This window comes from Accipiter gentilis, chromosome 6 (assembly GCF_929443795.1).
Source record: "Accipiter gentilis chromosome 6, bAccGen1.1, whole genome shotgun sequence".
In the NCBI taxonomy this organism is placed as follows: Eukaryota; Metazoa; Chordata; class Aves; order Accipitriformes; family Accipitridae; genus Astur; species Astur gentilis.
Genome location: NC_064885.1, coordinates 15,235,800 through 15,306,384, shown reverse-complemented (window position 1 = coordinate 15,306,384; position 70,585 = coordinate 15,235,800). Strand labels below are relative to the sequence as shown.

Genomic DNA, 70,585 nt, shown 5'->3' with positions numbered 1-70,585 from the left:
GAGGTCAAGACCTCGATCCTTGTATTTATAGCTAAATGGGAGGGGAGCTCTACAACTGTTCAGTTGTTGCAGGTCTCCAGGAAGGAAAATGCTGACAAGAGGAGGGATATCTGCACAGCCATGTTCGGGATCTACACAGTGCTCCGGGTGTAAGGAGGTGCCATAGGATGTAGCCCAAAGGATTTACAAAGCCAGCGTTTGGTCCTACAGGATAATGTGTAGAAGGTGGAGACCAAATACTCAGACTCACATTGCTCAAGGGTATGAGATTGGTGTGGCCTTTCGGGCAGATCCCAGGAGGGGAGCCCCATTTCCATGTATCCCTTAGAAATTGAGATCCTGCAGAACTTTTACCTCCACCCTGCTTTGGAGGTGAACATGCACAATAACACGCAATCCCTATGGGTTATATTCAATCTTCCCAGAAGAGAGCTGAGCTGGAGACCTGAGCATGGTCTCACCCAGCTGACCTACACCTTCGAGCACTGAGCTGCAAAGCAGGCTGCAACAACTTTTATTCTCTTCTCACTGCTTTATTTCCCAGTACAGGAAGTTTTGCACTGCTCATTTCATCCCCATCCTCACACCCACTTGTAAAGGCATGCTTGGTGCCTCCCATCACCTTCACTGGTACAGCTGACCCCATCTCCATGGGGGCACCTCTGGCACCATCCTTTTTTTCTCAGATGCTCTCACTGCTGCTGACAGTAAATTTGCTCTTGGTTAGCAATGGAAATGCTACCACCTTCAGGATTACCCCATGCCTTTCCTCTCCCATCTGGGCCAGGGAAGCTCACACACCGCAAGCACTCTCAACACCTGGTCTACTGTTGAACCCAAAGGATGACGAGCAGGTCATCAGAAAAAAGCTCGCGCCCCCCCCCCCCCCCCCCATCAAACACTCAGTTGGGAAAAATAATCACAGCTGCATTCAGATGAATACATTTTGATTTACACCACTAGGTCTACACTAATTTGGAGCAGCTGGGGCCAGGCTTGTGCAAGACTACTATAAAAAGAGATTCTGCCTACTAGCCCTTCTTCTCTTACAACTCTAACCCATAATTTAGTAAGTAATAGATGACCTAAAGAAATTCCTGGGTAGTTGTAAAATGAGAGGGAGAAAGAAATAATTTGATTGTGTAGGCTACCACTGGCAAAGAAGTGATTGCGCCGGTACTAAAAAAAGGTAAGAAATCTAGGAAGTAGCAATAATAATGCATGAATTTCAACATTCAGGAGGCACCATAATGACTAATGATTGAATGGAGGGTTACAGTGGACTGCTAACGCCCACATTTTTCTGAAACACCGTCCTTTGGCAAATTCAATGTTTAAAAGTCCTCCTGAAGACTTATTAAAACTGACAAAATTGTTCTAGGTTTGAGGAATAATGAGCTCCAAGCTTTTTTCAAAGAATTAAAGAAAATCCTAAGTCCTATCCTTGGCTAAGTCTGTTGCAGCACAGGTGAAACTCAGCATCAGCTGTTTTCCCATTAGGTGTCTTCAGAAGCCTCTTGTTTGCTTTATCTCTCTGCTTTACATTGGATTAAAACTTCTCTATTACACAGAAAGGGCCTGGATGAGGTGTGTTTAGCTCAGCCCAGGAAGAGCAACCTATTGCTGCCTTAACTGGTGAATTCATAAAGATTTAATGTACCTTCCGTACCTTCCATACCTTCGCATTTGAGGAAGAAGCTGGAGTGATCAGACATGATGTGTGGGGAGAAAAAGCAGTCCAAAGCATGTCTTCAGTCCTCTCCAAATTCTTCTTTAATATTAACAGGAACATTTTATGCTTATGTAAGTTAGACACATGCCAGAGAAATTTGAATCAAGGTGTTAATACTTAACGAAAACACATTCCCTGCTGTTTTGCAAGGTTTGAAAAGGTGATCAAGACCTATTAGGATTAAGGGCTCATTTCAGCTGAATTGGTCAGATGGCATTTGGGTGTAGTTTAAGCTAAAAATACAGGGAAGGATAAGCAGATTTCATTTCTATGTAAAATTGTCTCCTCCTCTCCTTTCTCTGCCATGCACACATGCGTAAGCATTTGCACTTAACCTGAGCAACATTGCCTGGTTTGGGGAGTGGTTTATTGTACACCAGGAAAGGTTATTTGGACTGGATCTGCAGTGAAGATAGCAGTGCCTTGTTTCTCATGGGATGTATTTAAACATGTTCCCTTCCCATGTCACCTGTGCCTTTTCAGTCTCAAGACATGAAGGCTGATTGTCCAGAGCCATACAGTGACTGATATAGCTTCCACCATCATCGTCATTTCACAGTTGCAGTCACTGATATTTCTTGGACTATGTACTGAAATGTGTCCAGACACTAAAAGCTAGAGCTGGAAGATGAGGAGAGGGATGCTCTTTGGTGGAACAACATTGCCATCTCATGGTGCAGGTGCATCCCTACAAAGTTTGCAGCGATGCTCCCATCCATAGCGTTCAAGGTTGCAAGCTCCAAGCACATGTGAGTCCCACTGCAGAAAATCCAAATAAGCAAACTTTACCAGTCTGCTCCCAACCTTCGAAATGGAGGGCTTTTACCAGGATCAGTCTCAAGATAGGGTTTTCAGACACCTACCAGCAACCTCTCGCCAGTCCAGTTTCCCCCATGACAATCCTGCTGCTGTCTCTGCATCAGTCTGCACTTCAGATTTCTTCTGTTAATTCTCATTTTCTCAAGCTCCACTAATAATTTCCCAAGTGGCACCATATCAAATGCTTTATTGAACTCCAGATAGATTAGATCTACCAAATTTCCCTTGTCTGGAAAACCAATTATCTTATCAAAGGAAGATGTCAGCACAGTCTGGCACAAACTGCCTTTGGTAAACCTGTGTTGCACTTTATCTCATTTTTCTCAGTGCCTTTAATTAATGTTTCCTTCAGAATTTGTCCTACAATCTCATGTATAACTAAAAACAGGTTAACACATCCATAGCTGGCTAGCTCATGCTTTTCATTTTCCTTATCTTCCCTTACTTTCCTTATAATCCATTTGCTTGTGGGGGTTCAATCAGTGCCATTTGACCTGCAAAACTCATTAGAAATCTCTGCTCACCCCTCTGCACACCATGTGCTGCTTCTCCCCAAATGGGATGGAGATTTCCCCAACCCCTCGGACTTCATCTGGGTTCCTTTCAGGGTCCTGCTTTCACTGCAAATGTGGCTGCTGCTTTTGTTTCCTGCTTCTTATTCCAGGTAACTGTCTTCACTCCCCAATGCACGTCACCTTTACCATCAAGAACTAGTTATCTGTTTAATTTGGAGGGAATGCTTTGATTACCCTTTAGCCTGGTCCTGCTTTTGCTGGCTGGCTGTCACTCTTTCTGCCTATATTTATATATTTCACTAAGGAAACTTTTAATGATTTTCTTTTTCCCTTACGTGTGCATGGTCATGCTCAGTCTGGCTCTAGCCTTCCCCTCGCTTTGAAGACGTACTTTTCTGCTGTCCTGACATTTTTGTCCATTCCTGTCATCTCTCCATCCACTCTCCCTACTCTGGAGATCATAGAATGGGTTGGGTTGGAAGGGACCTTTAAAGGTCATCTAGGCCAACCCTCCTGCAATGAGCAGGGACATCTGCAACTAGATCAGGTTGCTCAGAGCCCCATCCAACCTGACCTTGAATGTTTCCAGGGATGGGGCATCTACCACCTCTCTGGGCAACCTGTGCCAGTGTTTCACCACCCTCATCAAAGAAATTTCTTCCTTATATCTAGCCTGAATGTGCCCTCTTTCAGTTTAAAACCATTACCCCTTGCCCTATTACTACAGGCCTTATTAAAAAGTCTGTCCCCACCTTTCTTATAAGCCCCCTTTAAGATCTGGAGCCTATCTCAGTCCCTCAGATGAGCACAAATTTCCAAAGAGTAGGGGCAGAAGGCAAGAAGGGATGGCTGCAAGTTGTACATGCAGGATAGATCTTCCTGGCTCAGAGACACCTCTGCAACTCCCAAGTAATTGCAAAAATTATTCTTACCCTTGGGAGACAAGAGGTCTTCCTCTAAACATGCCAGTGCAGAGTGTTGCTCATGAGAAGGTGTCATACCATCACTGATGCTATGGATGCACAAGTGGTCAGCAGAGTTAATGAGGGCAAGTTCCCTATGAATTTTAGCCACCAAAATGTAATTCTAGTTTTTCTCATCAGATAATGACATGGCATGACTGAAATTAAGGTAACATGGAAGTGACTCATTCATCCACTCTGTTGCAATGGACCGAGGGTCCATATAATTGCAGAATTATTTCAGGTTATTGCAGGGAAAAATCCTGAATTCTGGTTAGGGGTATGCTGAGATTATTATAGTGTGGTAGCAGAGCAACTTGCCATCCCACTGGGGCCGTAAGTTTAGATTTTGCCTAGCATTTGTAATAAATGCCCTCTCCAGCTGACCCGGCTATCAACAGGTACTTGCTTACATAGGCTGGGGAGCTGAAGATGCTCACAGTGATCCTTTTTGCCACTGTGCATGCCTAAAAAAAAAAAAAGAAACCCTGGAAAATGCAGCCTTCCCAGCAGTCTGCTAGTTTTGTTTTGGCAGATGCTCAACCAAATATTGTGGTTTGGTATGGTGGGATCCCAACTTTTTGAATCCATCCCATTGGGCTCATGTCAAAATATGCTGACAGCTAGACTAGGCCTCTGGAAAGTCCTGTGTTTTGCTAATTTTCTATATTACAATGCCATGGCAGCTTTTTGGATAGAGGCATCATGTGGAAAGGGAGGTCGGGATGGAGCCCGACAGAGGCAGTGAGGGGACTTGCTAATCATCATGGGGAGGAAATAACTAGGGTGAAGAGGGACTCATTACTTCCACCATAAACCCTTCTGTGATGGCAGGGGAGACCGGTCCATGCTAGCATAGTTGCAGGAGGGCCTCCCAGGCCGCTCTGCAGCCCCTTCTGCCTTTTTTCAACTCCCCAGGCTGTCAGATAGCTGGAGGAAAGCTCTCTATCACAGCTGATCCACTCTATCCAGTAGTTATCTAGATTTAGCTTGCAAGTGCATAATTTATGGTCAGTTGGTTTATCTCCTCTGCTCTTTGTCAATGCACAGCATTTTATGGATGAGATTGTGAGAATAAAAGCTACAGTACTGAAGGTGCCCACAAGTAGGGAAAGCCCCACCTCCAAAGTGTGCCAAGGAGGCACACATGGGCCATGGGAGCAAATGGGCTCATAGGTGTCAATAAGGGGTTTGAAGCAAGCAGTCTCGTCATCCTCCTTCACAATCCTTGAATCAGGAAGTCATTCTGCTGAGACCTGTTTTGCTTTCCCTCCTCTGTACATAGGATAAAGCAGGCAGAAAGTGTGAAGCTGCTGTTAGAGGCAGAGCTCCAAGAAATCAAGAAAAATCTTGGAGAAGCGTGAGTCATGTGCCCCAAACTAAATTTAGCTGAAAAAAACCCTGATAGTGTTATACACAACCTTATAATGACTTTATTTCTGTTATGATTGTTGCTGCTGTTCTGGTTAATACCTTTCTCACTTAAAAAGACCTAACAGAATCCTGTAGCAACCACTACAGAAGTATTATTTGCTTGTATTATTCTTTAGGTGGTTCCTGTGCTGGAGGCAGTAAGTAGTTACAATCACTCAGTACATAATAGAGAAATTCATTCCAATAATAATAACAACAACAACATATTTTTGAAATATGAATCTGATGAATTCATGAATATAGAAAGCTCTTGTTGCTGGCTGTCCACAAAATGGTAATAAAATCAAGCATGATTTTCTGATAGACTGTAGATTTCTAGTGCACTTATTCCAGATGTGCATCCCTCACCGCTCAGCACCCAACTCCTGGCCATCCTGTGTGTTTGGATCCACCATCTCACAATGGCAGTGGTGGGATCGGGCATGCCTGCTCAGCCTGTGGTGCAGGCAGCATTTTTCTTCTGGTATTATTCAGGGGATGGCATCAGCCGCTCTGTCCCCATTGAGCAGAGCATGGGGAGGGCAGGGATCAATGTGGGGCAGATCGACCTGCTCAGGGCATGGTGCTAACAGAGCATTTACAGGTGTTTGTTGTGTTATAAACCCCCCTTTTCTTAGAGGCAAAGCAACAACTCGTCTGGAGTTTTATGGTTCTCCAGCGTTTCTCTTTTTTAGGGGCTGGGAGCTCTGTAGGGCCCAGCAAAACCAGGCTTGCAGCAGCGGGTAGTACCTGGGTGGATTTGCTGTGGACAGCCCTGCTCACATGCGAACAGCCTGCAAATTGCTGATGGGCTCTGCTTGGTGGGGGGTTTTGCCTTGCAGGGACTACAGGATGGACACAGCCACAATCTCGGTGGCTGAAATATAATCTGTAGCATGTAAATTTGTAGTTTACACTGGCTCCAGTCAGAGGAAACATCTGTTTCTAATGGGAGGAGACTTTCAGAAAGTGTTTTTGCCAAGTGAGGCCCCCAAGGTCTAATGGTATTTGCACTCTGATATACGAGCACAAAAAGCCCTCGTGATGTAAAGGCAGGTTTAGAAGCACCCCCGACTAAACCACCTCCCTCTATACTGTACCAACAACATCATGTTTTCAGTTAACAACCCCTCGTAAAAAACCAAAGGCTGCCCAATGCAGAAAACACTTAAAATCAGTTAGTTCCCCAAAGTCCTGATATGACGATGTATAAATTAATATTGCAAAGGCTGACTAAATTAAAGCAGAGGAAGGCTATAATAATGCACATGTGTTTGCAGGGAGTGATGCTATCACAAGCTGGGAAGTTGCAAAAAGCTTAAAGTGAAATTAGGCATGTGAAAGTAACTCTTCTCATGCTGCAGACACAGTGGCTGCCTTTTTAGTCATTACACTTGCTTTGTCTCTGAAGCTGTATGGACATTGCAAATATTAGAAATATAAATATGGAAACCTTTAAGCTCAAATATATTGCTTTATAATTGCTTGTAATTTGGCACAATTCAGCTCCTTGCATTCTTTCCTCTGATATTTTTTCCTCTGTGCATTAGTGCCCATGCCCTGCCTTCCTCTGAACTGACTGACAAACCCACCTTTGAGAGATGTTACACCTGGTCCCTCTGTTTATAACAAAGTGATATGAGCTTTACTTTTTCTCTGTCCATACGCATGTACGGTGTAAGTGGTTTACTGTTTCCCAAGTGACAGCTATCAGTTTTTGGTAAAATAACTAAGAAAGCATTATTTTATAACTTCTCTGTTGCTCAAAAGGAGCAAGTGAGTTTTCTACCATATCAACATAATTCTAAAAGAGACACAAGCTTTCAGTAAATACTGAGAGATATACATGCTAGCAGTTAACAATAGCAAGCAGCGTGCCTAAAGGGATTAGTGTATGAAGGGGCAAATCGAGGCACGTTTCTTCCTGTATTTGTGAACGTTCAGACTGGTCTTCCAGAGGTCTTACTCAAAACTGAGCACTGTAGGGCAAGGAAGGGTTTACTCCCCTTGTCTTGGCACTTAGGAGGCCATAGCTGGCTACTGCATCCAGCTTTGAGCCCCCGTTATAAGAAAGATATTGGAACACCAGAGAGGGAGTAGTGGTGGGCCACCGGTAAGGTTATGGAGGGCCACCAGTAAGGTTATGGAAGATGTGCAAGGAGAGGTCGAGGGAGCTGCATTTTCTCAACCCAGAACAGAGGAGGTGAAGGTGGTCCAATTGCTGTCTCTCCCTATGTAAGAGTTTATAGGGAAGGCTGAGACAGATTTTTCTTGGAAGTGCACAGCAAAACAGTGAAAGGTGATGGTGAAAAGTGGGGCTGCACACAGGGCACCGATGGGCACCCAAGTTTAATTGCTGTAACTTCCCAAGATGACTGTCAGATGGGCTGAAACTTTCTAGAAAGAGGTCTTTAGAGCTACTTCAGCAAACAACGACATCAGTTGGCTCATTTGGGACAAGTGTCTGTATTTCAGAAGGGAGATATGGGGAGTGTGAGTGGTTGATAAGCCCCAAGAAACTCACCTAAGCTCTGCACTTGGCAGTGGTCAAAAGCACAGACCTGAGCAGACCTTTGGTAAGGTTTAGAAAATGAGATATTGTTTAATATCCTTTAATAACCTGTTTTGGGTGATGCTGACAGTATTTATGGAAATACTATAATTTGTTATGCTTCTAAGGGAATGCCAGTGCCTGCATGGGATGCTTGCCTTCAGGCCCTGGCTTCTCTTTTGAATGGGTGAGAAATCATCCTTTTGAATGTTACTGGGGCCAATCCAGACCAGTGGCTGGTTGGGCTCATGGAGAGCAGTGCTCAGCCATTTGCTGGAGCATCCTTGAGCAGCCACATCAATGCACCTCCATTTTTGGAGGAGATCTCCAGAGCAGAGTTGTTTATCCTTTCATTTAGCAAAACTGAAGCAGATTCCCAAGCTCTGGAATAAAATGAACCTCATCTCTGAGGGGAGAAAAGGTGATTTTGTAGGATTACTGTCTCTAAGATTATTCAGGATGAAGAGAAATCTCCACAGGGTCTATCCACTATGGAGAACATGAAGGCTTGGGTGGGCTCTAGAGTAGAAACCCAGGCTGTCCCAGTGAGCACTGTCCCTGCTGCAGAGCATCAGGCAAAACAGTTGAACATCTGCAGCCCAAGACACTGGATGTGCCACAAGAAGCGGCCAGCATTGCATGTGAACCAAACCTGAGAGGGCAGACCATGGGCCAAAGCTGGTGCAATACTTTCCCTATAACTGTGGTGAGTCTCCCGTGATGTTCAAGGCTGACATGTTGCTCTGCGCTTGCTGGATGTGCAGCAGCATGGAGAGGTGAAGGGAAGGCATGACTTTGTCACTAGTCACCTTGCTGGGAGCTGGGGCCTCAGTCTGCTGCAGACTGCTTATGTGACACAGGGGTGTGATTTTTGCCTCCCTTTGCCATGCCACCAAGCCCTTAGGGATGCAGAGGCACTTGGCACAGGCTCTGGCCTGCTGACTCCCATTTTTCTGGGTCTCCCCTCGCAGCAACCTACAGAAAACAGGCTCCTATAGAAGGGAATGCAGAGCAGCACCACGATTTTGGCTACTCCCTCTTATTTAATGGGTTTTGTGTGGGTGTGAAGCATGCAGCAGTCTGTCCAAGTCACTTGGCAGTGCCCCATCCACCAGCATAGCTCCCACCTCCATGCAGACCGGACTCATTGGTGTGTGTGAGCCTGCTTGTCATTCCCCCTGCTGCCTTTCCAGCGGGCTTCTAGGGACCCAAACTCACGTGCTGGGTTGGCAGGGCATGGGCAAGGCCATGGCAGTGGCACCATGGAGCAGAGACCTGGTGAGATGCTGGCAGCTCATGGCATCCAGGGCTGTGGGCAGTGGGTATTCATTCATGCACACCCCCTTCTGCTGCACATCCAGCCTGTGTGTTTTGGCTCATAGTTTCATCATCTCCCCTATATACTGGTGATACAGGTTGCTCCAGGCTGTAACTTTACACCGCCCCTGCTGCAGGAGTGGGTTGCATAGAAAATTCCCCTCCTAACTCCAGGGCAAGGGTCTCAGTAGCACATCAAGGCAATGGGGGGAGCTGGTGCAGGAGGGGGATGCTTTCATGTTGTGCAAGATAAAAGCTGGGCTGAAACTTTTAATAACAGTTACCATCTGCTCCAATGCATACCCCTGTATTAATGCATCCTCTAAGTTCAGCAGACGCTACGTATGTGCACTGGGAAGGGAGGGAGGAAGGGATGGATGGATGGATGTGTTCATCCCTGGAGGAGCTCCCAGCTTTGGAGCTGGACACTGGCCAACCTATTTCCTTGCAGGTCAGACTGCAACGACGGACCTGAGTGCATGTTTGCCAAAGGAGAGGGTTTCTCACAGAGAGGTTTGTCGCGGCACGGGGGCTCCTCACCTATGTCATTGCCAGAGAGACTTCTTTGGCATTGGAGCCCTCCTGGTGATTTTGCCCAGGACGTTATCTACTGATTAAGCCCTGACTATCTTGATAGCTTTCCGTGGGGACTGTTTGCTCTGCCTGGCTGTGGCAACGTTAGCCGCTCTTGCATCCTCTGCCAGCTCTCTGCAACAGGAAACGTACGCGGGAGCACAGAGCAAGCTGGGGGCAGGCCCTTTGCACCCTGCAGTGGGGTGAGGTGGGGTGTCCCTGAGCTGGCCAGGAGCAAATGGGCACTCCCTGGAGTGCGGGGTGACTAATTTTTAAGAGCAGGCAGGCTGGCTTTCTTCTGCCATCACAAGCTGTGAAGGGTATGAGCTGAGCGCTTCTTGGTGGCTTATAAGCACTATGTGGTTGCTGTTGGTGGAGGGAGGTGGTTTTCTGAGTGGCAAAGGAGTGTTTTTGCCGTGCTTGCATGTGTGCAACACGCAGGGCTGCTGGCACTCATTGGCTGGACGAAGTTTCCAGCCCTGCTAGTAAATCTGCCCTGGATATACAGCCTTGCCAAAAATCAGGAGGAGAAGGGGAAAAAGAACAGAAGGGAAGCTGCAAAGAGCCTGATTGCTGTGGGTGACTGGGAGCCAGGGGTTGCATCCCAGCAGGATGCTCTGGTCCCCTTGCACTAGCTGAGCGGCTCCGGTCCAGCCCAGGTCAGGGTCGCAGGAGGGATGTGCTGGGGAGCTCTCTTTGGTGCTACAGCTCCACTTCTCCCTTACAAATTCTGCTGTCCCAGCACAGCATGGCCACTGAAGTTCATACCCCTTAGACCCCAGGGCCAGGAAAGCTCTGGGGGATCCTTCCAACCTGAGGTGGGTCATCCCAATCCTGGGGGCACCTGACGGTGCTCCTGTACCCCTCAAGGCATCCTCCTGGGGACAGGTTGAAGGGACAAGCAGAGAGTCTGATGGATCAGCAAATCTCCCTGCCTGCTTGATCTCTAATGGGGAGCTAGGCAGGCATCTGAACTTGTCAGGCAGCTGGTTCAAGATGTGGGGTGTTATTTGGGCTGTGTTTGTGTAGGAGGCCCTGTTGCTGCCTTCCTTGAAAGTATTCAGAGCGTCAATGCCACTCCAGCAAAGAAGTTCTTTGCTATAGGTCAAAGAACAGTAAAGTAGCCTCCATAAGCACAGTTCTAGATTCAGAGGGAAAAGGCTTAATATGCTGCAGACCACCCCCCAAAAGGTGTAAACGGTCTGCCTTTTGGCACCCGCTTTGCTCAGTCCCACCCATCTCTTGTGACCCTCACAGAGCAGTGGGGCTCACATTTGGCTGTCTGAAGGACCTCGCGCTGCAAACTCCCGTGGGCCTGCACCTTTGAAAATACAGCCCTAGCAACTTGTTCAGCCTTATCTCAGCACACCAGGAATGCAAACACCAGAGCTCGTGGAGAGTAATCCATGAGATTGCTCCAAGCCCTGGCAGGACAGAAGATAGTGGAGAGGCAGTGCAGCTCCTCTGGCACAGGCAAAGGGCTCTCCACCAGCTGTGGATACCTTCCAGTGTGGTTCAGCTTGGCTTTGCTTCCCAACAGACTGCATGCTTTGCTGCTTTTTGCAGCCAAGAGGTGAGTTTTGCTTTATCTCTAAACATGTCAGGTTGTAGAATCAGAAAGCAGGTGAGAAGCCATGCGGTAAGAAGCCCCTTCGTTTGCATGCATTGCTGGAGGTCGGAACGGCTGCATTAATTACAGTCTGCAATAAATATGATATATTCTTCTACAGGTTTTCCATTTGAAAGAGGTTTCCAAATGTGCCTGGTGTTAAATCTGTAAGGAAGTTGGCTTTGAAGTGTACACATGTGCGCTGACTTGATTGTAGCTGTAATTTACTCGAGCAGATTCTGTAAAGACATGAAAATATACCGGTGTAGGCTCAAGCTATGCTGTGTGTGTTACAAACAGTGACTGCCTCGGGGTTATTCCCTGCTGGGAGAAATAAGGACAGTCACCCAGTTGGATGGGTGCAGACCCAAATGCAAAACCTACTGGTTCTCAGAGGAAAGCCACAGCGTTGGGGATAGACAAAAGGATGGGATTCTCTCTTTTTAATCCCAAGGGATGCCCAGGAGCCATAGGAATGTGGATTCAATGACAGAAGAGTTTGGCATTGCCAGAGGACTGTGATATGTATATTATTTATCTGCGGTGCATAAATTGTAATTTGTAATGCAGGTGACTCGCTTCAGACAGTCTAAAAGTCAAAGCAGATTTGAACTAAAGGGCTGTGCCAACTGAAAGCTGCAGGTGCTGTTCTTTTTTTTTTATTCTAAAAAAAACCTTTTGGCAATTGAGGGGAAGACTTAGTCCCCGTGCAAGCTGAGCCCATGTCCCAAGTCCCTGTGGGGATGGTTGTGCCCCATGGGCTGCCCTGGGAGGGGACCTCTTGGGCCAGGCGGCCACTAGCCTGGACCAAAGGACCAGGACCCCACCGTTTGTCCAGTCAGGCTGTGATGTGCAGGGGGGGGGGGGGTGTGGCTGCCAGCCCTCCAGCAGGCTGATTTACTCCCTTCGGTGGCGTTTGCTGAAAAATCCCGCTGTACCTTCCCACAGCACGTGTCTCATGGACACCTTGGAGGAATTATCATGCAGCAGTAACAGTGCTGTAGTGCACTGGCATTCGTAGTAATCTCTCTTGTAGTCTCCCACCTGTTTTCATCCTACACTTGAAATACTGAAATTGCCCCGAGAAAAGAAATATCTTTACAAGATGGGCCATCAAGCCAGCATGCTGTCTGCTGCATCCAGAAAAGCAACCCACTCAGCAGGGTAATCTATTCAATGGCTGGGATTTATTTTTAACATTTGGTTCTGCAGTCCTTTTAACTTGAGCAGGGAAGTGAACATTTTGATAACAGCAGCCTCCAGGTCAAATGTGATGAGAATTCATAACTTGCCACATAGGGGTTTTCGAAAAGCAACCAAGCAAAACAATTTCCCAGAATGAGACGATGAAGATTCACATTTCTCTTCACAATGTTGTACACAGAGCTGGTATCTGCTAGAGTGTCTACTTATTCTCTCCCCGCAATTTGCAAATAAAATGCCTCCTGGACTATTTTAAATTTGAACAACTATTGCGAGCACAGCTTTGCTAGGCTGCTCATAAAGACCCGAGACATCGGATCTTTAGGCTGTCAAAGAAGAAATATTAATCTGGTAATGGGAATGTCCTAATGGTCCCATTTCTAATCAAAGTAAAGCCTGGGTTTTCTGCTCCAAGCAAACATTGCCTAGAGAGTGGCATCAAGATTTAAAAATTGCAAGGAACAGAAGTAGGGAGCTCAGTCCCTGGACTGCACTGGAGCAGCAGCACGGGAACAGCAGCAGGCATGGTTTAGGTCAGAGCTGGGACTGGGAAGAAGAAAAAAAAAAAAAAAAAGCCTGAAAATCTAGCCAAGCTGAGATGGGTGAGAGAACTGCTAGAGGGCAACTTTTTCTTTCTGTTTTATTTTCAAATGGCTGGAGGAAGTCAGAAGCATGTGTCTGAGAAAGAGGCAGAAGGGGAACGTGGAGGGAAATTTTGTAGTTCAAGTAATGTAGTTTATTTTATTCTGGCTTATGCTGCTGTTTCCTGCGCCGTCTCGTGCTGGGCTCAGCAGTGGATGTTCGTGCTGCACCTGAGCATTGCTGGGCCTGTGGTGCTCTGCAGCACAGGCTGCTTTATCTGCAGGCTTGGGAACAACTTGTTTCCAAACCGCTTGTATTTGCTCTCCATTCCCTGTGTTCTGTCCAAATTTGATATCTGCAGGGAGGTCCTGGGAGTGGGGTGCTGCCTCTCACAGCAGGGGCTCCTCTGCAGAGAGCTGTGGCAATAAGAGAAAGTGGGAAAACAATGGGGAAAAATAATTTAAAAAGCAGCATTGCCTCCTCTGCAGGCTGCTTTCTCCAGCAGATCATACCCACAGCCACACTGGTGCCTGATGTTGTCACCCACTTCACCCCTGGCATCTTCTCTCATGCAGTCCTGGGAACCCGGGGTGTAACGAGGGACTCTGCAGCGGCAACGGAAAACAACAAAATCTGCTATGCAGCATGGAAAGCTGTACTGATGGGAACAGTCATTGCTTTAATATTTAATTCGATGAGATCTAGCTCTGAGAAATGGATCAGGAGCTGCCACAGCTTCAAGCGTGTGCTCGGCGCTTGCAGGGGAATTTCCACGGGGTTTGCTATGCTGCGGACTTATCTATATTCTGGCTGGCTGACGTGGTAATGTGTCTCATTAATTATCTGAACACACAGAGCTGTGTTTCCTCCCATTCCCTTTAATTAATCAAGCTTTAAATACTTCCAGGGGTCACTTGGACATTGGGTTGTCATTGAAAGTGTCTCCCCTCTGTTGGACCCTAGATCATGATCTCTGCAAAGCAAATGTGGGTTGCTCAGATGCAATCAGGTGGCATTTCAGGAGGGAATTTCCTTACGTCATGAGCCTGTCAAACAGTGCAATGCAGATAAGATTCAGTCCTGCCTCTTACCAGCAGGAACTCCCCAATGCTGTACAGGCTTGTGTTGTGGTGAAATTGGGAATGAGGAGCTGGGCCAGGCTGATGTAGGCATGAGATGGGTCTCACCTAAAACCTGTCCCTTCTTTGTCCTTTTAGGTGGGTCCTATTGGCTCCAAACCATTTCTGGGGCTGAGATTCAGCCTGCAGCAGAGCCAGTTTTCCTCTGTGCGTCTTCTCCTGCCTTCAGAAATCCCTTTGCATGCTCCAGACAGCTTGGGAGTCTTCACCAGGGAGCTGGGCTTTAAGGGAGCCTGGTTGCCACCATAATGGCAAAAAACCAAGCTGGAAACGTGGATTTGTCAGAACTATAATCCAGGTAGGTCCTAGTTCCTTGCTTGTACAAAACCATCTGCTTTCTATCCTTACATCTGCCTCTCTCTGGTCCTTCTGCAGCCCCCATCCCTGTAGGACCTGAGTCCCTCAGGGCCTTCAGGGCTGAAGTGTCAGCAGAAGGGCCAGACTGGGAAAAAGGCTTTGGTGCCTACATGCTAATATTGTAGATACGCCTGACACATCCCAAACTGTAATCATGACCTTCCCCTCACTGGCACCCACAGCCCCCTTGGCCACCTAATTCCACCAGCACATTTTGCTCCTGAAATCCCCTGGACATCTCCTGCTTGGGGACAAGCATGTGTTGGCATGATGCTGCAGTGCTTGGGAACAGTTTGCTACACCAGCCTGCCCCAGGGATGGGCTTGGGGGTCCTTCTCCTGGCATGGGGCGAGGTGATCCTTCTCACCTTGCTCTCCCTGCTTTCTCCCTTGGTCCTTCCCTCTCTGTCAACCCAATGAACTGTGTAGCTGTGCCATGAGACATAGCTGCATGTCCCTTCTCCAAGACCTCTCCTGGTCCCCCCTGCCTGGCTGGGGGTGAAGATGTGGGACCCCAGCACTTCACCCCACAGGGCAGAGCCCTCTGCACCATCAGACATTTCTCCAGGCTTGTTCTGGGGAAAAGGTATAAGCTTCACCAAACTACCTTTATACGGTGGGGCGAAGGCATGAGCTTCACCAAACTGCCTTCATGCTACGCTGTCCAAAGCCAAGTCCCACCATTTCTCAGTCCTGCTAAGTAATAACACTGGCATATATTTTTGCTGTTCCTTGTCTGTCTTTAGCATCCATGTCTGAGACATGACCCCAAAGGCCCAGGGAAAGCAAGAATGTTGAAGAAAATCCAGATATGTCTCTGCTTCTTCTTTGTCTTGGGCATTTTATACGAGATCTCCCTGCTGTCCGGCTGCTTCTTCTCCTATATGCCTATGTCTAAGCACTTCCTGACACCTGAGCAGGTCTTGAACCTTGGCAAAAGCATCATCTTTCTGGAGACAACGGAGCGCCTAGAGCCACCTCCGCTGGTGTCTTGCTCTGTGGAGTCTGCAGCCAGGATTTACCAGGACCGGCCCATCATCCTCTTCATGAAGGGACTTACGAATGACACGGTGTTGGACTTGAACTCCAGCTATACAGCCTTCTCGCTTTTGTCTTCTATGAAGAATGTCTTCATTTTTCCTCTCCAGATGGAAACTGTCTTCCAGGAGACCCCTCTGCTCCAGTGGTACAACAAGGTGAGCATTATAATAAGGGGGAAATAGGAAAACACTTATAAGTAGGGAGAAAAAATGGTCTGAAGTAGGCTTAAAATGAATGGAGGAATGCAGGACTGGCTGTGTGAAATTAGTGATTTTTTATTTATTTATTTATTTATGTGTTCAGAATAGATTCATTTTTGCTATGTTTTGCAGTGTATTCATCTATCTGTTTGTTGAACACATGATCAGCATTTCGCCCCCTATCTGGAGAATCAGATTTTTTGGCAAACAAAACATTAGTAAAAATAGATTGCATACATGTTTTGATAAAAAAAATGCTTAATAATCTTTCTCAACAGAAGCTGGTTGAACAAAATGTGCTGCCTGAGTCATCTGAGCACTTGTTAATGCTGCCACGCACCCGACAGAGCCCACAGTAGATAAGATGTGGGAGAGATTTCAGTTTTTGCAATAGCAATATGCAAAACCAAGGTGGGATCTTGTGAGCCCCACCCTGGAAATAAATTCCTGGAAAACTGCTTGCAAGTAGCTTTTGTCAAATTTGTTTGGCTCCATCTCTGTGCAGGGCAGGCATATTTCCTCCAAATTCTTCCTTCTCCTGAGAAAAAATTACTCCAAATACCAACAGTGCCAATGAAAACCCTCCAGCCTGTTTCCAAGTGCTGGGAGTGATCAGGGCGTGTGTTAAGTGGGTTGTCTCCCACTGAAATAGCAGGCAATGGTTCGTGGTATCATTGATTTAACATTGTAGGTTCCATCAAAACACCCATGAAATGTTCCTGTTAATTTATATTAACAAAGCATTGCTCTGCACTTGCCCCCTTATTTTATTCCAATAAAATTCAATGATGGAGGAGGAAAAGGTGGTCAGTGACATTTGCAGGTGTGCAGGTGCAGTTTTATGGTGGCACTTGCATCCAGTGGATGGATGTAGTCCATTCTCTGCTGGTGGCATCACTGTCTTGCTTTTCAAACTCTGCAGGTAGTCCCCAAGCAGGAGAAGAACTGGGTCCACGTCAGTTCTGATGCCAGCAGACTGGCGCTCATTTGGAAGTATGGGGGCATCTACATGGACACAGATGTCATCTCCATCAGGCCCATCCCTGAGGAAAGCTTCTTAGCAGCGCAGAAGTCACAGTTCTCCAGCAATGGGATCTTTGGCTTCCCTGCCCACCACAAATTTATTTGGGACTGCATGGAGAACTTTGTTCTCAAGTACAATGGGAACATCTGGGGGAACCAGGGGCCCTTTTTAATGACAAGGATGCTCAAAGCCATCTGCAATCTCACAGATTTCAAAGGCACCGAGGACCACAGCTGCCAGAACATCTCCTTCCTCAATCCCCAGCGTTTCTACCCCATACCGTACCCAGCCTGGGGCCAGTACTACGAGGTCTGGGAGAAAAACCCCAATTTCAACCACTCCTACGCACTGCACTTGTGGAACTTCATGAACCACAACCGGAAAGCCGTGGTCGCGGGCAGCAACACACTGGCTGAAAAACTGTACAAAGCCTACTGCCCCACCACGTACAAGGACCTGATCCAAAATGCAGAGCTGAGGGGTTTCACATCCTCTGGGGGTGCTGCATGACGTGGTGTAAGGAGGAAGGGGGTGATCCTTCCGGCCCTCCCCGTCCTGGGGCCAAAAGACAGTCACCACTGGTGTCAGTAGCTGGCTTTGTAGGAGAAAGACAGACCTTTTCATAACCACCATCCCTACTCCCTTGGGATGCTAAGAGGCATATGCAGAATGGCGGTGGGTATCCATCAGACGTAGCCTCCAGTGACACTAAGGACACCTTTGCCTCAGTTCTGTTTCCGTATAGGTGCTCATGAACTAAACCTTCCTGAATTGAATGGACTTACAGGCCTTACTAGTGAGCTTTTCCAAGGGAAAAGTTCCTAAAGAGGTGCATGGCCTCCTGGGAGAAATTTCATCTCTGCAACTCTTGACACTATTGGCAGCTACCCATGTCAGAAAAGTTGCAAACACGACAGGCTTTGGACTGGGCTGAAGCCTCTGAGGCAAGTGTAATGCAAATGTATGGCAGAGGATGGATGACAGTAATTGCTAATGAAGAGAAGCCTAAACCACTGTCTTTTCATTAATCTGTGTTTTTCTCACATGAACTTTACACCCTACGTTTTTGAGAGGGACCTTACCGGTGCAAGTGAAAATAAAATGGTTAATAAATGCCCACTCCTCTAAGCTTGCTTTCCCCTGCACCCCCCTGGATAATGAGTCCCATTTTTCAAATGTTTGTCCTCCTGCACTTTTACTTTTGCTCCTTCCAGGAAGGGGCTGCATTGAGGTCAGTTCTGGCTGCAGAGTCACATCTCCCCCTGGAAAGGAGATGCTGAGCCACCAAGGAAGGATAGAGATGGCCCTCCAAGGCTCCCAAATCCCTTTGAAATAAGTGGAGTTCAACTACCCTGGAAATGAGGTGCAGCAGCTCTGGTCACCCTTGTCCAGTTGTGTGAAAATCCCCATTTAACCCCAACAGGGCACCCAATGACTTTTTTTTCTGCCGGAGAGCAATGCATCCCCTTGCATTTACTTTTTTCCCCAGGGTAATGCCAATTCATCCAACCCCCTGAAAAGAAGCCCAGCTTGCAAATCTCTTCTGAGTCTGTCCGAACATCTGTTTTTAACTTGGAAGCAGAAAGGCAGGGGTGGATTGGTCACCCATTCATCGAATGTTTGCCATCTGCACAATGCTATCTTCTGTAAACACAGCAGCTAATGAGCATGCTGCAATCGCCAGCCCAGTTTCTGCAGCTAGAAATCACAGCAGGATTAATCAGGAGAAGAAAGCCCTCTGCACACAGGGTTTACGTGTGCTTCGTGCTGCGTTCGGACACAGGGCTCGAGTCTCCTTCCAGCCCCATGTTCCCCCGCCCAGTAACTGCTAAAGTCAGTCGAGCTGCACCAGTGTAAGGGCAGGCGGTGCCAAGCCAAGCGCTGAAGGTTGTGAAAGCAGCAACGTGGCATGGGGCAATATTTTGCCATTCCCTTTCCCAGGATGAAACTATCATGGCTCAGCCTGGGACCATGAGTTTCACACCCTGGTGCCCTCCCAGCTTTGCTCCCTGCTCCATTACAGTGGGGTTTGCCTGCCGACAGTGTCAGGAGGTGCTTTTCCTCCATGAGTTTGACTTTCCTGGGCTGAGGGGACATAGGGGAGGAGTGTAGAGTCACAGCTCAGGAAGTCCTCCCTGTTTCCCACACAGCTTCAGACAGCCTCCGGCTGCTCCCAGCCACCTCTCACTGCCCACATTCATCGTTCATTGTTCATCACTCCGCTCCCATCCCCTCTCTTCAGTTTCTCTCTCTGTCTCTGGCAACAAGTGAGTATTTGCCTTTTTCTGCTCTGTGGCTCAACTTTCCAGGCTTGCCTCTCTGGGAAATGGCTGTGTCCGTGGAAGGGAGGGACGGGGCTGGGGGACAGGCAGAGACTTGTCCCACTCGAGCTCCCTTTGCAGATGAGCTCAGGCACGAAAAATTTCCAAGGCTCTGCTGTGTTAGGTAGCGGCTCCTCTGCAGATGAGGTCCAACCCCTGCTTTGTTCTCCTGCCTGTTGTTTACTGTCAGGACTTTTAGCAAAGCAGGGCTGATGGCAGCAAGCACAGCTGACTTCAACAAAGATCCTGCATGAGGGCTTTCTCCTGCAGCTGCCTGAGCAAGCCACTGCTGCTTGGCATGAGTCCCAGGACATCACATTTTGGTTAGAGGAGAAGCCAAGAAAGGGAAGGAGGTGATGGCTGCTTTTGGGAAGGGTCCGGAGAAGGTGGGGATGCTGCTTGAGCAGGTCATGAGCAGAGTCTGGGACTCCTGACACCTCTCTGCTTCATGGTAAGGCATTTCCCAAAGTTTGCAGGCTCCTGGGTCGGCAGGGGAGCAGAAGGATGCTGGCACCTGGAGCACCCGTAGACTTTGCAGGGAGTGAAGAAGCCTTGAGGAGTTCAGGAAGGTGAGGAGGGCCCCAGGGTGGCAGTGGTGAAGGGTGGAGGAGAAGGAAACAAAGACAGGTTTCCCTGCCAAAGGCTGAGGATTGCAGAGGAAAGGACTGTGCAACAGCCTGACCCAGCAACCGTGAGCTGAGACAGCTAACACACCATCTGCCAGCCTGGAAAATGAAAGTCCGATCACGCTTTCTGAGACCCGGCTCTACCAGCACTTTGGCAGGGCTGGTTTTTGCACAGTGGAGTGGAAACAGTGCTGGTGACCACCTTCAGCTCTGTGCTCTGCTGGGTGGTACTAGCTGCTACCTCTGCAATGGATCTGCACCCCTGAAGGCCGATGTCCTCATCACCCAGTGGGCAAAATCGCAGTCCTAGTGAAGGAATACCACCATTTCCCTTGTAGATGATAAAGATGGTTTTTGCCAGCAGGCCCCATCGCGTCAGCTGATGTTGCATTACATTGCAGCATGAAAGTCAAAATACTTTCACTGCTTTACACCAGCTGAGGACCCCTCCTAGGCAAATGCAAGTAAGAACTGAAGAGAAGAAATAAATCTTCAGAGCTGGGTTCCCTGGTTGCCTAATGTGGTGGTTTTACTGTACCAACATCCTGCTGAAGCTATGGTTGCACTGTCTGAGACCTTATCTATAGCTTTTGTAAGAAAGCTAGGGGAAAACCCAGCAGACTCCAGCACCCACAAGCATGCCTGAAGCAGGCGATGGGGCAATCGCAGCCATGCTGCTAAACAGCAGGTCAGCATTGATGGCCAGGTGAAACACGGCTGGCTTTGTTGCCTGAAGACCTTGTTAATATTAACGAGATTGCGCAACACAGCCTACCCCTGGGGTATGCAGTAGATCATTAGGGGATTTTTAATTAGTGGTCCCTGCAAAGCCCTCGTCTTTAGCAGTGGTTAATTCATGCAACAACACTTCGCCTGTGGGGACTATGCACCATTACCCAACAGTTCTACATAACACGCAGCTGTGAGGCAGGGCTATATTTACACCTGTATGTACACATATGTACATATATATATATGTATGCATGTATCTATATATGTAAACTTCACTTCGTCTGGTGCAATGAATTGGGTTGTTTGACATTGCAGTGCTGCTAACAGTATATGTATCACAGCATCGATAACGATCTTTGCTGGCCATACAAGCCTGGAAGGGAAGGGGCTTGCTGATCTGGTGTTTTTACATAGGCACCAAAAAAAATTAAAAAATGAGCAAACCCTAGAAGAAAACTACGATTAACAACATCACACTGATCCATAGCCATTCCCAGAGGCTTTCATGCCTTGTGTGCACCAGTGTGTGACCTCTTCCTAGGTTAGCTGCAGCCCTGAAACAAAGCTTTCCTGTCTCCTGCCATATGGAGGCAGTGGAGTGAGAGAGAGAAGGGTGAGAAAGAAGAAAGGGTCAGGTAAAACCGGTGTAGAGCTAAAAAGTGCTTAAAAGAGCCAGTCCGGTCAATCCAGACTGGTTCAGAGCAGTTGTTGACCTCTAGTATTTACATGCAACAGGGAGAGGCCCAGGTGGGAGTTGGGACTACAGGCAAAAAGGTATTTAGGTGCCTGACAAGCTGACTAAGCAGGCTAGAGAAAGGCAGAGATAGACATGTGAAGGGGCTTATGCAGGGCAGGAGGAGACTCTCTGAGAGCAAGAGAGGGCTTTGCAGAGTTTGCAATAGATTTGAATGCTGCTGAGCTGGATGGAGAGCAAACCAGCCTTGCAAGGACACAAGAAGCACCATGCAGATGAAGCAACCCTGGCAGTGAAGGTAACAGAGACCCTGGGGTAGGCGTGGAAGAACAGTCCCAGCAGATGGAAAATGCTAACCGGCTTGCAGACGTCACCGGCTGCAGTATCAGCATTGACTGGCTCCACCCTGTGCAACCTCATATAACTCCTGGGAAACCCTGTGATTGCTCTAGCATAAAAAAAAAAAAGATAAGAACAGGATCATTTTATGCCAGGGCATGTGCAGGCACCACGAAAAGTGTCTCTGCTAGGCTCTCAGTTGGAAAACCCTGCATGCAGGGCTGGCTCAGCCTGGCAGCTCCTTGCCCTCGCTCTGCCCTGCTCATGCCACCATCACCTGGTGTGTTTGGTGGGACTGAGCCTTGGAGAAATGCAAGTGGGAGCCTTGGAGCCTCCCACCTGCAAACAACATTTTGGGGATGGAAATTAGGGCAAAAAAGCTGATTTTGGCACTCTTTCTGCTGCAAACAGGCAGTGATAACCATCACCCCCTCTTCCTCTCAGTTAGCAGAGGAGAGCCTAGGAAAGCTTGGCTTTCTTGCATCATGCATGCAGTTAATCAGTGTCTCCCTGGGTTTCCTGACCCTGTTTGGCCTCGTGTGGTGAGCACAGAAGTAGCTGCAGGCAGTGGGCAGGAGGCACAGGCGTGTGCAGGGCAGTGGGCTGGCTGGGCCTCCTGTTACCACCGTACACAGCACACCCAGCAACACACCAACACCGCTCTGGCTGCTCTGCTCCCCGTCCTGGGGTGCTCAGCCTGTGTGGGGAGTTGCACCTGCATCCAAACCTATGGTAAGTGGCCTTTCAGCAAAGAGCATTTTTAAAAAGTGAAGTATCTTAGAAGTGGCAGGTGGGTGTAGCAAAAGGAAAATTGTAATGTGGGGCAGCAGCAAATCCCTAGCTAGAGACTAAGAACAATATAGGTCTTTCACAGATTTAAAACTATGTATTTTAACTATATTTGTTTAATTATTGTTTAGGACACAGTTAGGAAAATGAGCAAACACTGCTTCTGGAAGTGATCTAGATTTAGGTCAGAGCAGGTCACCACAGAAGGCAGCAGACTGTTGTGGTATTAAAGTGTGTCCAGTGTTTACTGTGTACTGTTTTCAAAACAGGCTAATTCTGTTTCCCTAAAACAGGTCACTCAGGAGGGATTTGTAAGTTCATTCAGAATGAGTTATTGTGAAGAGTTCCAAAGCGATACTTTTAGAAATCTCTCTTACCAAGAGCAGATGGTGAACAAACTGGCAGAATTTTTTTTGCAGGATTTGGCAAAGCGGTAGATAGCAGTTCTGGATGGGGAGGGAAAAGGAAGGGGTCTTTTTGTTCGCTTCCACATAAGAAGCTCTGACCCACTCCCTGATGCCTGCAGTGTGTGCAGGCTGGTGGGGGCTGCAGTGGAGTCGGAGGATGGCTGCAGGGTCAGCCCTAACACATTCCTTTTGCCTTTCAGCACTTTTCTGCAGACTTCTACCACGCACTGCACCAGCCCATGCCTGGGGCTGCGGGGATGCCAGGAGCATCCCCAGGACTCACCATCCCAGTGGACGTCCCCCCCTTCCACTTCCAGCCCCGCCGGGTCAGCGTGGACTGGCGTCGCTTAAGTACCATCGATGTGGACCGGGTGGCCCGGGAGGTGGACGTGGCTGCGCTCCAGGAGCACATCGCCGGTGTCACCTTCTGCAACCTGGATGGGGAGCAGTGCCCCCACTGCAGGCAGCCGGCAGACCCCGTCCTGCTGAAGGTGCTTAGGATGGCTCAGCTGAGCATTGAGTACCTGCTGCACTGCCAGGAGTGCCTGGGGACCAGCCTGGCCATGCACGCCCAGTGCCTGCAAGTTGCCCATGCCAAGCTGGCTTGCACTCAGCAGCAGGCTGCAGAACAGGCAACCCAGCTCCGGGGGGCAAAGGAGGAAAGCAGGAGGTGGAAGAAGCTGATTGCCATGCAGCAGCTCCTCCTGCAAGCTGGCCCCAACACCTACTGCAAGGTGCGTGGTGGAAAGGTGTAAGGGGTGTAAAGCGCATCCCTGTGCAGGATGCTCTTTGCTGCATCCTGCCTTTGTAGCCCGTTGTGGTTATACCTTGGCCCCAGAAAATTTGCTGGCCAGCCCTGCTGCTTTCCCTGGCACTGGTTTGTCACCTTCATGGATATGGGAAAGTCCTTGCCAGCCCAGAGGGAAGCTCCCTTTTTTGGGGAGGTGCCAACTGCGGGTAGTCAGAGCTGCACGGAATGTGGGAGAAGGTGCTGTAAAGGGCTGTCAGAGGAGATCTCATGAGATTCCTATGTCCAGGGGGATATCTCATGCCAGGGAGACTTTAAGCATCCTCCAGACGAGTGAAAGATTTCTGGATGCTCCTGGATTTGGTGTTGATTTCCGCCCTCCTCCCCGCCCAAGCTTTTCCCACCCTTTCAGCAGGAAGCCTGCTGGCTGTGCCTTTTTCCCTGCTTCTTCCCCATTGCCAAATCAACCCTCTGGCATACTCCTGGAGAGTGAAAGTCACCCAAAACAGATGATTTGGGTTCATACAGCCCAGTCATCACTGCAAGCGCAGCTCTCCTTTCCTCCACAGCCAGACCAGGACCTCACTGATGCTTTGGCCACCTTACTGCACTGCTTTGTTGGGGAAAGCAGAATTTTTTTTCCCCAAGCGGCATCCCTGCACCATCTTGGCTTCTGCCTTCTCCTTACCTCTAAAGGGGTTATCCTTTGGCTTTAGACAGAAGAAACTCCTAGTACCCTCCATCTACATATCTCCGACACAACAGCTACATCTCTTGAGGTCTCCCCTTTTGCTCTGAAGCAGCAAAACTTTGTCTGCCTTGCAGGGGACATGGGGAGTGCCCCTTTCTGGAGATCCCAGTCCCTCTGCTGACTTTTCCTCCCTCTCCAGTGCCACCTCTGCGATAAAGCCTTCATGAAGGACACCTTCTTGCAAGCCCACGTGCAGCGCCGGCACGCAGAGGCCACTGAGGCGGGTGAGCACTGGGACAGTTTCTTCCTTTGCTTTCCTAGACAGATTTTTCTCCCATTGGATGTAGATGCTGGAAACCAGAATGACCATAGGAGGTTAAAACCAACTTATTGTAACTCCTTTCTTCTTCTGCATTTCTGTGAATATTGACTGAATGCTTTCTGCTTGCTGGCTTTCCCTCAAGCACAGGTAGGACATGCAGTCGAATACAAGACTGCATGTGCATTTACAGCTCGTCTCTGTGCCTCAGTTTCCCTAAGGATCTTCTCCATCCAAAGATTCCATGGGACCTTGGGGATGGAGCTACGCTGGGGAGTTTGGGAGGGTGTTTTGCTAGAGTGGGAGAGGGGTTCACCTTTTCCATGCCTCTTTTTTGGCAAGGAATTGATGCTCCTTTGCAAAATGCTTTGAAAGCTGCAGGTGTAACATGCTGTGTCAGAGCTGTGGAGCCTCGTTACAGCTTCACCTACACTGGGCACTTGAATCTGGCAGGTAAAAAAGCTGCTTTTGTTGTTTGCCAGTGGGTGGAAACCCCAGCCCGGGGCTGATGCAGTGCAACAGTTTGAGGTTTGCTCCGGAGACACCTTGCCCAGTGCAGCCTGAAATGTCCAAGCAGGGCACTTTGGCTACTGGAGAGAGCAAGCCCAGTGCAAAGCCACTCTGCTCCACAAGCCACTAATCTCTCCAAGTTTACAAAAATAAAAAATAAAATAATAAAAAAAAAAATCAGGGGCCACATGGCCACCTTTGTCATGGTTTTTCCTGCAGCTCAGCTACCTGCTTCTCCACCCTGAAACCCTACAGAGTTTTTGCTCGATGCTTTAGTAGGATTCTCCACCCCACCCAAATCAAAATCCCGGTAGGAGCTGGCAGATCGCTCCCTTGCTCACAGTGCCTCTATTTCCCTGAGCTTTGCAGAGAGGCAGAAGATGAAGCAGGTGGAGCAAATGGAGGCAGAGGTGGAGGAGCTGAAGGCGAAACTGCAGGAGACGCAGCAGCAGCTGAAAGCGGAGAGGGAAGCGGAGAAGCTGCACTGGGAGCAGGTACAGGAGGAGGACACTGCTGCCGTTTTGGAAAAAATGGGGGAGGAGAAGTGATGAAACACAGGGTGTTTTTAAAGCACAGGTGAAAAAGGCACTGAAAAATATTTTATGGTGGGTCTTGTGTTTATTTCTTTGGAAACTTTGCCCCCAAAAATTCCCACGGGAAATGTCATGTGGAAATACGGACTGTGTAAGTGTGCCTGCCCAGGAGGGTGTGCTGCCCTGACGTCCCCATGGTGTGCAGGCAGGCTCTGAGCAGCAATGGGTGTAATGAGAGTGTTGGTGCTCATCCCACTGGTGCCAGGGCAGAAGCCTTGGTTCTTCTGCTCTGCAGCTAAGACATCTCCTGCCCCGATTTTTCCACTCCTTTTAGGAAATGGAGAGAGCTCGCCAGCGAGAAGAGGAGGGTAGGAGAGATTTGGAAAGGTGGAAAGAGGAGGAGAGGACGAAGCTGCATGAAGAGATAGATGGCCTGAGGCAGCTCTTCCTTGCAGCGTTCAAGGATGTGTCCAGCAGGAGCATTGCCGTGGAGGGGGTGAGCAAGCACCCAGCGTGCTCCTCAATGCAGGCGAGGGGACATCCAAGCCTGCTGCTTCACCTGGTCCAGGTGGCGTCACAGGTTCACAGCCCAAAGAGGCCTCATTTCTTTGCTCCTGGGGCATGCAAACTTTTTGGGGTTGGAAGAAGTGGCCGGCCAAGGTTGGGCTCCCCAGGAGGAAAGCAGAGTCTCCTGTGGGACACACAGCTCCTTCTTCTCCCCACTCCAGATACTGCAGGAACTTCAGGCCAGGAAGGCGGTGATGTCCAACCTGGGCACCCTGCGGGACGATGACACCAAGGAGGCACAGTGGCAGGCACCAAGCCGGGCAGAGCTGTGGGGTGAGCGGGAGAGGATGGCAGTGCAGGTGAGCATTGCGGTACCCATGTCCTTACTCCTACTGTGCATCCCAAGAGGTGCATTTGGATGGAGATGGACCCACATCCATGCATCTCTGTGTGCATCTGCTTTGTGGATGTCTGATCTCAGCTCAGGTTCAGGTAGCAATGGGCTCCTGCTGGTATAGAGCACTGACAGTCTGAGTCCAGAAGTGGGACCTGGAGGGTGCAGAGGGCATGTCACAGTCCCAGGTCAGCCCTGCTTGCTGCAGGGAAACCCATCTTCACCGGAACACTGCATAAAGTCACCATATGGAAAAAACACTTAAATAAACAAAAGTTATTTACCTGTGCATCAACCTCCTTCTCAACATCTAAAAACATCTGAAGAAGGCTTTACCATGCCTGGTACCTCTGAACATGGAGTGAGTTGGGAACAGCACTGCTGTTACGGTGCCATCTGTCCTTTGGGACCCAAAGGGAAGCTGAATTTCTCTGAGCACAGATGCAATCAGGTGCCCATGCCCACAAGAAGCCCCCAGCCTGCAAACTGAGGAAGGCAATGCCTGTGTGTTTAATATGGCAGAGGGCAGAGCAGAGGCAGGTGCTGAAGGACCTGTGGAGGGAGAACCGGGCACAGGAGGTCCAGGTAGGTGCCAGATGTCCTTGGCAGCTCCCAGGCACCTCGCTCAGAAAAGGCTTTGTTTCCTTTATGGTTCAAAGCCCAGAGATGTTAGGTCTCTTCAGAAGAACCAGGGATGACCTTTCTGTCCAGCAAGTGGTATGTGGAAAGAGCAGGGCTACACTTTAAATGGGCTGTGGCTGGACTTCAAAGCCCAGGGCAACAGAGTATAGCTATGATATTATCAAGGGGAAAGAATAAAGGAAACGGTGTGACCAAAGCTGTGTCCTACCACAGCCGATGAGAAGACGTGAGCTTGCCACCAGCATACTTTGATGCTGGCCGTACACCTTCTGCAAGGCCAGATCTGCCCTTTGGAGGATGTGTCAATGATGAATAAAAATCCAGAGAGCTGCCCTTGCTGGTGAAGGGAAGAGGTGGCACAAAACCCATTTTTACCATGTTCAAGTCATCTTGTTCCTTTATTGCCCCTTTCAGTTGAAGAAAGACAACAAGACACTCCGTACCACCCCATCCCAGGACCAGGGGGCAGTTATGGACCGTGCCCCTCAGCAGATGGATGCCCTCAGCACCCGTCTTGGGGAGCAGCCCAAGGTCACAAACTCCCAGGAGAAGGCGGCAAGTGAAATAAAAAAAGAAAAGAGGCCTCGGTTCATCAAGAGGGTTTAAGCAGATGTTTAACTCTAAGCAGCCTTAAAATTTGTGCTGAGTTAAGACTAAGCCTAATTTCAAGCCCATTCTATAATGCTTTGCTACATTCGGTTCTTTTTTTGCACTCATTAAACAAGAAGCATTACATGAATATTGTTGGCATGAACCATGCCCACTGGGGTGTAGATCACCAGAGCAACACTTGGCATTACAATTTGGAGCATCTTTTACTTGTTGCCTAGATCCATGAATAGCATGTGGGGTATAACAGGATGTCATCTGATGTGCTAGTGATCATGTTATGGAAAGGAAAGCCCCTAAGCTGACCCCTTACAGGTATGGTCTGCATAAGGGAAATAGCTCTTGTGGAGTGTATGTGCCCACTTTAGGCTCTTGCTATTTTCTGCTCCTTTTTTGAATGCATTTAATAATAACACTCTGCAGAGAGAGGAAAATTTACCCAAAATTATAGACAAAGAAATGATCTTTGAATGATGCCCAGTCTATTTCTTTACAGATCAAGCTCCTCTCTACAAGCAAACCTGAAGGTAGTGATTGCATTTTTAAAGTGAATCAATTTGGGTCTGGATAAATTTTTCATAGCTAAAAGCCCTTCAGACCACAGTGTCTTCTCTGTGTCCCTCTACAAAAGTGTGCCATGGAGTCCTCTCCAGGGAGCTGGCTATATGTCCTCTCACACGAAGCCATGGAGTGGACACCTTGCAGTCCCTTACTATCTGCTGCAACAGCTATGGTAGCTGGCACAAAACTAACTTGTCTCTTGGGTGGGTTTTGCATTGTAGCCATACCCCAAAGGAATGAGATTTCAATCAGCAAATGGATGAACTTGCCTCCTCCAAAATGATGCCAGTGGTTATTTGCATAAAAATAAGGAGCTGAGGCATGCTGTGGTTTCTTCTTTACAGTCTGGGTTTTCTATAATCAAGTGCCAGGGAAAGAAAGTGGGGGTTTCTCAGCTCCCTAATGCCTGCAGCACAGCCGAAGACCCAGCCAGGTGCTGCTGTTCAGAAAACAAAAAAGGCCATAAAACAGGGATGGCTATTAGCAAATACCCAAGGGGTACATTGTTGACCCCAGCCCTGAGGGGCAGCAGATGTTTTCCCACTGACACCCTCCAGCTGGTGGCCTTGGCGGGGTTTCCCTTGGGGATGTTCTCCAAGGGCTGGTGCCAGAGCTGGGCCAGCCTTGGATGCCCATAGGGACCGATGTGTCCATTTCCATACTTTCCCTATAGGGAAACCAGGTGGTGATCAGCACTTGCTTTTGCACTGGGGCCTCATCTCCTCTTTGACCCTCACAGGCTCCTTTCTTCCCTGCAGTGACCTGGGAGGTAACCAAAGTGGTGGCCGATGAAGAGTCATCAGGTAGGTACTGGTGTTGGGAGCATCCCTATCCCGAGAGCACAAGATGAAGCTGGCGTTTGGCTTGGGGTGTTGTGTGGTGAGGACGAGGGGGTGCTGGGCAAAGCTGGCAGTTGATGAGGTGGTAGGCTGGGGGCAGAGGGGCTGAGCTCGCTGGCCCCTCTCGGCTGTGCAGAGCGTGACAGCACCATGACCAGCCCTGCTGCCAACCCCTCACCCAGGAAAGCTGTCCCAGGCAGCTGCTGGTCTGATTTTGGAGTAGTTGTGGGCAGGAGTTAATCAAATTAGAGGAAGTTGCCCCTTCATAGAGGGATGTAGTCTGCTGAGAGCAACCAGTTGCTTGCTCTGGGACTGGTGGGACCCATGTCCTCAAAGAGGAGAAGGGTCCCACCAGCCCCCTCCCCAGGGCACAGCCCATGCATCGCTGCACTGGTACCAGCACACACCTTTACTCCAGACAGGGAGGAGGCTGCCCTGGGTGGGAAGCAGAGGCTGCTGGAAGCCCTGCGGAGAAACCCAAACCTCCTGAAGCAGTTTCGCCCCATCCTGGAGGAAGTGCTGGAGAAAAAGCTGGAGAGCATGGGGGTCAAGAGGGTAAGTCTGTCCTTTCAGTGCCAGGATTTGCAATGCCAGTGCTGAGCCTGTGCAGGGACAAAAAGACTGCTCTGAACTGATTCTTTTTTGGGGGGGAGCAACCAAAACACTAACAGGCAGTAAAAAAGAAAATTTAAAAAATCCCCATCTGGAGCAATCACACTCAGAGGTAAATGGGAAGGTGGAGGCAGAATCACACAGCACAGGGAATAAACTGCCATGCTCCCATCTCTGAGGGTTGTTAGTATCTCTCTGGCAAATCTTTCTCACAAGCAGCCTTTCATATGCTAAATTACCCAGGGCTCCCTCTCTTCTAGGGAAGGAGGGTGTTTGAGGGCACAGCAGCCCCTGTCACGGGGATTTCAAGGGGACTTTCACTGTCCAAGTCTTTTTCATGACAAGCATGTTAAACAGTACCTCCTCCACGTCTTCCCGAGCTCCCGGCAATGCAACACCACCACCTAGCACCTTGCAGAGCTGGTGCAAGGGCAGTGAGCAGGCAGGCAGCGGGCATTTCTGAGCAAGGCAGCATTTCCATTTTGGGTCCTGAAAGCACAAAGAGAAAGCAATGACTGAACGACTTCTCGTGCGATTGTTTCCTGGAGGTGCTTTTAAGGAGCACTCCTGGATTCAGTTCACATAGGCTGGAGCCCTGGCATGTCCCCCCTTTCCCCGGCATGTTATTCGGGAACACTGAGGTGGTGTCAAAAGCAGTAGAGGTGCCCAAAGCTGGACCCACAGGTGTACATCCCCCTTCACACTTCCCTTCTCATAATATTACATTGCTACAAGCCCAGCATATTCATGGTCGCAAAACCTCCTCGAGCTGTAAATACCTCCCAAGAGAAAATGCTGCGCTTACCCTGTAGCCTAGAAAATGTCCCAAACAGCTGAGATTTACTCTTCAGCAGTCATTTACCAAAGCAGATGAGGGCTTTGCAAATGTGGGCTGTTTGCATGGGATACCTTGTGCTGGGGAAACGATGGGTGTCAGGGCTGGTGTTGGCTTCCTTGGGGTTTGGACAGGGCTTGGAGCTTGCAGGATGCTCTTGAGATATGGGTAATGCTGTCGAGGGCTTGTTTCACCAGCTGGTGCTGCGGGAGGACGATATCAGGCTCCTCAGCTGCCCCCTACTTTAGGTTGTGAAGGGAATCTCCACTCGGACCTACAAAAGCCTCGAGGCTCTGGTCAGGCTTCAGCAGCAACAGAAGGCTGAGAAATTTCCCGGTCTCCTCCACCTGAGGGACGAGTTGGTCCGAGCAGTGATGGGGAAAGTCAGGCGATGCAAGAAGCTCAGCAGTGCTTTGCCTCGACAGCTCTCCGTCATCCCAGGTGAAGTGACCCCCTGTCCTCTCTAGATACCAGCCACGGGGACCTGTGGCCACCCACTTGCGGCCACGGGATGCTGTCCCCTCTCCCAGTGGGGCAACAAGACAGAGAAGGGCAGGAAAGGTCATTTAGGGTGTTGCACATATCTGCAATTGCTCTCTGCATATTGACCTCAACATGGGTTGGCCTGACATATTCAGGAAAAAAATCAGCTGTCCCCAAAAGCCCCAGGAGAGTGAAATACAAGTCTGGCAGTGCTTGCAAATCCCCTTTTCCCCCTTTTTCTACATAATCCCATGTCAGGTGGGCCATGTGGCATCCCCAAGGACAGCCCATGGGACTACCAGGAGGTGGGTGGTGATTCTCCTTGCTCTCAATATTGCCTTCCAGCTCAAAGCCGAAAGACCCCCAGGTCCCTTTGTGGGTCACAGCCCATGACGATACCAGCTGCAGCAGAGCCTGAAGCTTTTGTGATCCCCCAGCCTGCTCCTTGGAGCAGAGCGTGCTCCACCCGCAGCACCCCGAGGACTCTCTGGGGCACCCTGCGGACCTCCAAAGCTGGCAGCCCCCACCAAGGAATTGTACCATGGAGGAGGTGAGTCCCATTGCCTCTTTTCGGTCTCCAGGCAGGTGGGCAGTGCCCAAGACCCTCAGGCACAACGTGGCCCAAAGTATACTGAGTGCTGCCCAAACACAAGCACCTTTGGAAATTGCCGAGTGGTGTATATTGTGGCAACCAGAGGGGTTTGTTTAGAAAAGGAGTTTCCTGGGGTCTCCCTGCCCGTATGGGCTAACTCAAACAACTCAGCAAAGTCAGACCTGAAGGTCTGTGCCCGCCATGTGGTGCTGGAGACAAATATGGGGCATTTCCCACTGGTGTTTGGCTCCCTCTTCCCCTCCCAGCACCTTTGCAAGGGGCTGAAGGAGTTCTTTTGGGGTTTTGGAGCAAAAGTAGTAAAGCTGTAAAATAAAAGCTTGGAGAAACTGTGCAGACCATGAAGAGAAGAAACAAGGCAGAGAGGGTATGAGATGGCAGCAGAGAGGAAGAGGAGCTCACCTGTGACCAAGAGCAGGTGAGGAAAAGGAGTTACTTGTTTGCTCCAGGAGCAAGAAGAAGCCAGATCTAGGTTTTAAACTCGAGCAAAGCAATACCGAACGCAGGCAAGGTATGGGTGTGAGTATTTGTTGGAGTTGCTCGCAGCAAGGTGTTTGCAGTTGGTTGGTGTGATGGATCTGTCCCTGTCCATGGGGGATGAATGGCTTCTCCATGGGCTGCCCTGCTCAGGGCTGGATCATGGCTCAGGGCATCACAGGATTTCCTTGCATCTGCTTTGGGAGTGGGGAAGGGGGAGGCCACAGCAAACCCCATGCCTGACCCATTTCTCTGTGCACCAGCTCAGAAGTGATGCTGCGGGGGAAGCAGCCCACCCTGTCCCCCGTGAGACTCAGCCCTAAGCGAGAGCCAGCGCTCCCTGCAACGGTGCTGGGGGATGAGACCGACTCCGACAGGTCAGACCAGGACTTGCTGGAGGAAACAGCTGGTTCAGGTACCGCCTGTTCATGTAGCAACCGCTGTGGGTCAGCAAGGTGGTGGGGACAGTCCTGGTTAGCACCATCAGCGCCTCTGTGTCACCTTCTTCCTGGCACTGAAGTGTGACAAGTCTTACCCCACCATCCCCCACATCCAGCCAGGCAATGGGGCACTGGTGGCTTTATCCAACGGCAACTTGTGTGCCCAACCCTGCCAGGGTATTTTCCTAGGGTGCAATAAATCCTGTAGCTCTTTCTTTGCATGGGGGGAAACCAGACTGTCTAGAGGATGCAGGGAACCCCACAGGACCCAAAGGGCTGTCAAACACAAGGAGTAAAGCTTGTTTTGACTGTTGGCTACATGCTGTAAAACCTGATGTGAACTATGTGTCGGGATGATGTGGGGACTGCGCCATGGCCCCTCACAGAGTTGGGGGACAGTGGGAGGCACCTCTCACCTATGCATTAACTGCAGACAGCAGCAGGTACTCCTTGCACGTGGCTGTGGTGTGTCCCAGTCCAAAAAAGAGCTGTCGGTGCTGTGTCACGCATGGCTAGCCCGGGCTGCATGTGCAGGTGGAGGTTTCGTCCAGCATCCTTGCATGCACTGGAGCGTTACCCACCCAGCACTTGCTCAGGGCAGGGGGACAGAAACCCCCATGGTTTATCTTATGCACAAAACATTTGCTTCCTGAAACAGCTCTGTTGGAATGAGTCCAGTCAGTGCTAGTGAGTTTAAGCTATTTAGAAACCAACTCATGCTGGGGTGGTTGGTGGTCTCCTCCCTTCTTACCCAGCTGTGCCATCACTGTGCCTTGGGGCTCCCTGTTTAACCTGCTCTGCCCTGCACAGGGACAGCCGCATCCACAGTAGTGAGGTTCTTGGAGAGATGCCTGGATGCGGTGGCACAGAGCCCACCTGGAAGGGTGAAACTCTTCCCAGCTGTGAGCTTGGCATCACCCAAAACCAGCCAGCCCAAGAAACTCCAGGTATCTTGTGCAAATAGCCACAGGGATATTTTCTGACATGATTTCCATTTAAAAAACCAGCATGTCATACCCTCTTCTCAGCTCCTACCCATCAGCACGGCCTCAGGACACAGTCTGTGCACAGGGAGGTCAAACTTACAGCAACAGAGACTTGGGCCCTTCATCCAGTTGCAGATATCTGTCCTTCCCCTAATGTTTGTCCATTCATCCTCTTTGGGGAAAAAAACCATCAGTATTCGTGCAATTGGGAGCAAAACAGTAAGCACCAGAGAATCAAATTGAGAAAAAGTCTCTGGAACAAATCCAGAGATAATTGGAGTGATGCAGTGGCAAAATTATTAAATTACTAAAACAGGACTTAAACATAACCTCAATTTATGGGGGAGAGCTGATGTAATTAAAGTGGTGGCAGTGTCAGAATCAAATTGCTTTTTTAGAAAAAATTTTTTAAAAGATTTTACCTAAGGAAGGCCTGGTACAAATAGTGGGAAGATTTTATAAATTTTTTTTTGTTTTTTTTCCTTATTGCAATGACAATGAAATTCTAGGCCATCTGGCATCATCTGGCAAAGGAAAAAAAAAAAAAAAAAAGGAAAAAAAAATTTAAGCATGAGGTTTATGGGACAACTTGCAAGCCATGGAAATAGAGGAAGGGTCTCCTGTGTGGTGTCCTGATGCAACCATGTTTGGGCCCTCTTTGCTCTAATTTTTGCATCAGCCTGATGGGGAGGAAATCCCTGTTGATTTGTAGCAGGGGCACAGAGGGCAAATGTGGGTTGTGGGTCCAGCCGTGCTGCTCCCCTTCACCCTCTCTGTGCTCATCTCCAGTCTGCAGGTGACAGCAGTGACGTGGAGACCTCCTCCCTGGAGGACCTGGCTGAGCCACCACTGATGCTCAGGGGACCACCTCAGTCCCCAGGGCCCCGGGCAGCTGGGCTGCAAGGGGACAGACCCATGGCGGTGACAGGGAAGTGACAGTCCTCTGCCAGCAGCCACTGGATGGTGCCACAAGACCAGAAATGGGCAGCAGCCGTTCTGCAGCCTCCCCAGGGCTGCTCCTGGGCTCTGGGGACCCCCCTTTTTGGGAAGACCCCATTACTGGGGCTCTCCCAGACAGCACAGGGGTGTTGGGTCCTCCCTGGCCAGCCGCTGGGGTTCGCACCAAGGAGGAGAAATGCTGCGGGGTCTGAAAAGGAGTGATTGCTGATCTCCCTTCATCACGCACGGGAGCAACAACACAGTGTCAGAAGGTCCCATCAGCTTTTGGACCCCCAGCAGCTCTCCCTGGGCTTTGCATCCCACAGGCTGGGGCCAGCTCTCCACACCGGCCACAGCCTGGCACCTTTGTGTGGCTCTTTTATTCTTTAAGCAGTCCAGAAAACAATCGGGGAGGGGAGAAAGCAGCTTTCCTTCTTGTTGTGTCTCTCTTTGCCAGTGCTCCCAAGGATGATCGAAAATGTCTTGTTTTCTGCTCTAGGAGAAACCTGGCTTGAATCCACTCGGGCAGAGTAACAAGCCACAGTTGCTCTCTCCTTCCTCCTTTTCTACTTGAAGCGGTGGAAACTCCAACCCAAAGGATGATTTTTTTTTTTTTCACTGTAAACACGACCACATAAGCCTGCCTCCACTGGTAATGCTCATCTGTATAAATTAAGTTAATTTTCCTAATTCTCTCTGTGTTTTGTACATTTGTGGCAGTGCATTTATGATCTTGATCCCTTGAAAGTATGAAATTTTGGAAAATACAACAGGAAAAACTGACACTTCTCAGTTTCTCTTCACCAACCCACTCCACTGCTGGTTCAGACTTCTACCATTCCGTATTTTTAACATTTGCATGTGGGTTTTAATGCTAGGGAGCAGAAAGGCCAACCAGGGCAGAGCAGAACAAGGTGAATTAATTTAATTTCACTGAGCAGCAAAAGTGCTTTCCAGATAACTGTTCACAAACATACAGAACCCCTCCCTGTATTTTGCAAATCGCCATGTCCCCTGGTATGCGCATGTTCCTCTGTGTGCTTATACCCATCCCTATGGCGTGGCTCTGTAGCTGCCTACCTTGAAAAGGATTTTTTCCATTTTAATCATTCAAGTTTAAGAACTGTACCTGGCTTGTGTTACTCATTGCTTACAGTGCTATTGCCAGATGTGTTACTTTGTGCTTAATTTTTACAGCTCTTGTTCTTTTTGGTGAGTGTCGATCATAACAAACACTGCTTTTAACAAATTAAATAAAGGAGGGGTGTTTTCACCCCTTCCAGAGGACTTGTATTCATAACTGGGAAAAAGAAATGAGCTTTTTACCTCTAAAAAATTACAGGTGGAGGTAGCAACGAGCATTTGCTCCTGGGAGAGGGGTAAGAGGAAACCCCAGCCCATACAGCAGCCTTGGGCTGGGCTCTGGTGCTGGCACAGTCCAAAACCAGTGGGGAAATAACTTTCTGCCCCAAAGAGCGAACAGGTAGGAAAAGGACAGAAAGCAGAAACTGTTTCGCCTTGACTACGTGACAAGCTCAGTGCCAAGGCAGGCGCCCTGCCCAGTACTAAGATCTAAATCACACCCATTCCACCGGCTGCTGACCAGACCCTGCCAGCCCCAGGTCTGGCTGCTTTTGCTGCTCCTGCACGTATTCACCTGCCGACAGGTGCAAGAATCACTCTTACATTTGTTTTACTAGAAATTTTCATGCCTGAGGTGCTTTCGAGCCATTGCAGTGAGCATGCACTCAACACCAAGTCCAGATGATGCCAGAAATGTGGGGGAAAAACTTCCCCTAAGTTTGGGAAACTCCAAAAATAGCTGACAGCCTTGTGCTAAGAGAAAGGTGACAGTCATACAGTGACAAATACATAAATACAGATACGGACAAAGCAGGTTCATTTCAGACTGGACATTTTGAGCATGTTCCACGGAAAGTTGTTCTCTGCATGCTGCAAGCTGCAGTGAGCCACATGGCAGAGGATGCACAGTGGGCATGGAAAAGCCATGAAGCTTCACCCTGGATTATCACAGGTGATGGGCTCTGGCTGGAGAGAAGAGAAGAAAGGAGAGGAGAGAAAGGAGAGAAAAGAGAAGAGAAGAGAAGAGAAGAGAAGAGAAGAGAAGAGAAGAGAAGAGAAGAGAAGAGAAGAGAAACAACTCCAACAATATCAGCTCCATCAGTGTGTCTTGTCCAGAAAATATATTTAGTAATTTATTTCTCCCTGTTGTTTATGGACTCCTTCCCCAAATAAAGCAACTGCTTGTGTACCACTTTTTAGAGTACTATCCTTTTCTTGATGACACCAAATTGGGCCACATCATTGCTTGGTACTTGGCATGAGTCCTGTGTCCACTGTCGTGCTGCATGATGCCGAACAAGCAGAGAGCAGCAGGGATGGTCCCCAAGCAGGCAGATCACTGCAGCCAGGGGAATGCAAAACAAAGCAAAACAAAGCAAAGCCAGCAGAAAGCACACAATGGAAAAGAGTCAGAAGTGCAAATGGGGACTTTTGCTCACAGCCAAGGTTAAATAGGCAGACAGGTTTCCTGATATTTCCTTCGTGCAAAGATTTCTTTGTGACTGCATTAAGGGAACAAATTCAGCTTCTCCCAGAGGACAACAACAATGGAACAAGAGCTGCCTCCAAAATTCATTTCCCTCACCCTGTGAAGATGCGATGCTGCAACGCCACGAGACGACACGACTTTGGTTAGCAGCAAAAGCTGTGGGAAGGCTGCTGCAGGCAGGTGGCCCATGCAAACCACAGGCATCCTGCCCTCATGCTGCCAGCACTTCTCAGAGCCTGACACTGCATTCCCTCCTTCTCAAGCCTTTGCACCAGCTCCTCGGGTCAAATCCTGCCCACTGGCACGCTGTGGCTGTGCACTGCCAGCCTGCTGCTTGCTAGTGGGTGGTGGAGCAGGCTCGGTCCATGGGCTGGAGCACACATGCCTGTCTGTGCTGCTTAACACCCAGAGGCTTCTCCTAAAAGGCTAAAAAAACCCACAAAACCAACCAAAGCCCTGTAGTTTTGTTAAATGATGGAAGATGCAACCCTAGCATCATGGCATGATTTGGAGGAGCAGGGCCTGTCCAGTACCCGTGCTTTTTCCTGGGCATGGTTTTACCTTTCCTCCAGTGTAAGCATCCCAATCCTCACCCCTCTGTCCTGACCTGCGTCCCCCAGCCGGGCATGTAACCCCATTCCTCCCATACCCAAACTGTTCCCCTTAAATTCCCACAGGTTTTTATTTTCTTCCTCCTAATTTTTCAGCCTTGTCTTCAGTTCAGCACAGCGTGGAGAGTTTTCCATGGTCTTCACCAATTGCTGACACCTCATTTCTCCGACCAGAAGTGACTTCTTTGGTTTCATCCTCTCTGGAGTCTCTGGGAACAGTAAACCAACATCCGAGCCAGCAAGATAAAGAACTAGCCAATTTAATGAAAGAGAAACCATGCAAATTAGGGTTTCTCTCTGAAAAAGGGACATTTGTACTGCCATGACAAATTGAAGAGTTGGTTTTAAAAACACTATCCCAGCTGATGGCTGCACAACCAGCTTCCAACTTGCAGGTGCTGTAACAGAGCCATACCATTTAGGACATCCCTGGGGCATAGGCATGACCCCCTTCCCATGGGGACAAAGCAGCACAGCTATACTGAAATCATTGGTCAGGCCCTTGCTGAGTTGAATGCTGTTGGAGTCTCGTGCGCTTCAAAATAACATGTTTTGTTTTTCTCAATGATATTTGTTGTCTTTGTGGGACTCCAGTTATTGGTAATACTTTTCTAAAGCATGAATATCCGTGGGACAATTAGTATATATTCAAACCACAGCACTAACAATCTCTGAATGCAGCGCATCTCTCCCAAATAATACCAAGCTGGAAAAAAAAAAAGGAAAAGAAAAATCCTATCAAATTTATTCAGCTGGAATATCTCACCCAGAGAGCTATTCTCCCATAATATTTGGGGCAAGTACAGTGTCATAAATCTTAGTGCTATTAATCCGTAGACTCATTCATCTCTGTTCAGCTATATAAAAGCAATAACCTTGTCACTATAGGAAGGAAGATTGGGCTTTTAATTGCATATAGATTTCAGGAGAGTTCTTATCTCATAGTCCAATTTGTAGCTTCAGATATGTGTCTTTGCTTCCCTTGGTCAAAGTCCATGCAAATCTGCCGTGCTCTCACATACTTATAAATGTTGCTGAAGCTCAGAAAGAACCTATATAGAGCTCTTCTGGCAGATAATACACACAGCCTTTTCAGCATTTGCTTTATTAGACAAGCCTACATTTAATTAGCTCCTCTGAAACAGGATATGCATTTTTTCAGAGGACGATCAAATTTATGGAAACAAACCCATTTCTAAGTGCGGGCACACATGTACCCACACACATCCCCAGTCACGATATCCCTGACTTATCTCCCTTGACTCTGCAAGTGCTACCAAATGCATCCTTTGCCCTGCAGTTTATTGTCAATAAAGGCAAAATAATTGGGGGGGGGGGGGGGGAGATGGGGGTGGGTTTCTTCCCTCCCTCACCAGTAAAAATGGCAGGAGGAAATGCTGGATTTATTCACGGGGCCAAGAGTTCTGCAGTATCTGGGTTCTGATTATTTCCAGGCTTTACTCACCCAAAGACTTCTAAAGGTACAAACCTCCTTGTTGCTGTGCAATTGGTCAAACCAGCAAACCCGGTTCAGCCCAGCAAATCTTTAACTGCTCCTCCCAGACTGCAGCAAGGCAGGATGGTCATGGCTTTGCTCTGCACGCCTTGGTATGGCACCGTACCCGCTGTGAGTTTCTGCCTGCAGGGTGACTGGGTGAGAGCAGCATGTTGCTCCTTCGAGCAGCTCAGTTATGCATGTGGTGCTGAGTTTCAGAGCCTAAATTCACACCCTTTAGGGTAGAGTGCCTCCCTGCAGTGCTGGGGGACCCAGGGAAAGTGTGGGGTGCAGAGGCTGTATTTTGGGTGGGTGGCCCCAGGGTGCTCCTCAGGCAGCATATGGACCGGGTGTTCCCCTTCTCCATGCAGCAGGCTGTGGACACGGCACAGGGGTTTGCGTCCTTTGCATGTGGGCATTGGGACATAACAGCGCTGGGACACAATGAGCTGCCACTAAGACAACATTGGGTCATCCTGGGGGGGCTTTTGAATCTCACTTTTTTCTCAAAGTCCAAGAAATAATTAGGGTATCCTCATTTTTTTTCGGCCTGCGGGGCTGCAGAGGAAAGCCTGGAAATGGGAACTTTGTTCTCAGTAAAGACCCAGTGATTTCCCTAAGCAGGTGATTTCAGCTGCAGGACTCTCAGGAGACAGATCAGTTCAGCTGAAAAGCGGATATTTGGGTCCGTCTCTCAAGACAGGGAAACACCAAGTGCTTTCTGCAGCAGGCACCGCAGCTCCCTGACGCACAGTGCTCACTGCTCACAGTGGTGCCCACCACAAGATAAGGTCCATTATGGCCAGAAACAGAGGGGAGCAGCTGTAATATTAGGTGTTGTTATACGCCAAACAGGCTCATAAATAAATGATTCTCTGCTTCAGAATTTGATTTTTTTCAGTAAAGTTCACTGCATTAAGATTTTTCATACCGCAAGTTTTTGGCTGAGGTAAGGAAATGAAAACTGATGTTTGGAAGATTAGAAATCTACACACTTGCACACATCAAAGTGAAACTGAGACATAGCCAGATCACTGAGTTTGTCAAAGTATGTGTGTTGTATAAAAATAATATGTAACTTTCAAAGGTGCTTCCTTGTGATTTTAATGTGTGCACCTTTTTTTTGTTATAATGCAGTCAGAAACTTGTATTTCAAATATTTCTGCATGTCTGTCTTTATTTTTCATTATCCTGTGTACCTTTACCTAACCACCACTTACGTGCTTCCTATCTAAATTAAACATTCCTGTGCTTTTCAGCCCCTTTCCAGTGGAGGCTGACAGAAGTGAGAGCATACCAGCAATTTTTCTGCCCTCCTAAGAACAATGAAGTATTTAGAAGTGTTTAATTGCTACCTTGAAAGTCAGACAGATGCTGGCCTGACCAAAGTTGTCTCAAAGCCAAAAAGAGCCATGCACTTGCCAAACTCTACTCCTCAGCAAGCCCAGGGTCCCAGCAAGAACCTCTGATTTCATTGCATCAGTGAGTTGGAGTCCCCTGATACTCATTCATCTGCTTTTCTGATATTTTGTCTCAGCATATAACTAACTATGTCTTACAAAGGAGAAAAAAAAAAGCTTCATCTTTTATTTTTTCCCTCAACCACACATATTTTTCCATACTGCTCCCAAGAACCTGCAGAACCGAAGGCCAGGGTGAATTCAGCTGAGCAGGAAAGTTGGTAGCTGCTGTTTGTGACAAGGAGAGAACAAGTGAAAACAGTGATTTTGGTCTTAAAGACTTTTTCTTTTTTAATATTGATGTAAAAAAAACCTAACCAACAAAACAAACAAACAAAAAACTAAATCCAGCATGCAAAAAAAGGTGGAAATCTAAGTCTATACTGAGATGGAGACAAAACCATTGTAAATAATATTGACATTTTTAAAAAATGACAGGATTTACCTCTGCAAAACTGAATTGTTCTCCTTTAAAAACAGATCCTTAAAACAAGTCCTTCACTAGTACGAAAGGGAGTCAGCACTGACATCCGGCAGAGGCAGTGATTTATCCTGGGTGGCAGCAGGGGCCCATGGCCAGCCTGAGATGGGACCAAGAGCTTCTGTTGGATGGAAGCTCTTCCCACCTCTCTGCATGGTGGTCATCTCCTCCAACCATCAGCCCCTGGAGCCGTACCCTGCCAGGCATTTCCCCTCCTCCTCTCGCTGACTTGCCTGAGGTGCAACCTCTTCCACATTTCCTGGACCTGTGCTGGAGATGTGTCTCCATGTGGTGGTGGAGAGCTGGTGGTTGTAGAGAGGTGATGCTTATGGAGAGGTGATCGTTGTAGGGAGCTGGTGGTGCAGTGTGTGCTCACTGGGAATGCGACTGTTCAGTGAAACAGCCTGCCCCCCCCATTCATGCAAGCCACCAGAGATGCCAGCTAGACTGGTAGCTTGACCTACTAAAGGTCCAGCTCTGGAGAAATGTTCAGCTCTACCTCTGATGCCTCCAGAACATGAAACCACTCAAGGGAATATCAGTACTTCAAAACAATTTTGCCAGTTCTCTGCAGAGAACTTGTAATCATTGCAAGTGAGACTAAAACCTATTGCAGATATCTATCAAAAATGCTACTTTGCAGGTTTTGGACCCCTTTTTTCTCTCTAACTTGTCCCTCAGTACCATTTGCTCTGCTCATAGGCACTTCCCAGAACTTCACTAGGATGTGCTCTGGAACCAGGTGGAAGGACCTGCTAATGGCATACAGCTCTCCCCTCCCATGTAAGTTCTTGTGTGTCTTCCTCTGACCCCTTCAAATAAGCTTCCTCTCTGATGGATTGGCTAAAAGAGGCAACATCCCACTAAGGAGTTAATCTTCACATCATTGGGGGAAAAATTAACACAAGGAAGTCCTGATGTCAGCATGGAGTTACACATCTAATGCTCCCTGGGATTTCTGCTCCAAATGTAACTCTAATTAATTCTAAATGAGAAATTCTTCTGGCTTCATTAAAGATGACATCTGTGGGAACACCAGTCACACACAGAGGTTTTCAGCTATTACAGCAAATATCTAGCATAGGAATAACAATGGATTATACATATTCCCTGGAGAGATCAGAAGAAATAAATACACTTTGGTATCACAGGTTATAACAAATGTCTAAGTAACATAAATCAGATTAAATATCACAGCAGATCAGCATCGTAGTACAACCAGCAAAGCAAAGGTGTGTCTGAGTAGAAACAGTCAACAGGGAGGAAAATGCCATGACTATGGGGTCTGTATGCAGTGGCCACAGCCAAAGGGACACAACAGAATTTACTTTAAATACACAGCAAAATAATACAAGAGACTACTAGATTGTAATTTTTGCTTTTCAATCTGCTAAAAAAAAAATTACTGGGTGGCAAAACCAGAGCAAAGATACACTATCATTTCAGCAAAACACTGTTTTTTCTGGTGAACAGAGGACACCGAAGTCACAGGATACTGTTCACCTCTCCAAACTCTGAGAAAGTAGGGGATGACATTGCCTAATTGCATGAAAGCCTGCTCAAAGGGAAGACAGCAATGGGGTAGCATTGCTTTTAGATCTGGGCTATTATTCAATGGGAATTTTAATGTATTAGAAGAATTAGAAAAGGGCACAAGGCACAATCCTGATCCTGAATATGAGAGTTTATATGTAAAATATGAGCAAACCGTGCTACTCTGAGAGCATAAAAAGGGATCGCTTTTGTTGTAGACCTTATGGTAGGCATACTAACAAGCAGTCAAATGAAACCGATGTTCATAACAAGCTAGAATACAACCTCAGAGTAGGGAAACATGATAGAAAACACAATCCTATTTACAAACTGCTTTGTTTGCCTATACTTTTTGCTTTTGAAGTTAAAAATATTTTATAAAAGATAGCACAACTCAAGCCTAGAAAGTCTGCTAGACATAGTCATATTTTGAAGGGTACGAGCGTCTTCCATCCTCACTTCGAGCAGCTTCTTCATATCCTGCACTCTTCCTAGTCTTTGTTTCAGGTTCGTAGCCTGAACCAACCTTATAGGGCCCTGTTCTGTAGGAGATATTCCGTCCCGATGCATTGTAGGACACCGCTTTGTAACTGAAAGAGACACAAAAGACAGCGTCAGCCACTGAAGGGTCTGTGACTACCCAATGTTGCACCCTGTGCTCCTGTTTGCTGTTGGATTTTAGGCAACTTCGTACTGTGTCATCACTTGGAGCCACTCAATAAGCTCACACCCAATTATCCATGGACAGACTGCAAGTCCCTTTCATGTTTTTTCATAAACTTATACTTTCTTACCCATGAGCAAATCCTTGGTTCGGTGAAGGACCCACCTAAAATAACCAGCTACGTAGGTGTACAAAGCCCTGCCTGATGTAAATCATAGCTCAGCTGATGCAGTCTACACCTGCTGATGATCTGCTATGAAATTTGCAATCAAAGCTGCAATGAATGGGCCTGACTTAGCCAGCACATTGCAAATTTTAGATTTTAAGGCTGATCTCTCCTGCCCTCTCTATTTGTTTGCAAGTCATATAGTCAGGGAAGGGAAATGGTCACTTTTGACCCATGATACAGGGCAAACAGATGTATCATCATGATAACTCTTGCAACAGGGTTATTATGCGTAGGCATATCCTGTGGTGTGCTGTCTGTATGCTATCCTGACACCCAAGGTTTCATGCAATACCTTCCCGTGTCTACCACAGATATGCTTACCGGGATTCTTCTGGAATCAGCCCTCTGCAAGCAAGGCACATCATGATGCCTCCTACAAGGGCCAGGCCACCTGCCACCCAGCCAACAAAGAGTGCTGAGCCAAAGGTGTACCTGCAAAACACAGAGACATGGCTGGTTAGTGCTGTGACAGTGGTCCAGCCTGCTGCTTCTGAAACACACTGAACATTGTCATTCTCCTTCTGGCCTTGCAGAAGTTCCCATGAGCACTACCTGCAGGCTCACTACCTCCTTCTTGAGCTGTGTGAGCAGATACATCCCAGCCAATTTGCTTGGACAAGTTATCTCCAGTGCAGATAAGAAAGAGACTCAATAAATCTTCCAAGTCCTGGGACCAGACTCATATGCATCCAGAGTTTGCCTTTCCTTCAGCTGGAGCACACCCTGGCCCTGAAGGAGATCTGCACTGCGGAGCACCCTGAGCCAGTTGACCACGTACCTGTTCTGGACGTTCTGCATTCCCTGGTACATGTTGGCTGTGGACATCCAGAAGTTTGTGACCAGCATGTTGGCAAACACAGACACTCCAGTGATGGCACACAGGCCTGAGATCAGACAGAAGGACAGACTGAGACCCACATAGTACAAGCAGTCACCTTTGGCTTTAGGGAAGCACCTTAAAGCTCTGGAAAGGTGGGTGAGACACTCCTTTGTGACCTGGCAAGTTCCTTGAGCAGCAGTGAGGAACCACAACGTGTTACACATTTACAATCCAGCAGCAAGATTACAATGTCACGCTACAAAATCCAAAGTCATACCAGCAGGGATCTTTATACTGATACGTTTTCTCACAGAAAATGAGTTTAACAAAGAGATCATTTTAGCTGCTGAAAACATCCAGTAGTTCAGTTTTAAAGATTTGTTTTACAGTGAAAAACATGGGCAAAATGTTCCCTCTCAGAATTTTTTTTTTTTTTTTTTTTGAATGGGAAAACACACTGTCTATCACGTGGAAGAAGAGATACATTTTGGTTCACAACCTGTTCATCACCAGGTAGTGATGGCTGCCTGACTCTGCTGGCAGCCCGGAAGACCAGACTCAAGAGGCAGAAACTTCTTCCATTCATCTGCACAGGTGATCACTGTGATGCTCAGCTGTGACGAGCCTGGCAGCAATGGCATTATCATTTGCAATTTCTCTATTGCTCTTCTTAGGAGAGTCGTTCATGCTAATGAAGGTCATCATTGTACTGTACACTACTGTGGAAGGAGGTACAAAACACAGCTAAAGGTCATGTCTGTGTTTGTTGCCAAAAAATATGGACTCTAGCTTTTCTGGGCATCCCAAGTCCTATTTACCCTTACTACACCCACCAAGACCTCTGGGTCTTCCCTGAAACCCAATTACTCACAGCACTGGGGATGGTCTGAGCAATCAGTGGTGCTTCTGCCTCAGGTCCCCAGATAGCCTTCACTGTCACGGTACTTCAGCGTTACAGTCTTTAACACTTCTGTCCTGAGAGCAGCCCTTATTTTAGGAAGAAACACTACCTCCACCTTGCAGAGGTGTGACCAAGGGCCAGGTCCACCATGGCACATGGGTACCCAACTCCTTAGCTAGCTGAGACTAGGGACCTTGTTTTGAAATGAGTGAACTCAACCAAGGGATGTCCCATCCCAAGAGTCAATCATGTCATAATTTTAGACACCCTTTCTTCAGGAATCCATGAGTGAGCTTTTCTAATATCTGCATTGGTCAAATTCTCAACCCACTAACTCAAATGCATAAAATGATAGATTTTAAGTGTAAAATTAAAGCTGTGTGGCAGAAGGTGGTTTCCTCTTTCCACCTTGTACTTATTGTACGTCTTTAAGTTGTGTTGTATGTCTCATATCCCAATAAAAGTTAAGTGCTGTTCAACTGTGAGGATTTTAAATAGGGACATTCTCCTTCCCTTCATTAAGATATGGATTTGATTTGATTATTCATCTCAAAAAAATTGTGGGAAAACCTGTAAGCGATGTATTAAGTATCTGCAATTTTGAGGTAGCTGGGCAACACTAGGCATTCCTGCAACCTTCCTGATAACGCAAGGTACTTCAAAATTACAAGCTATGCTACCATAACCCTGAGAGTCTTAATAAAAGTATTATGTATAAAGCTTGAGACTCTTCAAAAAACTATGACACATAAATAAAGGATATAATAGTACATAACAACGGTATACATATAACAAATTAAGATCTATATTTTCTTTTTTATCTGTGGGCTGGTTTTTTCAGCCTTCCATGTTCTGTCCCATACAAACATCTGGTTTTCTTTTACTAAGCAGAGGTAGAAATCACTTCACCACAGGAGGCCAGGCTGGAAGACAAATGCCAATAACTTCATGCAAGCATCAATGCTTTGGGTTGCTCCAGAGCATCTGCTACCTGTGACCAGAATTGCATGAAGACTTGCCCAGTCCTCAATTCCAGGCAATTGCAATGCCTTGCACATGAAGGACACGACACCACCCACTTACCAGCAACAATAAACATGATGCCAGAGGTCAGAGTCATGTTGGCTTTTGCAGAATCCTCCATGTTGCCAATACGGATGCATTTCAGAGCGAAAATGCACACAAGGAGGCCAAGGATGCCCAGGACGATACCCACAATCATGAGGGCCCTCACAGCCTGGAACATTGCTGCAAAACAAATTGAAAAGAGCCACGCTGAGTGACTGAAGTGAGATTCGTTAGAGCCTGGAAGTTTTTTAAAGACTGTTTCTGTCTAAAAATAAAAACATTAAGGAAGAAAACCTTGGACAATAGGCACCGGATCTACTCTCAGCGTTATCTGGGGCACCTCTGGAAATGTGGCTGTCTCAACTTCCCAAAGAGTTTGAAGGCTTAGACATAATTTTTTGTAAATGTTCATTGGCACCAGGCATGATCTATTCAGCTGAATTCACGGAGAGGAGCTTGTGCACAGCAGGGATAAGCGTGAACTGTTTCATAACCAAATTAATTGAGAAAGCTTTTTTTTTCTCCCCAAGCAGTGATGAAAGCAGACAGCTCCACCCAGCTATCTGTGGTATTTCCAACTACTGTGTGAATCAACATGGAGGTTTGTGTGTTCCTGCTTTACAGTAAGAGAAGAGGAAAATCACCTTGACAAACATTACACATACACCAAGAGAGAGCAACAAAGCTTCAGCATTGACTTCCCCCAGCATATCCTTTCCATGGTTATTTGTAATGTCAGACCTGTATAAATGTGTCCATGTTCATTAATACAACACACAAATAACCTAGGCCTGAATTTGTTTAGCAGCTTGCCATCAAGGTGGGAATGCTTAGTTGGAGGCAGGCTGTGATGCTGGTGGGTCATGCCTGTGGGAGCTGAGTGCTACTGTCAATCAGATGAAGGTAGCAAAAACCCCCCAGACTCCTCTTGGCTAGTATAGAAAAGCAGAGGGAAAAGCAAAGTGAAACTTGCACCTTTTAAAATGGAGAAGTGAAGGGAAAAGGCCATGCATTTGGATACCAAGGTGATTTTCTAATAAGGTAGCACGTATCCCATCTTGCCTGAAGTTCAGTACTGGCCCCAGACACTTCTCCTTCCCATCTGTGCACACGTCCCTGGCAGAGACAGGAAGGTGGCAGCACTGGCAGAGCACTGGGAGGGGGTGGTCAAAAGTATTTCAAGGGTTGTTGTGATTTGGCTGGGACATTTTGCAGCCTCTTCTTGCTCTCCCATGAGCTCCTGCAGCCCTGGCTTTGGCTTTGATGCTCCCCACACATGAATGTCCCTCTTCAAGGGAAGATGATGGGGGCTCCTAATGGACAGAGAAGGGCAGGCAACATATCCTACAGCTCCAGGGACTTCACTCAGCCTGCCTGTCACCCCTTTTGCTGTGCTGACCAGGATGACCATAGTGCACAAGGGTCCCATATGGCCCAGCTATGAGCAGGAGGCACTGATGCTGGAGAACAGGGAGAAGACCCTGCTGGCCTTGCACAGGTTGGGAGAAGGATTTATAAACCCTCCCCAGGACGGCAAGGGTGGGTGCTGTGGTGCCCGTAGGGGCCTCCTTGGTGCTAGCACCATGACACACAAAGAAGCCAGTGGTCTACCATCCCACAGGCTGGAAATACACCACCTTCTCCCATCTGGCAGTCCCACTGGGGCTGCTGCTGTTATGACTCAATTTGCCCTTATCAGCTGATAACACATGCTAACGAGCCTGGGATTTTCAATCTCCCATTCATCAGCCCCCAGGTGTGAGCTCATTAGTTATTATTCATCAGAGAACAAGAAGCTGGCAAATAAGCCTTATCAGCCCTCAAAGGTTGTTCACACAGCACCTGATGCAAAGCAGAAAGCTGGAAAGAGAAGAACATCACAATACTTATTTGTCTTTACAGTCACTTAAGCTTCTTTGCAACTGCTTTTGTTTCAGGGCAGGCAGGAGAAGCTGATACTCCAGGGCAGTGTAAGACACTACGGATCATGATGGAAGGTCCTTGTCCCCAAGACAGTCCTTCATTCCTGAGATGCTTACTACAGACCTTATGGTTCCTAGGTGCCATCACTGTGGTTGTCTCAACCCTTCAAGAAGTGACCCTAAGCTAAGACCTCACAGAGATATTGTGGATTCCCATGAGAGATGTTCCCAGTGCCTTGGGTGCCCGTGGCAGGACACAACAGGCAGGCCAAGCCAAGCAGCTCCTGCGCCATTGCAGTTCTGCTGGAGCACTGAAGTCCAAGTGTGGTTGAAAAGGAGCAATCTGCAGCTGTTGGAAAGGAGAGAGGAACACAGCAGGGCACAACAGAAAAAATGCAAAATAGCCATCAGCAGTGATTCCTTTCTCTGTGAACGTGACTTATGCACCATCTCCACAAAGGGACAGAAAGGAAAAGAAAATGCTCCAAGGTCTGCTGTGGCACGAAGGCCTCTTCACTTGTCTCATGGGACTGAAACTGAGAGCTGTTTGGAAAGAGAGCACTGCAGTTTCAAGTGAATTTTGGCATCCGTCAGAAGTCCTCTGAATAGAGCTGCTTTCCAAAGGTGAATGACTTCCCCTAGAAAGAAGGAGTGGAAGGGCTTAGGCAAACAAAATAGGAGACTAAGGAAAAAAAATTGTATGGGGAGCACTAGCTAGCAAACAGCCCTATAGTTAAAGTCAAGCACAGAAACTACCTGCCATTTTGCACACACATTTTGCAGGAGGTATGATAACTTTGCTTCATACCTGCACACATGATTGCTCATTTTGCACACCTGATTTCCGTACAAAGGGATGGTGTGCACAGAAAATAATAAAAATGCAAGCTTATTCACCAAAATAAATGTCAGTTTTCTGAAACCACAGTTTGCATCACTGGATTCCTCAGATGTAAGTGAAACTGGAGAGTTGTCTTTTCCCCTAGTGTTGCTGTGAGTAATGAGAGGTAAGTGAAGTAAAACAACTTCAAGTCATCTAAACTAACATCACGTGTATTTCTGTTACTCGTACAAAATACAAAGGTGGAAATCTAGCTCTATTACTAGTTATGATTAATGGAACATAGAAAGTTTAGGGGGGGGGGAGAGTTTTTTAATTTAATTTAAATTTAAATTAAACCGATTTTAATTTAACCAAATCAAGCAGGGACATTCCTTCTTTATGTTTTAAGGTATTCATCAACTAAATGGACACATAAAGAGAACAAAACTGACAGAATATCTCTAAGACACAACAGAAAATGTCTGTGACTGCTTTGCATATTTCCTTATTGCTGTATTACATAAAAAGTAAAATCTTGATTATGACAAATTGGCATCAAAATGATTGTTACCATTGCCTCATTGCTCTCTTAAAACACAATCACCTACACACAGCATTATAAGGATATGTACATATTTTGAACAATATTTGTATATATAGTTTAATAAATATATTTTTTATTCTTTAAAACAAATGGTCCCATAGGAAAAGTGACTCCAAACATCAGTTTTGCTCTTCCAAATGAAAAGAAAGTCACCTGGGTACACAGAAACACATTTATTCCATGACAACCCTTGGGATGGTCATGGGCTTTTCTCAAAAAGCAAACACTGCAGCCAACACACTGGTCTTCAGCAAAGCACTCCCTCCTGCCTCACAGTAGAGGAGCAAGGCTGGCATCCCTGAGGATACAGGGCTGAGAGCCCACACCATGCTCTTTTCTACACCAGTCAACAGTTGCAAAAGGCACTAGCGCTTGCTTGTACCTATTTGCAGTTGTGCACCAAGAGTGAAAAACACTCTTGGGGCTGTATTTATTGCTAGCTGGCAGGGCACAGGCACAAGAGGTCACAGGGAAGCATGTTGAGCCAGGCTGGCTGCTCCCCACCCATGGGCCCAGCTAGCTCTGGAGCACTGAAATACTGTCTTTTTGTAAAGTAAGCAAGCAAATGAGAAAGTAATACCCCTCTGCAATCTACCTCTGTAACCACTAAAACTCCCCAGGTAACGTGAAGTGACCTAGTGCACCTTTCCCCATCTTGCCCTTCCTACATGCACTGCTCACAGACAGATTTTTTCAGTTCCTTTTTGCTCTTTGGGAAAAAAAAAAAAATCAATTGTTTTCTGTAGAAACCATTATTCTGATAACAATGCAAAATTACATGCAGATGTTTTCCTTGTATTTCAATTCAAAGGGACATAATATCTGTGGGGTTAAACATACTCACTCTCCACATCAGCGGAGCTCTGCTGATTTATGCCAGCAATGGGGCTGAACCCATGATGCTCATCCAGAGATCACCTACACATGCTCCAAGTTGTAACCTCCACGGAGTAAAGGTATTATTTTGGTAACAAATATGCACATATTTTTATGCTCATACACTGAGTAGCCTGGAAGTTTTAATCCTCGCAAAGTGCTTTAAGGTATCTGCTCCTGCTTTTGGATGAAAACTGTGTGGAGCTACAGGAGAGCTCCTGGGTTAAACCTGGTGCATCTTTTGCCCCTACCTGGCAGCCCAAGAATGGTGAAATATGGCCGGCATTCTGTAAAGCCAGAGCTCTGCCGCACGCAGCTCCTCCACAGTCCCTGATATTGGAAGACAGCCGTGACCGGGTTGTCATACAAGTCCTGCGTGCTCCACATATCCATGGCAGTGGACACGATGCACCCCGCAACACCCAGCGACGAAACAATGAACGCCATCACCTGGCAGATGGTCGTGGACATGGTGTCTCCCCTGGACAGAGGAGGTGAGACAGACCTGATGAAGCCGCAGACCTAATGGGAGCACTGAAGTCCTCTTGACTGAGCCACCAGAAATGCAGCAGCTCTTATCAGATGCTTTCCATTGAGCAGTGTGTTTGCTCAAAGTGTTTTTGCAAGATAGTCCAGTTTCACTCTCGCCAGGTAGGTTTGTGCTGGCAGGACCAGAGATATGATTTTGTCCTTTAGAAGTGCTTGTCCTTCCCCAGCTAAGCAGCCACGCTCCATCAAGTGTTGGGCAACCCACTTGGAACACGCGCCGTCCCCTCACCGAAACCCTTTGCTGTCTATCTGGCTTCTCCTGCGTGCTTGGCATGGTGCAAATGTGCTGAGAGGGGCAGAGGGAAGGACCATATTCCCAGGTGAACTCAGCCTCCCCGGCCCTCTGCTTACACAAAGGGGGAGTAGATCTGCCATTAGACCAAGATAGGGACATCTCTACACCCGGGCATGCAGGCATCCGCGCAAGAGGCGCAGTGAGAGATAGGGACTCCAGCACTGAGCTCTGTGACGGGAGGATACAGGGCCACAAGTTCAACCCAGGGCACAAACAGGGACATGGCCACTCCTCGCAGCCACTTTGAGCATCACCAAGGTGGCCTCAGATGCTGACCATGGCACAACCCAGGGCACCGAGCCAAGAGGCCCAGACCGATGCAGCAAAGCTCCTGCAGCCCTGTTCTCCTCCCACCCGCATCCCCATCATCTGTCACATGGCCCCACTGAAACCCATGTGGGGAGAAGGAGAGGGAGGGCACAGGGACCCTTTGGAAAGTGCCTTTTTACAGGTTCTTGCCTGTATTGGCTGAGGGAATGGTCCTGGAAAAAGGGGCGGGGCATATAAAAATTAGGAAATTAATAATCTCTTTGCACGGTGGAGAAGTGCTGGGCTCAGGGGAGCAAAATAAATTTGACATGCCGCTCTGCCAACAGAGCGCAGTAAGTTACAAGGGCCTTCCAGATTCACGCTCATCCATTCTCATCTAATACCCTGCTCCAACTGATTTACTTCAGCCCTGACCTAGAAACAAATTCCCGCTTTAACCAGTACTGATACCGCTCTGTGCCACAGGCACCGTCTATACCATCGCCTGGATGTGAAGCCATGTGAAAGCCACCAGGAAGAGAGGAGAGGCTGATTTCTGTGGGTGGATGAGTTACAGTGGGGTTATTACATGTTGGCTACTGCTTCTGCATTCTGGAGAACGACCACCCAGGACGCCCCTTTTGCTTTTGGGGCTATGCAGCAAGCTGATGGGAAGCAGGCAGAGATGCCTTTGCACTGGACTCTGCTGTAGCAGCCAGAGCACAATTCACATGTCTAGCAGCCACAAATCACAGCCACCAAAGCCCTCCTGGGTCAGGCACAAGATGTCTTTGCTTCCAGCAATTTTATTCAAATTTAGTCATTTTCAGTGACTTTGGCAAGTTTATATCAGAGGAAGGGTTAGCTCCAACATATCTGAAGGTCAAAGTTGCCAGCAAAAATAATAGCATGAACAAAAAAAAGAAGTGAGCCCTCAAGAGCCAGAGGTGGTAAGAGCTGCTTATCCTCAGTGAGGGGAGAGGGCATGCTGACTAACATTCCTCATCTTAGATAATGCTTTATGATAAATCAGGGCTGGAAAGGACCTCAAAGCTGGGAGGACAATAAGTGCTAAAGCAAGTAATATGGCCAGCTCTTCATCCCATCCTTCATTGCCCCACAGCCAGAATTGTGTCCCAATCAGAAAAGCTGGTTGCAACCAAGCCCTGATGCTTCTCCGCAGCGCTCCAAGACTCCTCTCCTTCTAAGTGCCCCAGGACTTGCTGCTTTCTTGCCATCTAGTGGTAAGACCACATAACTTTTTCCAGGCTAGACCACTTCAAACCATGTCCCAGGGACAGACATTCCTCTGGGACATAACCCCTATTCCAAGGGCGGTGTCACCCTGCATCTTTAGTGTGCAATGGCTTGAAGGGCTGCACAGAAAAATGGACCCATGGACTGGTCACAAATAAAAATAAACCCTGGGGAGGAAAAAGAAAAGGAGGCAAGGGAGAGTACAAAAGCCAAACATGTTTTTCCAGATTTTTTTCCCCCAAACCTCTACCACTTTTTAAATTACTTTTTAAATTGTTTTTTCTGCTAAATTGGGCATCTGAGTGGTTGCATGAATACCAGTGGAGATGGCCCTCCCATGCACCATGCCCATGTGTTTGCTTTGGTGGGAGGGGAGCCACCACTCCTTCCTCTAATCCTTTCTGATGGTTTTGGCTGCATGCAGCTGGAGCAGCTCTTCAAGCCAATACGGACCTTTTCTTCTCTGCCTCTCCCCCTCCACCATTTCACACCCCCAAGCCCTGTTGTTCCCCCAACACACTTATTGGAAAGAGGACCATCCCCTGAATTGCCCCTAATTGTGCCCTGAGCAGGAGTCTGCCACCCAGGCAGTGCTGTCTTGCTAACCTTTCCTTGGGATTAAAGTTTTCTCCTGCTGATGGGGGATGCCATTTGTCTTCATCCGTTTTACTCAGGGGCATTGAAACACCAGAGCAACAGTGGAGCAATCAAAAAATATCATCAACAGTCTCCGGGCAAGAAAGCCTTGGGTCAACCAGTCTGTCTTTGATTTTGGGGGCCAGATTGAATCATGTCTCTGAAGACGATAAACCAGCACAGGGTTATGTATTCCCCCCTGAAATTTCATGCATCCTCCCTGCAAAAATGGAGCTGAGAAAGCAACTTCAGTAACAAGGGTCATGCTGCAGTCCTTAGCTAAGAGTCAAACACACACCCAAACATGCTCAGCACTCCAGATGTTGTTGTCTTTGAAAGATTATTGTGTTTTGGTAGGGTTTCTATTTGCTCATCCCTAAGAATGTTGCCTAAAGTGCTATCCAGCCATCCCAGCATTAGCTGCTTGCCATTTCTCATGCTCTGATTAGCATCACACTTGTAAACACTGGGAACTGAAAGCTCCCACAAATACTTTCCTCAGTGGTTGGTTGAAGCAAAGTTCTAGAGAAAAAAACACAAACTTGTTTCCATCCCAGCCCTTCCCCTAGTCCATTTTCTCTGCGTTTCGGAAAGGTTCTTATTTTAAGCTTATTTTTAATGGCTGTTTCTGAGCCACTCATGATAGGGGGAAAATGTATTTCCCTTTGCAAAAAACTCATCACCCCATTTTCCCAGCAACAAGCCCAATAACAGAAGATCACCTGGGAGTTTTATCTGAACTGTTGGCTCAGAGCACAACCTGAAAAGTGGTTGGGTGATAGGATAGCTGTAGAGTATGTCTAAGCATCTTTACTACAACCTGATGCTCATCTCCAACCACCCCAGGAGATGTCTACAGCGAGGAGTGGTTGAAGGACAGGGATCTCTCTCCAAGCACATGCCTGTTGCTCAGACTCCAGCAAGATGGTTGAATGCTTGGGCCAGAGGGCTTGCCACCCCACGTGGTGATGCTGAGCAGTATCTAAGGAAGGGACATGGTGGGGAGGCAGCTCTTGCAAAGGCCAAGCTTCCTCACCAGAAAGCAGAGAACAGAGCTCCCACTCTGACTATCGGGACATCTCCAGCAGTTTACCTAAACTAGGAAAAGGAAGGGTGCTTTGTGGCCACTCCCCTCTGCAACCTTTATTTCAGCTCATACTTGCTTTATCTATCCAGGCGTTGACTCTATATTATCTCAAAACTGTTCACTGGGCCCATTGCAACTCCTGAATGTTATCACTGCCTCTCCCATAAAAGCCACCTACAGCTCATGTTTACTTTAAAATTTGCAAATATAGCTCACACCCTGCCAGTCAATTCCAGCTTGTTCAGACTGAAACAAAGCAAACTCACCCTTCTCTTTCTGTCCCTCCATTGCTGAGAGGACCACAGCTTCCAGGAGCATGTGGTCCACCAGCTCATAACATGAGAAGGGCTGACTGACCTTTCTGAAACTCAGTGGCGAAAGGGCTTCATGGAAGACCCCCGTCCGAGTTCAGACCCACTATACCCCACTGGTCTTCAGGTGGTCCAGAGGGGCCTTCAAGGTCCCTCAGCAGAGTCAGGGTGCATAGAGCTGCATCCTTCCCTACATGCCTATGAGCTGCAGCCCAGCTCCATATCTCCACAGCCTTTTGCCATTTCTCCTGCCTTGTTCCTCAGTCCAGATCCTTTAGAATTATTTTTCATGTCTCATCTTTCTGTGGCGTAAAGGCACGAGACAGGAGCAAGGATGCGATGCACACATCTAGCTTCCTGACATCCCTTGCTGGGGTCTCTGCCACCTCTCCACGCCCTGAGTGTCGCAGGGGATTGGGGTGCCCAAGACCTCTCTAAGGGTCTCACATTAGCTTTTTCCCCATCCCCACACCTCCTTCAGCTCCTGCGGTGAGTGCAAACCCACCACTGCCTTATGGGTACCCTTGGTAGGTTATATCAAGTCTCCAGCCCATCTGGGCCACCTAAAGCCTTCTGTGCACAAAACAGTCAAAAGACTTTAAGCAGGTTACAGCAGTTGCCTGCAGACATGTCAAAATTTGGAGCTGAACTGACTGGGTTAAAGGATTTTAAGTAGCAAGCAGAGCTTAGAAAAGACTTTACCGTGGCCATCACCAGTGGAGGATTGTGACACAGCAATTAGCAGTCCCCATCCTTACAAACTTTGGGCACAAAACAGTTGCATGGAGCAGAGATCCTGTTTCCTTGGCCAGTGGGCTCCCCTGTCTCCAAAATCCCTAGAGCAAGGGTTTTACTAGGGTTATGTCACAAAATGTGCCTTGGTTGTATGAAATAAAAGAAAACCTTGTCAGAACATTGGTATAAAAGAAGAAAGTCCAGAGATGCCAACATTAAGACTTCCCAGACATGAATTCTCCTCAGGGAACACCTACACATCTCTGCTACCCCGCACCAGCAATACTGAAAGCAGTTGTTTTATGCAGAAGCCTAGCCAGTCACAATTACACTCCCATGGGCTATTTTTACTCTGACCCCTCTAGCAACACATACCCTTTTACTAGTTGGAGAAGTTTAACAGGGTGCTCTCAGGCTTTCAAAGTCTGATGTTGGAAAAGCAAAAATATTCTTATATTTCCAGCCACCAGCCTTTTGTTCCACAGCAGAGAGATGCCTCAGCCTTTCTAGAACAGTCAAAAGGGTTTTTGACTTGAGAACAAAATGTCCTTTCAAAAATGGCTGAACTGGTCTAGCTGAAGAGGTCTGGAAAAAAAAGACCAAGACAGACAACAGGAAAATTACTGCCCATGTTATTGTAGTTTAGCAAACTTGTAAGCAACTGAAAAATGTTCCTTTTAGTAGAAAGAGCCTTGTGACTTCCGCACTAGGTGAAACTACCAGGCTTGCCAGCTATTGCTATTTGTCTGTTATTTGTGTGTTCAAATTCAGATCGTGTCCTCCAGACAATCACAGTAAGGTCTGCTGACACACCAAAGCAAGCAGCAAAAAATAATAAGGGAAAGCAAAATCAGAACAAACAGGCTTAGTTCTCAAGTGACGTATTTCACCAGAGACTGACTGTTTATTAGCTGAGCAGTGAGGGTGAGAGCCATGAACTACCTGTGTTATTTCTTATTTTCATCTATTATCTTGATTTTTCCTCAATCTATTTGAAATTAAAATTCCCAACTAAATTGAAGATAGATGATGGGCAAGACAAGTTTAATCTTTGCTATGGGAGCGAGGGATCGAGAAAAAAAAATCCTCAGAAACCAAAACTTCATTGATGTACTCAGGTCACCTCGCTGCTTTGCTAGAGTCCTATTATTTTTATTCACTCTGGCACTATTGTTCCCAATATAAATTGCTATTGTCAGAATAATAAATAGGGGTTTATAATAGAAATGCTGACAAACCATTAACTACGGTGTGGTTACCAAGGGAGGTTTAATGGAGATCAAGGTGCAGCACACTTAAAATAAACACTGGCATGATCCACTTAAATAATATCTTCGCAAATTGGTAATTTGATTTTTAGCATTTTCCACCACCACACCAGCCCCCCACCCCCCTCCCCGGCTGGGATACAGTTGCCTTTTGCTGGTGGTGGGTAGGAAGAAATGCCCATAGGAGCAGATGAATTCAGGAGATGGAGCCAATCTATGAAGCACAGCAGTGGGGCACTTGTTTTTGCACCACCTTCTCCAGAGACTGGAAGAAGACAATATATAACAGGAGGGAAAAGCAAGGGCGGACATGGTGGGAGAGCAAGGGAGTAAATTCAGAAGTCCAAGCCCTGTTCATTAAAAAGAAAGGAAGAAAAATCCACCTCACTTTGTTGGGCAGTGCTGATGGCACCAGTCTCAAAAAGCATCTCGTCAGGACAAAAAGTACATAGTCATATGCTTACATGCTGGTGGGGGAAGGCACTGACTCTCCAACACCACTGAGGATGAGGATGGCAACTTTGGTGGGTTCAGGGTCCCACCCACCTTTATTTTTTAAAGGTTATGCTTTATTCTTTGGGCTTTTTTTTTTTTAATCCTTTTTTTTGTAGGCAACTGCAATAAGCCCAGCAAACACACATGGTAATTCCACTCTCAGGTGACCAGTTCCTTAGAAACCCTGACATTTAGGATAGGATGCTCATTTCTGTCTGTAACTGGGAAGAAGCCACAGAGCTTGCTAGATGTAGCTGAGGAGGGACAGACCAACCTCCCACAGCCCATCTCCTAAATGAAGGAGAGCCATCCCCCCAACATTGCTGTGTGTTTCCATTTTAGGAAATTAATACCCACTCTACAGACACCAGACCGGAGGCTTGGGAATCGCAAAAAATTTGCTAGTTTTTTGCTGTAATGCTTAGATTAGTGATGGAGGTATTTTGAAAGAACAAAAAACCCCAAATCTCAAGTATTCTGGTTTCTTCAAAGATTAAAGTAGTTCCCAGAGCTGAACACTTGAAAAGTTTAATTGCTTCTTCTGTAGAGTTACATTTTCTGTAATTTTAAGCTTTTAAAGCTGAAGAACTGAAGTGCTGCAGTGTCTTATGGATATATGGGGGGGGGGGGGGGCAGATTTGCTTTTTACACCTCTATTTGTTCTTCATATGGCAACTTTCATCTCTTTACCTATAAGCAATTAGCCTGCTACGTGTCCTGAACACATTTTCCTTTGGTGAAACTGCTCGGCTTTGCTGACTTCAGTAGCAGTGTGTGAATACAAGCCCTGTACAAACATCCTTCTTTGGATGTCATCTTTCATTCACTCAAACCTGCTCCAGCACACAGCTTTTGCTAGAGGCTGCACAACTGGATGCCCAGGCAGGATCAGGCCCATGTCCTTCTAGGAAAATGCATGTCTGCACCCCAGAGTCTGTGTGAACAAAGAAGGGCATTCAAAGCCACGGCTGCAGCAAGAGGGAGATGCTCACAGGCATCCCTGGCACCTGCATAGGGGTGCTGCAGCACAACTAACATCAGACACCAGTTGGGAATGAGGATCCAGGGATGAGCAACATGGAAATACAGCTCAGGAGATGAAACACCTCTCCTACCGGTGTCTGTGGCCACAGATGCATTGGGTTATACTGGTTTGATTTGCACAGAGACAGACTGCTTGTAAAAGCTTTTTTTTTGTGCACAATGCTTATTTCTGTGTGTTTTGGAAATGCCATTTTGCAGAAGTTCTGCAATGATTTGCTGATATAATTGGCTTCTTCCCTCTATTCTTGCTGTGTCAAAGCACAGAGGCTAGATGGATATAATAGTCTAAGTGCCTTTTTTCTCACTGTATTAAGGCAAGAAGAAAACCCAGATAATCCTGTTGTAACCTAATTGTTTGCACCCCTAGATACTCTGGGCACAAACAGGACAGCAATGATACCCGTGGAAGAAAAAACTGGAACCAAAGGAGAATTAGGGAGAAATCCAGCCTGGTGGTGTTAACCCGTACAGAAATACAGTGAACTGAACTGTGACATATCCTCTTAGAAAAGGATCTTCTCCAATGCCAAGAATATTAGTGGTTTCTGGTGGGAAGCCACGCACAGCCATGCAGCTGGGGTAGGAGCGTATACCCAAGCTGCCAATGGCACGGGGGACTAATCACCCCACAGAGCAGGCACTGCCCCAGGTGTATTGCCTGGACAATACCACAGAATCCTGATGCATAATCAGTTGTAATGAGTTTTGCTGGCCCTCAGCTTGGCCATGGGAGGGGTTTCGGGTTGAGATACCTCCAAGGGACCTGTCATCCAAACAGGGTGAGCACCCAAGGTCCCTTTTGGCTAGAATTTGGGCTCCCCACTCTGCACGGAAAATCACCCATCACCACCACTCATGCACGGCTTCTGGCATGCGCCAGGGGCTCTGCCCTCCCACCTCTTTGCTCTCGCAGCCAGCAAGCCCTACCTGGCAGCCCCAGGATAGTGAAGTAGCCGCGGCATTCGGTGAAGCCAGAGCTCTCCCGGACACATGTGCGCCAGAGGCCCTGGTAGTTGAACACCGCCGTCACTGGGTTATTGTACAGGTCTTGGGTGCTCCACTGGTCCATGCACGTTGACGCGATGATGCCTCCTATTCCTAAAGCGGACACCACGAAGCCCATGGACTGGCATATCGTTACAGACATGGCACCAAGAGCTCGGTAGGCAGGTCCTCGGCACGCACAAGCCTCCACAAGCTGGGTCTGGGGCAGGCAGCCAGGGCAGAAGGGACTTTTAGCTGGAGGCACAGCCTACGTCACGGACGGCAGTCAGGAGAGGTCTGGTCCGTGCTATACAAACCTAGCCTTTCCCTTTATCTGTTTCGGTGAGATAATTTTCCTCGCTTGGTACCAAGAGCCATTTGTTACACTCGGCGTGAACACCTCGTTCCCTGTTTACCTTCTCCCTCCAGGCAGAGGTGCAGCCGGTGCAGGGAGACAGGTACCAGCGGGTCCCTCTGAAACAGCTAGGGGAGATCTTCTGCAGAAACGATTGTGTACTCCAGGATACCAAGCACAGAGATGCTTAAATTGGATGAAACAGATAAAAATTATGGAGAGCCTAATCCTTTCCTGGCAGGGATGATGCTTTTGAACCAAGTGGAGAAGCATTTATTAGCATGCCTCTATCTAGGGATGTTCGCTCAACCAAAAAATTTAAGCAAAGGTAGTTTATAAAAGAGGATAGCATATAGCAAAGGACAGTGCACTGATGTTTGGATGGACCTTGCTGCTTGGTACAGTCAGGCTGGGAGCCCACAGGAAAGGCAGCAGTTGCTGAAGAGTGAATGGTGTGAACCTGCAGTTCTCTGTGAGAGGACCAAGTCTGGCAGGCAGACCAAGGAAAAAATAAACAGAAGCAAAGGTATATCCTCATTCGCTATTGCTTTATACCCCTCATCCAAATAAGAATTTTGACATGTTTAGATGGACAAAGAATGAGGGCAAGGCAGACATGTTGCTATGTATTACTGTAAGACAAGAGCACCTAAGAGACCTAACCTTACAGCAGAAAGTCACTTTGTTGGGTAATGTCCTTTTTGCTTGTTCTGCTACATCCCTCACCACTTCCTTCTTAGCCCAGTTTTCCACTGGTGCCAACCTGTTTGTAGTTGGAGAGTAAAGGGGGATGCTGCTGGAGAGCTGCTCTCCATGGGAGGGAGGAGATGGTGAACCCTGTTTCGGCACTGCCAGACTCAAACACAAGATGTGAAGGGTCCAGGAAGGGACCTTCAGAAGTGGAGCCCGGTGGGGTGACGTTTAGGTGTTGGAAGTGGAAGGTCATCAGGGAGCATGAAGAAGTGGGCCGCTATCATTTGGCTACATTCACTCTTGCTCAAAGGCCATTGGGTCTCTCCCAGATGCTCGGTCTTACGTGTAGACAGACTTCCCTGTGAAGCTGCTTCTGAGGAAGATCCAGCCTGTTGTGTGAACAAAGTGGCTGGCTCTTACAGATTATTTTGTTTCTGCATCTTTTTGAGAGAACCGAGCAAGCTGAAAGGGACTTTGGAAAGTCATCCAGTCCATTCCCATACCCAAAGCAGAGCAAGTCTCCTTCTCATAAAGCTCTGACCTGCCATCAGAGACCATCCATGAGGGAGAGGTCACTCTCAGGATAATTTATCCCAGAGTTTCAAAAATAAATTCTGAAAATTTTATGCCTAATACTGAAGTTTGTTATACATCATTCCTGAAAAGTAGTGCCTGAAAGTAAACACCCAACAGGGAAAAGATAACTCTCCATATCTCTCACCAACAGTCCTCTGGTTTAAACATAACATTACCCCATTTTCCTTGTTTTCCTCAAAAGAACAGTATTGGTGATTCATGTACACTTTCATAATTCACTCTCTCTCCCAGACTTTTTTTGGACATAACAATACCCAGTTCTGGTGACACACCTCACCTACTGCATGTCAAGGCTGTAATTACTTTTGGTATCGGTCAACATAGCTTAATCACAGAGAGCTTTCCCAGTATCACATAGCTAAATATAGAGCCTAAGACTAGAGCACAAATACACTCCCTATGTTTTTCACACCAGGGATCACCTGGTGACAGGAAAGACTCATGACAACCAGGGATTGTTCTCAATATGTTAACTAAAAGGATAAATTCACCTTGCATCCACTCAACCTGGGAGGCCTGAAAAATGCATCTCCATTTGTTACACCTCAATCCCTGGGTGGGAAGCACTATATACATGCAAAGGAACAGATCTTGGCCAAACCATCACTTCATTTATTTCAATGACTGCGCCAATTTACAGCAGCCAGAAGAGTAGAGTCCTGGTATCTGGGTAGTATCATTTACAAACAGAAATTTCAGAACTGTAACCAAAAGGACAGTTTTATCTACTGACAGCATTTCACAGTGAAAATAATCAAGGACTGAACTCCTTCAACCACCTAAAATTACCAACTTGACATGAGAGTACCACTTATTTCCCTCGTTAAAAACTCACCAGCACCTTTAACAACTGTTTCTCACATTGAAGTGCAATCCGTGACTCTCACCTAGGTCACCTGGGAGGATCAACCACAATCTTGGGCTCTTGCCTTTGCTGTTTCCTCTCCTCTGCCCACCTTTCACAGCACCTCTCATCTGAGCAATTCCTCCTTGATTTCCCAGCACTGAAATAAAATGCATCCTGCCCTACTTAGCTTATTCCTAGACAGTGGTTTTCCCCAGAGCAAGGACTAGTCCATCCTCCAATGAACGGTGTCAGAATAAGGTTTGGCATATGCGGGTGCTTTTAATCAGCAGGATTTGTTCATTGAAAGTGAGCAGATTTAAACAACCAAAAGAAAGAAAAAAAAAAAAAGAAAAAAAGGAGAGTGAAAGGTGGCTTTTCTTCATTTTTTATTACTTAATTTAGTATCTTAAACAGAAAAAATAAGCTTATCCCAACCTCTTCCCTAGGTCTGTTCAATTTCTACTATAAAGCCAATATATTTTTTATTTCTAAAAAACTGAAAGAATGCCAGTGTAAACCCTGTCGGAACAGCTTCCACCTCCAGTATGAAAAGATCAGCAGGAGTTGAAAATATCTCCATAGGGTCAAAGATCTCATAGCACCTCCTCCCGGGATAAAAAGAACTCCACCAGAGCTGAACTCTACAGAAGCATAGTTGTAAATGTATTTCTGATGCTACAAAATACAATTAAAGCATAAATACATGCCTATGAATATTCTTGTGCTTGGTGTACACCACCAAACCTCAGCAACAGATTGATTTTTTTTTTCCCTCCAGCTCAAATAGATCTGGTGGTCCTGCAGACAGAAGTGGGGTGACTGCAAGGCAACAGTCAGCCCAGGACACCCCATTTTCATACTCTCCCTGGGTGTCAAACCCACATGAATTTTCCAAACAGCTTAGGAAGAAGAATAAGAGATACTGAAGTTGGGGGAGATGTTATAATGGGCTGATGACCTGGAGTTTGCCTGTCTACGGGGGTTAGTGACCTTTATGCTGTGTGAAGTGTCACATTAACAGATGTGGAAAGACAGAGAACCCCAGCTTACCTCTTGGGGATAATACCCCTAGACGGACCTTGGAAAAGACAACCTACCGCTTGCTGGGTGATGCTCGCCCATGCTGGCCAGGGCACTGCCTGGCTCCGCTTCTTCCTTCTGCCTTCTTCCAGACTGAAGTAGAACCAGGAAAACCTTCCTTGTGCTGATAAAACAGCCCTGGAGAAAATTAATCTGCCAACACTGCTCTCAACAGTGGGATTTTCAGCAAATGGTGGTGGTGGTGAGTTTGGCTTTTTCTGTGAAATTAGCTATGGAAAAAAATGATAAATAAACTGCAAAAATTAATAAATACTGGAGTGCATAAATATTGTAGTTTTGCATTAGTATAATGCAATATATCAATAAGTTAATATAATGAAAGAAACAATAAATTATACACAACTTGGAAAAAAAAACCCTCTCGGAGAAGACAAGTTTAAAAATAAACAGAACAGAAAAGGAAGGCAGAGCAATGAATTTAGACCTGCAGTTTCGCTTGTGCTGGGCCTAAAATGACAGTTATTTCTGGTAAAGCCTAAATAGCATAGTCTCATGTCAGGCAGTTATCTCCCACAAAATGGATATGGCAAGAGCAAAGCCTTCTCTGTGTGTTTTTCTAAGGGCCTTGCCACCAACTGCTCCTGTTAGCCCAAGTCCCACCAGCTGTGCCCACCAGCTGTTCCCACTGCCCATCACCAATGCCATGACCACTTCCGTGAAAAATAATACCTGCTTGAGAGTAGAGTTTGCGGTGTTCTCTGTGACTTTGGTGATTTAGACTGACTTAAGTCATTTCTACTGCCCCTAGTACGGGGACCCCTCACGGGACCCTGCCCAGAGCCAGCAGCCCCTTCCCACCAGCAATGCCCACTCTCCATTTAACATGTCTCCTCACCAACTTCACAACCCCATTGAACCTCTTTCTTCCAGCACAGTGGAGAAGATTTCTCCTGAAGACGGGATTTGTCCCTGCCAAGGAGGACGCCTTGACTGCCTAATTATTTTATTCATAAGCCGGCCGTAATTTCAAAGGCATCTAGGTGACCTATCTAAAGCTAAGTGAATCCCTCACCCCAGAGGAGACCCACTCTTCTTGATCCCTCCGGGGAGCCAGGGTTGGGTGGCGGAGGAACTGCCGGGGGAGTTATGTGCAGCCGGACAATGAGAAACACATTGACAAAGTGTTCACATTATTGGCTGATAGGTCTGCATCAGTCACTCATTCACAAGCACAAGGTCTAAATTGCAGAACCAATTAACGGCACTAATAGCCCTTGCCTGAATTAATCTTTGAGACAAAAGAGGAGAGAAGTGGAAGAGCTATTAGCAAATCAAGCTGTACCATCCCTGCTTTATTGCGGGAATCTAAGTGTCTGTATTTGGCTATTATGAACTGACTGCAATTACAGCCCTCATTTAAAATGATTAAGTGGTTATAATTATTTTTCAATTAAAACTTAGATCTTCCATTTATACAACATTGCAGGCTTCAATTAAAGTCCTTTTTCCTCCCCTTTTTTTGGAGGAAAAAAAAAGTACCACTGTGCCAAAAGAATCTTGCATCTTTTCTACCCTGTAAGAGCCAAATAACGTGCTAATAATGCTTTGGTTTGCATCCCTCCTTCCCAGCCTCACTGAACTCCTACATGGTGAAGGAGATAAACTGCCAGGCACAGCACTTGCAGTACCTGCCAGACGTCAATAAAACAAGCTTGGAAAGTGGTACGGGCCTTGGCTGCTTCTCTGAAACAAGGTATGCCCAAGTGAAATGGTGGGTTAACCATTTTTGGGGCTAGGCACTGCAGTACTGTAAGTGTTATATAGAAAGGGTGTTGGAGTGGGGGAGCTGGGGAGACTCGGTTTGTCTGGGATTTTTGCAAAGAGTGAACACACTGGAAAGCATAGAATTGGAGTGACTGTGGCAGCAGATGAGCTCAGGACAGGTTTCTTCCAGGTCTGGTTTTAAAAACTAGTCTTGGGAGGCAGAAGCCAAGAACTTCCTATGCAAATTTAGCAAAGTGAAAACTTTTTATAGTTTTCATTTCAAAATGACATTTCTGTTTCTAACTTTACTTACAAGAACATAAAGAGATTTAAAAGAGAAGAGGAAAGGGAAAGGAATAGATGCAAAGAGGAGGTTCAGCAGAAATATGCTCGTCCAACTAAAATGTATTTTTCTGTGATTTTTTTTAGCCACTTGCCAAAAAAAAATTATTTACGCTTTTCATTACCTATATGAGGACAGAGACCTCTAATGGTGTTGCTTGCCCATGACTTATTGCCAAGTTGGACTCAGGAGTGTTAGTCATCAGGTGAGAAAGACAGCTACTATCAAAAGAGCCAGGCCACACCAAGAAGTCACTCCATCACTGGGTGGCCTCTAACATGGAATGGCATAGTAAGCTTTGTCCCAGAAATGCTGGGAGTACATTTTGCAATTAGCCAGGGAGGGTTGGTTGGAGGAGGGGACTCAGAGGAGCAGGATAAGAAAGGGTTTGTAGCCCAGGAGGGCACAGGCAGCAGAGCTGCACCGCGTGGGGTTTTTTTTTCCCAGCAGGCCAGAGCAGCAGCCTCAGCTTCACACTATCAGGGTCTTCAAAGAGCAACAAGGAACACTTCCCCCCCCCAAGCTCATTAGCTCAACCATGACACTGCTGTGTACGTGCTCAAGCAAGATGAGCTTCCCAGGAAGGGTGAACTTCACACAACCACTTCACTACTACAATCTTGCCCGTCCCCAGGAGGAAGAGGAGGAAATGTATGGACAGGAGAGCTTTTTTCCACTCAAAAGAGTTCAGAAGAACTCATTAATTGCTGGTTGTTTCCCTGTTTTGTGATAAGGAAACACCCTGAAGGAGCAGGAACACAAGAGGTAGTGCTTGAAGAGGTAGGAAACCCTTGTTCCCACCCAACCCCAACTTACCTCTACAGCCTTCACTTTTTCTACCATTGACTTTTCAGTCTTAAAACTCACCCTCATTGAAGTGTCCCCCCACAAGGTTATTGTCAAAGGCAGCAGAGAGACCAGACCAGCAGACAAGAGCTGGGACCTTCGAGTGGGTCTAGAGGAAAAGTGAATGACATTAGCCCCTTACAGGGGCTGCAGTACCCTGTACCGGCATCTGGACACCTTTATGAACCTAGCTGGCAGGGCCTTTGCCAATATGTCTTCTCTAGATTTATTGATGTTTGGGAACACGTTGTTTAAATCAAGACCCTGGAGGGAGATGACCCAGTGAACACAATCTGGGACCTCAGGCAGAGACTTCTGTGAGCAAGGAAGAACAAGTACTAGGCTGCAGGTACAGGATCTTGTCTCACTGACACTGATACAAGCTAAGCACAGGTGCAATTAACTGTGCAATTAAATACATTCCTGAACAGTGGATATTCTTCTGGATCAGAGCTTTGCAAGGAAGAATCTGAGTACTGCTCAAACTAATGGATGTATTTAGCTTTGATTTGGTGGCTTTAAGTGATAACGGAAACTTGTACTGCAAAGCAGTGTGAACCAAACGGTGCAGGTATTCTCCATGAAGCAGGTGGGAGTGGTCCCCCCGGGACGAGCTCCTATGAGCACACAGTGCCTTTTCACAATGTACTTGTCCAAAAATCAATGCTCTTGCTGACAGCCAGCCTAGGTTTCCATTCTTTTCCTGGTTTGGATCAATAAGCCTTCTTTTCCCACCTTAAATAATTTCTTGATCACTTTGTGCTGTTTCCACTCATGCATTTGTATACAAATATCATGTGTACCACTTTTGTTATCTTTCTTCTAGGTGGCATGCGAGTTATCCCTTCATCTCACTCGATGAATCATATTCTCTAATCTTGTATTGTGTTTGTTGCACAACTTCAGCCCTCTCCAGTGTATCAATTTTTTTTATTATTTTTACAACTCGCAACCCTTTCTCTTGTGCTGATACAATGCTGAGGTTGCATATTTAAGTACTTAAAAGCCAGGAAAGGCAGAAACTGAGGTTAAAAGTAGAATAAAACTGCTATATCTTATATGCATGTTGTGACACACTCAGACCCTACAGTCTTCAATTAAAGAGTGCTTGCCTAAAAGGTCAGTATGTTTGACATGCATAAGGACTTCAGAGGTGATGACATGCTGCTGCTCACACATTTCAAGGCAGTATGGTATACTAAATCCTGCTACCTTCATTTATTTCTATACTGGAAGCAATCCATGAAAAATTTTTCTGCTTGTGAGAGGTAGACAGGAATAATTTACATACTACATAAATTAAAGTATATAAATTTGATGTGCAATGGTAGACTCTGTTTACCTGACCAATCAGAACAACTTTAAACACTGTTTTGGACCACAGAACAATGAATTTTTTTGCTTCTATGTATTTAAGAAGTCATTAATGATGTCTCAATAATTGACTCTGGAAGTCCATGTCACACTTTAACTGAGCAAACACCAGGTTGCACAGAGGCTGCAGGGAGACTGGAAAGGGCTTGTTCTAGTTGCCACACCCAAAGCATGAATTAGAGCTAACACTGAACATTATCACAAGGATGATGCTCTCATTCAGTGCTTTAATGATGCAAAACGGCTCTCTCCACTGCTTGCAGAAGGTACAACTTAGTGTTCTGTAGTATCAGTTCTCATCATTATGTCCTGGTGTTCTGCTTCTCTGCAGTTTGCCAAAACCACAGTGTTTTTCAACCTCTTGATTATCACGACCAGAAAAGCTCCATTTCACCCCCACCAGCCATCTGTGTATCTCAGGCTCAAATCCCAATTGTAAGCCTTCTTGGCAAATCCTCTCTATCCTCAAATCTCCCTTTGCAGCCTGGATGCCCACCAAAGCAAGACGTCTGGAGGTGTGGAGAGGTTACCTGGGAGGTGACCCAAGGTAACTGGAGGGAAACCAGAGTGAGTATAACCACAACCCAGCTTCTCTCGCCTATCTGCAAGAGCCCCAGCACGGATCAGTGTTCCCTCTTAGCCAAAAGCATCACCTTTGTATGCTCTGACGTCGCATTGCAGGGGAGCAGGCACGATGCCCTGCAGCTCCATCCCACCCACCAGGATGCTGCAGCTACAGCCATTAGGTCCCCCAGGCACAAGTGGGTGACTTACTGAAATACCATCAGTGCGTGTGCCAACCACGTCACTCTTACACATAGGAAAATGGTATTAAACCTACTCCACCAGCAGCAATTAATTTTGGGGGGAGGGAGGAGGGTGATTTTTAGCATCTAAAACCCAAACAGATGGTAAATTCCTGTTTCAGGTTTTATGGCCAGAATCTAAAGGCTCAGACGCATCTGTCACAAACACCATTTCAAGTCTTTCTTCTCCAAGCCTTTGTTTTCTTCTCATTGCTTTGACACCAACAGATTCCCTCTGGAAATTCAGGAATTGTGCTTGCAAATAATACAGCCCCAGCTTTCTCAAGACCTAAAACCTGGCATTGAAGAGAACAATTGTATCTGTCTCCAGTTTCTTTGGAAAGACAAGATTTTCTTTAGCAGTGCTCTTCTGCATTGGTGGGCAGAAAATGCCTAGGATGCTCATCTAAATCATACTTTTTAAAATTTTTTTTTCTTGTGTTTACTTCTTGCTTCCAAGAAAGCCTGTGTGGACCAGACTAGAAGACCTTTCAAGGTGCCTTTCAGCCTGTTTTGTAGTGCTCTGAGTAGAGCAAAAGAAACAAGGAGGGGTTTTCATGAGTCTCTTGTTTTAGGACGAATGAAAGAGGGAAGATGCAGCATGTGAGGAATGAGGACAGATGTCCCTGCAAGGCTCAAGCATAGGCCACTGGGGACAAGGGGTGAGAAATAAACTTTTCCACCATTCCCTGCATAGCTATTAAAAGCCAGGATTTATTTTCCCCCTCTAGGGCAGCTTTCTACACAGTCTGGGAATTCTGAAGGCATGGTTGTGCCACTGGTCAGCACCAGTGCTACAAGGGATCATCCTTGCAAGGAAGGAAAAGAAGCCTCCAGCTCAGTAGGGGATGAGCCTGCAGATTTTTCGTGTTGTGTATGTGTATTTTAAATTCATCATTAATGAATTTTTCTACTCAAAAGCATTCAGATATATGATGTTACATGTAGCTAGACAAGAAAGTTGCAAAGAATAGTGCAGTTTCACTCTGGAAAAATACACTTTTTCTCTACTCGCTCTTGTCATGTCTGTATCCTTTGCTGCTGTCTCTTGCTCTTTCAAGGAAAGCAGATACTCTCTTTTTTTGCAATAAAAGCCTTGATTTTTTCTTTAAAAACTTCTTCAACTCAGTTTTCTGGGTAAACTTTGTTGGAAAAGGAACTGAAATGGAGCTAGCACATAATTTCAGAATCATAGGGGTGTCTATTGCATATGCTGGGTTGATTTTTCAGAAAAAATATAGGAGTGCCAAATTATTGCACGTGTATTGGCCAAACCTCCCCTCTTGGGTGGGTAATTCAAGTGTCGTGCAGAGCACCAGCCTTCTCTCTTCCAAGTTACCTTTCTCCCATCTCTTCCTCTTCATTGGGGAAACCAGGGTAAAACTCCAGAATCTCCCCTCGGAGTTCCTATTGGGGGGTGGGGGGGGGAGTCCCCCCCTTGTCCTCTTTTTCATCTACATTACCTTCTCAAGCAGCCTCCTGATGTGGCAAGTAGTGAAACTGTTTAAAATGATCACATCCAAAGCAATGACAAAGTTTAATGTGTGTGGATTAGTTTGAAGAAAAAAAGCTGATAAATATTGTCACTGGCCATATCAAGATATTTCCAGGGCTCTATGTTTTCAAAGCAACTCACAAACATTTGACTAATTTCTCCATGAGGCACAGGCTGCAGGAAGAGAACCTGCAATCCCTGAACATGTGGCATGTACCAGAGCGTCTCACTTTGTCCTTGCATCACTGAGAGCACCCTGACCCTGCATAGGGTGCCTGGCTGGTATCGGCTTTAAGTGGGTTGATAGGCCATTGATATGAATAAAAGAAATCTGTGGGCTGTGGCCTAAATACACAAAGATTTATAATTACTTTGTCTTGTTGCGAGCTGTGCAATCTCTGGAGTTTTCATGATTCTGCTGTTGCAGGAGTGATGGGAATGCACCTACTCAACTTGGAAAAAAAATGGACTTTTTATGGTGGAGAAGAACGCACAGATTAACCCTGTAGATCTAAACCCAAAACATCTTTGCAAAAAAATGTCAGGCTGGCAGGGGAAAAGCATCAAGTGTTTGCATGCACCTGGCAGGGAGATGCCAGCAGCGCTGGGGAGAGGAGCAGCCCCAGCGCATACTGCCCTAAGTGCAGGCAGCTGCCCAGGGGGTACATGAGGGACATCTGCTTCCACCTTCCTCAAACGAGAAGTCTCTCGAAGAGGCATCATCGGGCTCAGGCAGAGTAATGCGGACCGTGGCCACAGGATGGCAGCAGAAACTC

At 47.2% G+C, this 70,585-nt stretch overlaps 3 protein-coding genes across 4 annotated transcripts; 2 read left to right on the top strand and 1 right to left on the bottom strand.

Moving 5' to 3' along the window:
- Nucleotides 1-14,501: 14,501 nt before the first annotated feature.
- A4GNT (alpha-1,4-N-acetylglucosaminyltransferase) lies at nucleotides 14,502-17,546 on the top strand. Its single transcript, XM_049802468.1, has 3 exons — nucleotides 14,502-14,713; nucleotides 15,518-15,967; nucleotides 16,935-17,546. The coding sequence occupies exons 1-3, from the start codon at nucleotides 14,597-14,599 to the stop codon at nucleotides 17,544-17,546; spliced, it is 1,179 nt and encodes a 392-aa protein (XP_049658425.1). The 5' UTR covers nucleotides 14,502-14,596.
- Nucleotides 17,547-23,201: 5,655 nt separating this feature from the next.
- On the top strand, nucleotides 23,202-34,676 carry DZIP1L (DAZ interacting zinc finger protein 1 like). Its single transcript, XM_049802466.1, is given in 14 exon segments — nucleotides 23,202-23,678; nucleotides 24,583-24,667; nucleotides 25,582-25,706; nucleotides 26,080-26,241; nucleotides 26,474-26,611; nucleotides 27,703-27,843; nucleotides 28,394-28,424; nucleotides 29,217-29,265; nucleotides 29,720-29,852; nucleotides 30,993-31,185; nucleotides 32,578-32,729; nucleotides 32,835-32,931; nucleotides 33,565-33,701; nucleotides 34,530-34,676. Coding segments are annotated over 14 exon segments (2,067 nt in total).
- An 8,567-nt stretch (nucleotides 34,677-43,243) lies between these two features.
- On the bottom strand, nucleotides 43,244-59,811 carry CLDN18 (claudin 18). Of its 2 annotated transcripts, none has more exons than XM_049802695.1 (5): nucleotides 59,592-59,811; nucleotides 46,529-46,693; nucleotides 44,503-44,608; nucleotides 44,046-44,156; nucleotides 43,244-43,421 (listed from the first exon to the last, which is right to left on the bottom strand). In XM_049802695.1, exons 1-5 carry the CDS (start codon nucleotides 59,809-59,811, stop codon nucleotides 43,244-43,246), a joined length of 780 nt encoding a protein of 259 aa, XP_049658652.1. The 2 variants fall into 2 exon arrangements, with proteins under 2 accessions (XP_049658652.1, XP_049658651.1); XM_049802694.1 differs by lacking the exon at nucleotides 59,592-59,811 and adding an exon at nucleotides 50,990-51,209.
- Nucleotides 59,812-70,585: the final 10,774 nt, after the last annotated feature.

Bases quoted from the DNA above. Each gene is read 5' to 3' on its own strand.
- A4GNT (XM_049802468.1), top strand. From the start codon at position 14,597: ATGCTCCAGACAGCTTGGGAGTCTTCACCAGGGAGCTGGGCTTTAAGG. The intron at 14,714-15,517 runs GTAGGTCCTAGT...GTCTGTCTTTAG, and splicing joins TTGTCAGAACTATAATCCAG to CATCCATGTCTGAGACATGA. The intron at 15,968-16,934 runs GTGAGCATTATA...CAAACTCTGCAG, and splicing joins TGCTCCAGTGGTACAACAAG to GTAGTCCCCAAGCAGGAGAA.
- CLDN18 (XM_049802695.1), bottom strand. From the start codon at position 59,811: ATGTCTGTAACGATATGCCAGTCCATGGGCTTCGTGGTGTCCGCTTTA. The intron at 44,609-46,528 runs GTAAGTGGGTGG...GTCTGATCTCAG, and splicing joins CATCATGTTTATTGTTGCTG to GCCTGTGTGCCATCACTGGA. The intron at 44,157-44,502 runs GTACGTGGTCAA...TGTGTTTTGCAG, and splicing joins ATGCAGAACGTCCAGAACAG to GTACACCTTTGGCTCAGCAC.